At 42.4% G+C, this 72,089-nt stretch overlaps 2 protein-coding genes across 2 annotated transcripts; one reads left to right on the top strand and one right to left on the bottom strand.

Moving 5' to 3' along the window:
* Positions 1 to 4,990: 4,990 nt before the first annotated feature.
* On the bottom strand, positions 4,991 to 35,049 carry LOC147866283 (protein DETOXIFICATION 46, chloroplastic-like). Its single transcript, XM_087316733.1, has 15 exons — positions 34,740 to 35,049; positions 33,803 to 34,042; positions 33,252 to 33,346; positions 18,950 to 19,058; positions 18,811 to 18,866; positions 17,334 to 17,389; positions 16,959 to 17,097; positions 16,736 to 16,873; positions 7,375 to 7,443; positions 7,178 to 7,288; positions 5,935 to 6,063; positions 5,775 to 5,852; positions 5,598 to 5,669; positions 5,456 to 5,518; positions 4,991 to 5,321 (listed from the first exon to the last, which is right to left on the bottom strand). Exons 1-15 carry the CDS (start codon positions 35,047 to 35,049, stop codon positions 5,256 to 5,258), a joined length of 1,731 nt encoding a protein of 576 aa, XP_087172859.1. The 3' UTR covers positions 4,991 to 5,255.
* Positions 23,470 to 29,096, top strand: LOC147866284 (uncharacterized). Its single transcript, XM_087317515.1, has 3 exons — positions 23,470 to 23,864; positions 24,352 to 25,335; positions 25,858 to 29,096. Exons 1-3 carry the CDS (start codon positions 23,480 to 23,482, stop codon positions 29,094 to 29,096), a joined length of 4,608 nt encoding a protein of 1,535 aa, XP_087173641.1. The 5' UTR covers positions 23,470 to 23,479.
* Positions 35,050 to 72,089: the final 37,040 nt, after the last annotated feature.

Here is a 72,089-nt window from a genome sequence, read left to right on the forward strand (position 1 = left end):
GCAACAATTCTTCTTCACTTGTCGCGATCGCCGATGTTCCTTTCCGATCCGGACCTCTCCAGTCCGAACTCTTCTTTGAATCGGTGGTGTCGGCCCCTTTCTCTTTCTGGAAATGCCAACAGTTCTTCTAGAAGTGCCCCGACTTCCCACAGTAGAAGCACATGGGCCTTCCCCTTGACTTCGACCTTGTCCCCGATTTGTCCCGGTTTTGGGGACTCTGATTTCCCTCTTCCCCGGTTACAGTCATCTTCTGTAACCAAGTTCTTCGGTTTAGTTCTGGATTCCTGATCCTTTCGGCGAGCTTCTTCATCTAGCAAGCTTGATTTCACCCTGTCTAGGGACAACTTCTTTCCTCCGGCCCGACATTGCCCAAAGTAACAACTAGCGTCTCCCAACTATCCGGGAGGGAACGGAGCAGGAGCAATGCAAGTACCTCATCGGCCAGAGGTACTTCAAGCGAAGTTGTTTGGTTTATGAGCCCCTAGATTGCGTTCATGTGCTCCGCCATGCTGGATCCGTGTTGGTACCGGAGTCTCACTAACTTCCGGAATACCAAAACCCAATTTACGACATTTTTGCTCTCCAGCATGGTGCCGATTTTCTCCCGGAGCACATGAGCCTTACTTTCTTCATTGAAGTTGTTGTACAAGCTCATGTCAATGAAGCATCGTATGTATACCGTCGTCTTCATGTGCATCACCTCCCATGCCATGGCATCAATCTTGTTTGGTTTCTTGTCCCCGAATTGTACCGATATCCACAGATCTTTGACCATGAGCATGTCTCTCATCTTGGACTTCCACATTGGGTAGTTGGAGCCGGTGAGCTTGAACATGCTTCCGAATGACTCTTCCATTTTCTTGTTTGCTCTAATACCAGTTTGTGTGAAATAGCGCTCGGCCACAACCGAGACTCAAACACTTGATGAAAGAATCAAAACAGAAATGGAGGTTCGTACACTTACACAGAAGAGACGACACAAGATGTTTACGTGGAAAACCCTAATAAGGAAAAAACTACGGGAGCCCACAGACTCCAACTATCACTATATGAGAAAGGAGGTACAAGAACAGATTTAGAGGCAACGACCTCGAGCACTTTATCTTTGCCTACTAGCGGCTTCTCGTCTCTCTGTCTCTTTCTGTACAACTATGATGCAACTAACAATAACACCAACCATTTAAAGTGATTGCTCTAAGTCATATTTATACTTATATGACTTTAAGACTATTTACAAATATAGCTTTTATAGGCACACCAAAAACATATTTGCAGATATGTCCCTAGATTGGGTTCACACCGGATCCATCCGGGATATCTTCCGGTCCAATCTAGATCCTTCCTTTGGTTCGTCCAATCCAGGTCCTCCGGCTCTTATCTGGATCCCATCTGAAGGGACCAAATTCCCAACACCATGTGGCATCTTTGTTTAGATTTATGCATCCATTTTATTTTAAATTCTCGTATTATTTTTTAACGCAATTTTTTTGTTCTAAGAGTATTTTTTGTTATGGGCATGACCATATCCCATGGTAAGTTTTACCGTAGTATTCTATACACGTGGATAAGTCATGCCCGTAACAATCACCCTCTCGATCTCTCTGAGGGTGTCATCGAATGAGACTGCCTCCACGACGCCGTTGATCGAGTCGTCAGGGCCCATGGCTTCGCACGCCTTTCTCGTCTGTTGATGCCAATTAATGTACATCCTTCATTATTAGAGAGCCAAAATTTCCTACCTATGGTACAAGTGTGGGGTTTCGGCCGGTCGTCCAGACTAAACGCCGGTTATTTCCACACAAGTGTTCTTATCCTCTCTGACCCTGATGTTGGCGGATGCCGAGTAATGAATGGCCTCGTCATTGTATGCCGCCACTTCCTCCATCAGCGCTTCATGCCACCTCATCTGATGTTCATCTCAAATCTGGGATTTTGTTCCATGTACATATATTCCTCAAGGTTTCCTTGGAGGAATGCATTCTTCACGTCCATCTGATGCAAGTGTCATCCCTTTGCCACTGCTACAACAAGCAAGATACGGATAGTCCTCATCTTTGTGATCAGTGGTAAGTTGGTAACGTTTCGTCATAATCGATTCTGTGTTGGCCACTTGTCGAGCCTTGTACTTGTTGATGTGGCTTGTACTTTACTTTGTAAACCCATCTGCAGTAGATCGGCTTCACAGCTTTAGAGGGGGGTCAACCAAGTCCCACGTCTCATTATCGACCAACGCATGCATCTTTTCCTCCATGGCTGATTTCCAATTGGCGTCCTATGCCACCTCTACGTAGCTCTCTGACTCGCGTATCTCAGCCACCTTGGTCAAGTACACATAATGATGCATCATGTACTCATTATACCCATACCGAATAACACGGGTTTTCTAACAAGTTGATCGGCCCAACTTCTCGTTGACCATCTTCACAGCCCTTCTAGCCGATTCTAAGCTCAACTCAGAACCGTCTTTGCACATGACCTCGTCAGATTCGCTTCAATCCGACGTGCCCGCTTCAATGTCGTATTCTGACATCTTCTTCCTACCCTTCTTTCTATAGGTAAACCGTCTCTTCGGCATCACCATTGGGATTGCACGGTCGAGTCTTCATCGCTCACCCGCATGTCGATTGGTTGGTCGTTCCGACTCAGATCCTCATTCGACCCGCTTAGCCAAAATGAGATCAAACTCTCTTTTAGAGTGCCGATTTCTTCCTCATCAATTGGGTCATCCTCACTGGCCTCATCCTTAGAATTCGACATGGAGTCCATGGTGGTTGAATTTGTTAGAGGTTGGTACCAAGAAGCCGATTCGCCAAAAACTACATCGAGGCTAACTCGAACTTGTTTGGTCCGAGGGTTATAGCATTTATAACCCTTCTGCTCATCCGAGTAGCCGACCAAGATACACTTCTCGGCTTTAGGATCAAGCTTCCTTTGCTTCTCCTTCGGCACATGCACATATGTTATGCTACTAAACACCCTCAAGTGCACCAAGTTCGGCTTCTTCTCAAAGTACAATTTGTGTGGCGACACTTTACCTCGACTTGCAGATGTTTGATTCAAAAGGTAAACGACTATTCTAACCGCTTCGAACCATTAGAAGTTGGGCATGCTCTTCTCTTTGAGCATCGCCTTGGTCGTTTCCTCAATCATTCGGTTCATCCTTTCGGCTAGGACGTTTTGCTCCAACATATACCTGTAGGAGAATTCTTGGTGAGTTCCCTCCTGTAGGAAACTGGTAAACTGGTCGAAAAAGTATTCTTTTTCGCCATTGTTCCTAAGACATTTGATTTGTCAACCTGTCTCCTATTCAGCAAAGGCTTTTCACCTTTAGAAAGTAGGAGAAAACTTCGCTTTTCTTTTTGATCAAACATGCCCAAATGTGCCAAGTGAAATCATCGATGAAAGTCATGAAATATCATCTCCCTCCGATTCTCACATTCTATGATGGTCCCCACACATCCGAGTGTATGAAATCGGGTTGATTTTGGCTCCAATTACATTCGTTGGGAAAAGGAAGCCAGTGCTACTTCCCTAATTGGCAAGCTTCATAGACTTGGCCCTTTCGGCCACTAAATTTCGACAAGCCAAAAACGGTGTTCTTGATCTACATTTCTTGAAGCCGTGAGAAGTTGATGTGGCCGATCTACTTGTGCCACAAGTTTGTGTCCAATTTGACCTTCTGTTCTTTGGTGAACATGGCAGTGCCGAAGTCGTTTGTCTCGAGGATAAACATCCTCCCCTTTCCACGCTCTCGAGCGATGATCCATCGTTCCTTGATGAAGCACCCAAGGTGAGTGAACCTAGCTTGCATCCGTAGATCGACGATCTTGCCAACCGACACCAAGTTCTTGGTGATCATCGAGATGTGTAGGACGTTCCTAAAAATAGAGAAATATATATATATATAAATGAATAAATCATACAAATAGAAATTAAGATAAAAAAAGATATATCCATATACACACATATGTATACCAAAATATAGAGAAAAAAACCTCATGTTATAATTGTCAACTAAACTATGAAGCTCTACTCGGGTATAAAACACGAGACTAAATCGCCACATATAATCACAAATATCAACCAACCAATCACCCTCGCATGTAGTAGAGAAAATATTTTACATAATTATATAAAAAGAAAGAGAGAAATAGAGAATATCAAAGTTTTGTAATTGCTTGTTCTTAGATTGAGAAAATGTAATCCATTATTTACCCCTACATTAAGAAACTCATAAAAAAGAACACGCCAATACAAGAAAACATTAATCACAAACTGATAACAATTGTTAGAATCCTAATTCACGTTTAACAATTCTAAAGAGGAAAATAAGGAAGAAAGGGGGTTGATCCACCTCATTCCCGCTAGCTATTGAAGGTGAGAGACAAATCCAAGCCCCCCATCAATGTTGCATACCACTATGTACGAACGTGGAGGCACACGGGTATAACGCTAGAGCTTTGTCAAACTAACTAAGTATCTACACCAAAACAATAAATAAAAGAGATGCATCTTCATGAAGGTAGCTAACCTTCTTATATAGGGTCAAATGTTAGGCTCGTGTGTGTTTTCAATCTGTGAGTATGCTAATGTAGAATACATGGTATTTAGCCCTCACAAACTGTTAATTGGTATTACTCAAAATGTCTACATTTTAAACCAAAACCTAATGATGCAACAGGTCAGGAATTCATCTTTTCACTACGTGTCCTTCCAATTGATTTCATTCAATTGCAAATCAATATAAATGTATTTTATGGAACTCAGAGGCGTAGCAAAGCTTTTACGCAATTCATTTCTAAAGTACACACTTATGATGCTGAAGTGATCGTGTATCAAGTTTTGACTCAACATTAATGGTCCCATACCTACAGAACATATGACTAAGTATTTTATTTGATATTCATTGTGATTATCGTACTGTTGCTGTTTAAATAACCAAGACAGAAAAATGAAAATAATTCTGATAAGAGATGATAGCCTGAAGTACTTTTACCTTTCTCTGTTTTGATAACTAAGAAAGAAAAATGAAAATAAAACTGGTAATGCATGGCAACCTAATAATCTAAGGTATATTTAATGCAAAAATATTCTGCCGTCCATCATCAGGAAAATTAGTTAGAACTGAGAGATGTGATAAGGAAACGATATTTTATAATATACAATCTAGCAAAGTGGTTAATCCCTGGTTGGAACTTGTGATGAGATGCCATCAATCCATGCATCTCAAAGTTTGAAATTTCCATTCAGCATGTTTAGCCATACGTATTTAAGATGCTCTTTTCTGAGGTTAATCTCGATGAAGCCATAAGAAAGCGAATCTACAGACAAACCGGAATCATCAGAAATTGGGAAATAGCTTCCATAGTAGACATAAAGAAAACAATTGAAGTACAGAGTACTAATGTGTGCACACTGCTACTTTCATAACATCTTCTGACACAATGGCACTTACCAACTGAAAGAAAACCATAGACCACCAAAAACCTTGAAGCCCATACCCCAGCATTTTCGATATCTGTATGCATCCTTACCCATGAAGTTTGTACAAGGGAAGCAAGAATAAAATACCATTGATAAATATAATGACATCTTACCACCAACATGATTGATCCGGTAGTAAAACAGGAAACCATACTCAAGCTTAAAAACTGAAGGTCACGTCCAGCCTGTAAATTTTCAAACATGTAATGAATGTCGAAGAAGAAGCAAGATTAAGAGACAAACCAAGATTAAGGTATTTGTTAGGTTTGCATATCTATTAAGGTATTTACCAATAACGTTCCTTCAAGAGCAAGGAGAGGATGAGTAACCAATAGGCCACAAAATAGAGGGAAGCTAATCATGCGCATCTGGTGACAAACAGAAAGAATCAGCATATGCAACTACATGCATACCACAAAGAAAAATGGTCAGCAATATTTCAACTTTTACTTGTCTAATCACTGCCATATCTCTGGTGAAGACTTGAGGACAGATCCATGGGACGCATATCGCTACAATTCCAAGTATCAATGCATTGAAAATGCCAATTACCAACAGTGATTTGAGGAGAACTTGTGCCTATGTTAGCATAAGACTGACTGAATATTATCTGAATTTTTGTCAAGAATGTAGTCATTTTCAAGAAATATTTAAATTAACCATGAAAGGTCCTTTGAAGGAATACATTCCAATGCAAAAGTTGAACATATTCATTAATTTACCCATACATTCTAAGACTGATACTCAAAAACGTGTTTATATGCCTCTAATTCAAGAGATGTACTCCTTGGCTTAGACCTGAGATCAGAGGAAATTATTGTTTTATCTCTCTAGATGTAATTTCTAGAGTCTCATATGTCACTCATCCTTTCAAAGATGTTAATAAATTAAAAGTTAAAATAAATCTAACTTGAGAATCTTACATATATTGATAACAGTATTTTCCTTAGTCATGTTTATTTTTACACTTCACATTTTTACCGAGTTACGTTAACTTTTGGTTGGTTCTCAAAAATGAGAAAACATTTCAAGATGTAATCTCTTGTTTGGTTTTATCGGCCATTTTGGCCTCTTGAAAGATGTTAATATATTTTTCCTCCATGCCCATTACATCTTAATGTTTGGCATATTTTTATGCTCAAAATTTAGTTGGATTTTGTTTCACTGTATTTATTCAACTGTACAATATACCCCCAAAGCAGTATGTTACGACTTTTTGTCCGCAGTCTTAAATTATCATAAATACATGAGTATGTATCACGTGACTTCACAACACTGGAATAGAAGAAGGTAGCATATTCCACAAAGTGTGAACATAATGTATTCTTGATTATGCATGCATTCCGCTGTTTTGTTTATTACCTTTTCTTAACTTGAAATGCTTAAGAAAACCATTTAGATATAAAAATCATTGCTTCATTTTCCCGACCGAAGAATAAGAGAATGATCGTCACCCCATTTCAACCAATTCTTCATAATGAAAATGAAATCTTGCTTTTGAACATATACCTGTATCAAGTGTATTTTAATATCCTTACAAGTGTAAATTTATAGTTATCCCCATATCCTAGAGTTGTCTCTTGTGCATTTAAGTAACAACCAGTTACGTTATTAGTTGATTGCAATGACATAAAATATTTTTTCTTGCAAGAAGATTCACACTACAATACAAGATGAATGCCAGGGAGCCAACCTTCTTTGATTTCGGATTAGGTTTCTGAATTAAAGCTGGCATAAATGATTGGGCAGTTTGTGATAAGGATTCTGCAGGCACAGAAACTGCTGAATACAATCCTACCATAACCTGAATTAAGAACCAAAAGTAGCCTATTTCATTCTGAACAACATAAATTATTATTCTTTTGGTTCTTCCAATCAAGAGCATGATACCTGATGGGCAGCCAATGCTAGAGTTCCCAAGGATGTTGTGAGATAGGTAACAAATGTATAGAAGGAGACCTGAAAATCCAGATACACATGATCCAATGAGTACATATTATTATTCACATGCCATCTGTTAAGTTTATTCAAGTCATAATATCTCGCAACTCGTAGTAGCAAATGAGCAACATTTGACATGAAGTGTAGAACTTTATTACTATCAAATTGTTACTTTTGTGAAAAAGCTTGTGGTTTTGATCCATCCAACATTTTGTGACTCCACGTTTTATAATTCAGAACTCTAGTTTGGTTCCTGAATTACATATCGTGCCAGAAAAAATCCACCTGGGTCCCCGAATCATGAGTCAAAACCCCCACTTGGGCCTTTGACTCACATTTTGTACCAAATCACATTTCAAGATTCAAGAACCCCTATGGATTCCTCAACAACATTTCATTACTCAAAAACCCTGCTTGGGTCCCAATCATATTTTGGAATGAATCACATTGCATGACTCAAAAACCCCACCTCAGTCTCCATGTGGTTTATAAAATGTTAAAACTGTTAAGGAACTCTGCAAATTTAACACTAAAACCTTGCCTGGGTGCACATGTGATTTACAGAATGTTAAAAAATCTTAAGGAACTCTCCAAATTCAACACTTTCCAAGATCTTACTATTTCATATCCTTGTATTGCTCCTAATTGTAGCCCAACAGTAAAGTGTACTATAATGCAGCCTAATTTGCACATTACTAAAAAACATTGTACACAATGGAGCTTAAGTTGTGAAGCAACCATGACATCATTTTAAGGTGAATATGTAGTTTCTTAAAGTTTTGTAAAAACAATCTATACAAAGCACCAACTACCTTTATCCTGAAACAAGTACCAAAATAACAAAGAGCCATGACCTTCCTGAAAGTATGAAGCGATGGCTGATACGCATGTCAGATGATGTCCAATGCATGAGAAGAGTGGCAGATAATCAAACACAGAAATGACAGAAAAAGAAAAGAAAGAGCAATGAAGAGGATAACTATCAGTGCATTTTCTACTTGATCGGTGCCAAATCCGATGACTGGAAAATACGTACGATTCATAGTATTTTGTGCTACTACATTAAGTACCACATTAACAAAACAATAAGCAATATGGTTAACTAGCTTTAAGGTATAGTGTGTATAATACGTTCCATGAGGTATTATACAAACGTAACCATGAAATATGTGTACATAAAAACAATGTTTTGCAATGCACATGAAAGGCCTAAACTTAACAAAACACATTTAGTCACCCATGTAATGATAAAGCACTTGATTGAAGGAGCAGAAAATACTCTCCCGTGTAACAACCATCTCTTGTACCTGAAAAAATAGCATTCACTATCTCTGGTAGACCTATTGTCTCGGCAGCTGATTACGTGTTACAAGGCTTTGAGTTGAAGGATGGATGCACAAAGATAATATACACTAGGAATCAGACTGGGCTGACTAAATACCAATTTCCCCACGAGATAGTTGATGTGTATAATTGTGGAGTACACAATAGCATGCTAGATTGGGATCCTTTCATACCCATACTTGGTTCATGCATCAACTATAAGCCATTGGTGTCCCTGTCCATGAGAAATAACTCTCTTTGTGTTGATTGAGTGATGGGGGAAGTTATGCCTTGTATGAATCCGTGTTAGAAAGAAAGAAATAGAGATATATTAACGTCTATTAAGAGGCCAAAATGGCCTATAAGACCAAACAAGAGATTACATCTTAAGTGTTCTCATCTTTGAGAACAACAAATCAAAATAAAATAAATATTACTAAGTAAATATAAAAATAAATGAGATAGAATGAGACTAGAGAATCTGGTTTTTGGCATACTACAATGATAAACCTGGTATTCTTGTGATTCTACTCCTTGATTACAAAATTGGCAAATTCTTTTTTCTAGAGGTATTCTCTAACTGATGCGATGAAGTTTGCAGCTGCCCCATCACACTACGCAGCGCATAAATAGATGTATGTCCATATAAGATGGCCTGATAATGAATCTATCCTATGATGCGTGTTACAAGTGTCTTGGTAGTGGGCCATCTTGGTACCAAGTGATATTTTGGGGCTGATCCATGTTACCTTGTTTTCCAAGTTAATAATATCACTTTAGATCACTTTGTTCATATTTACATTAGGACAGTCCAAGCTATATTGGAACTGAGGTAGTGCATTTATGCTTATGCCATGTGACTAGAACTAGTGTACATTTCAGCATACCAACTATGAATGTCTTCATTTTCATACAATTGTCTTGATGACATATGTGCCAACTTTGGGTACCTTCGTTTAGGGAGCTCCCATAGACGTTGGATACAAGTCATTGATTGGAACAATGCCTCAATGATTTTAGGAGCCGCTCCCATCTTTGCCACTGTGATTATAGGGTCATTGTTAGGAAAAGTGTGAGCTCCCAAAGGGTTCTCAAAGGCTGTGGCTAGCACAATAAGATTAAATCAATGATGCTTTGTGTATTTCCAAAAAACCTTTGACATTGTCGCACATGCTCACCCATTGTTGTCCATGTAGATATGCAATGGGAAATCTATGCATGATATAAATCCGTGTTAGGAATAGTCCAATCTCCAAATTGTATGCTATAGCAAGAACAAATTTTGCTAAAACTGTGTACAAAATAATGAAAGAGAGATGGCGTGGTTAGATCCAAAGTGCCAAAGGAGTGATATGGGGGAGTGGACTACTATGCAAGGAGAAAGAAAGAAAGAAAGAAAGAAAGATATATTAATGTCTTTTAAGAGGCCAAAATGGCCTATAAGACCAAATACGAGATTACATCTTAAGTGTTGTCTCGTCTTGAGAACAAATCAAAATGAAATAAATATTACACAGTAAATATAAAAATAAATAACATGAAAAGAAAATTAATGAGGGAATCTGGTTTTTGGCACATGTGAGATCCTCAAATTAGGTATATTGTAGGTTTTGTCTTTGAAAGATCTCTAGCATAGGTCGATCCAGAATGGAAATGTGTCCGAAGCGAGGGAAGCACCTACAATGGCGGGAGATAATGGCTTTTATCTGTCGATGACAAGGGTGTCGAGGTCGTGGTCCATGGGGCCGAGCCTATGTGCACGGCAAATTGCCATTGCCCGATCAATTGTAACCCCTTTGTTATATCCTGGGGTTGACTTCTAGCATTAGGAGTGATGGGGCTAAAGAAAGTTGTGATTGTTCTTTGTGGATAAGCTTGTGTGGTTGTATCCTTCAACAACTTTTCCCAATGTCTCTTGAGGTCTAGCAAGAGAAGTCCTAAGCATCGTTGGTCCTCATGTTCCATTACCTTGCGTAGTGGGCCAAAGCCTTCTTTAAAGAGGCAACGGTATCTCCCTTTGATTTCATAAAAGACACTACAATGACGAACATAGTGTTCTTCAGATTCCACTCCTTGACGACACAATTCGCAAATTCTCTCTTCTAGAGGTAGTCTTGTATATCTGCCTACCTCAAACTGTAGCTGATGTGATGAAGTTCACAGCTGCCCTATCACACTACACAACGCATAGGATAGATGTATGTCCATATAAGGTGGCCTGATGACAAATCCATCCTCCAATGCATGTAAGAAGTGTGTCTTATAGTGGGCCATCTTTGTACCAAGTAGTATTTTGGGGCTGATCCATGTTATCTTGTTTTCCAAGTTAATAATATCAGTTCGGATCACTCTATTCTTTTCTACTTTGGTCATATTTAGATGGGGACAGTCCAAGCTATATTGGAACGGGGGTAGTGCATTTATACTCATGCCATGCGATTCGAACCATTGCTACATTTCAGCATACCAACAATGAGTGTCTCCATTTTCAGCCAGTTGTTTTGATGACATAAGTGCCAACCTTGGGTACCTTCATTTATGGAGCTCCCAAAGACGTTGGATAAATGTCACTGATCGGAACGCCTCGGTTATTATAGGCGCTGCTCCCATCTCTGCCCGGATTATATCATGGGGCACCGATGCTTTGCACCTTATCATGCGAGCAATCATTGACACTAAAGGTCTCTCTAAATCTTTCCAATGATTTTCCTTATTAAGACTCGGTCCCCATGTCTCTACTCCATAGAGAAGAGTTGGTGTGACAAGTGTATCAAATAACCATAGCTTAGTCCGTGGCTCTTGGAACTCCAAATGTGCATATTGTCTCTCGAGAGCACCAAGGGCTGCATATGCACGAGAAAGTCGGGCACAAGCAGCCTCTTGTAAGGCGAACCTAGGTCCTGTAAATGTTACTCCTAGGTATGTGTAGGAGCGTCCACCTTTTCCTCTCCCAAGAAGAATTCTGGTTCTGATATTGTTACCCATGCTTGGGTGGTGTTAAACACCATCACTTTAGTTTTATTCATGTTGATTGACAAACCTTTGTCCGTACAAAATAATTTTAAGGCATTTAGATGTTTTTGTAGTCCCTCCGAAGAGTCAGAAATCAGTACAATATCATCAGCATATAGTAATATTTGTATAACTATACCTGCGAGGTGTGCTCCGGAACCCCGAATCTCTCTATGTACTGTGATACCTCATCTATATAGAGACCGAAGAGTGTGGGAGATAGTGGGTATCCTTGCTTCACGCCAATTGTGCTAGCCACCGCCTCTGACAAGCCCTTAGAAGACCGCACTTTTCTTGACACAGATTCATAGAGTGCATAGATTCCCCATTGCATATCTATAGGAACACCCAGGGCTTCTAGCCGCTGCATAAGCTGAGCATGTGGCACAGTGTCAAAGGCTTTTCGAAAATCCACAAAGCAGCAATAAATCCTCTTATTGTGGGCTCCGCCCTCCTCAATAAGGGCCCGGAGGGTGAATATGTGATCCAAAGTTGTGAACCCCTTCCGAAAGCCTGCTTGTCCAATTGAACGGCAGCCATTTTGCTATGCCCATATACTCAATTCTGATTCTAGAATCGAGCCATATAGTTTAGCCAAGTAATGGCCAATCATGATTGTCCTATAGTTGCTTGGCATCATGGGGTCTCCACTCTTAAGGATTGGCACAATGGTATGCTGAGTCCATCTAGTAGGAAAAACCTTCCCACATGGCCCTATTAAAGATGTGTGCTAGCAATGGGAGCAAGGTGTCACAAGCATAAATAAAGTGCTCACCCACCAATCCATCATGATCTTGGGCCTTCCCAAATTGTAGCCGATCAATGGCATTTCTTACATTTTGTGGTGTAAAGAAGGTTGATTCATGTGGGCGTGAGGCATTTGGGTGGGGAAGAGGAGGTTGCCCCGGGATATCATATAGAACCTTTGCATATTCCGGCCACACCTGAGGTAAGGTCAGTTGTGAGGTGGGTTGCCTCCCATTAAACATTTTCCATGTTCTTTTACTCTCTTGTCCTAGAAACATGCGATACAAATGATCTTCAAATTCAGCCAAATACAATCTCTTCTTCTTCCTCACGAGGCGTTGGAAGGTTGCTCTCGCTTGGTTGTGTGTATAAATACCCCGAGTTACATCACGTTGCAAGCATCTCCTTGTATCACGGTATTCCTCATTATACCAACTATTTTGTATTACTCTACCGAGTTTGGGGGGATTGGCCGTTGTGTGAGGGAAGGCATTTGTGGCTGCTTTATGCAATGATTTGGATAAACCTTAGGTAAGTTCTTCAAGGGGTGCGAAAGGATCCAAATCTAGCATGCCATTGTATACACCGCAACTACACACATCAATTGTCTCGCGAGTGAATAGATACTTAGCCAGACCACTCTCCTTAGCATATACATCCTTTGTGCATCCATCCTTTACCTCAAAGCATAGATATGCATGATCAGCTACCAAGCCAATAGGTCTTCCCGATATAGTGAACACTTTTATTTCAGGTATAAGAGATGGAGATCCCATTAGATAATCGATTGTGCTTGCACTCATATCTTGAGCTTGTCGCTTTAGATCAACCTCTTCCGCCATAACTTCTCCATAAACATCCTCGTTGGTGTTAAACATAGTTGTTTGTTTGTGCATTGAAATCTCCTAATAGTATTATGTCCCCCATAGTGGCAAATCTTATGATATCATCATGTAGTGGTAGATATGGTAATTCACCTAGAGGTGCAAAATGTAGAGAAAACCCTAGCCGCTAAAGTCCCTATCTCATTATGACAGATTTGGGACCAATTCTTATTGATAAGTAACTTTTAGGTTATTTGGGCATGTTCACACTTGGCCAATGACCAAGAGTTATAAAGATAATGTAAATGCCTACAACCCCCCAAAATGGGGCCCAAAACATAGTAAATATGTGTCTAGGAACCTCTCGAAGGGAGCTTTCACATGGAAGGGTCAAAATATACAAAAAGGAGAGTAATTGGGCCTTTATCCCCAACAAATATAGTGGAAGTGCTAATCATGATATTTGATCTTTACGATAGGAAATTAAGTACCCTATTAAAAATGTTAGCACTACAAACTGAAGTTATCCTATTCATTAGAAAGAGCGCATTAGTAGCACGTGGGAAATTATATATGGAGGACATTTCTTTTAAAGAAAGGAATTAAGAAATCTCAAAGAAAAACAAAAACAAAAAAACAACCGCTTTACATAAAGCATTTTAACTAAATAGGAGTGTCGCCTCTTTGGATTCTTCAACCACCTCATCAATTCATCAATTTAATTTGAGTTTTTACATAGGGAGTTTTTATTTCAAAGTACCAATCCCCCTTCTTGTGTAGTCTGAAAACGAAATGCTGATTTAGTTCCATAGGTCAAAATTGGCCTCCTCATGGACAATAAAACATCTATTCTATTCTATTAGCTATTCATTCTAGGACCTTGCTGATCAAAATTCATCGATCACTCAAGAGACTTATCTATTTGGATGGTGGGCTCTTTTCATGCTCATAAGAATTATTCTATTTTCCTAGAACTCTTTGAACAGAAAAGTTGTTATGAACAGGATTTACAATTGTAGCTAAAGATTCAAATCTCCTTATTTCATTTAAACTTGCCAACATTCGTAGAAAGCATCATCAAAACACATCCTGAAGAAAGATGAAGAAAATGTGAGGTATTGAGAAGTTGCTGAATATTGAGGTATGCTTAGTTACGCATCCTAGTTGGAGTTAACTTCGAAAGCATTCAACATTGAGTAAACTTAAGATCAAAATGAACCTTTAAGATGAGTGGTACCGTGACACACATTAGAAGGTATTGGTACTACTTGAGGCATTTTTGAGAGCAATTGACTTGATTGAAACTTCTCATTTAGTAAAAATTGAAGCATCCAAAAAACCTAATTGCAAAGATGCAAGTCATGATTGAAACTCCTCATGTAAATTGATACATCCAAAAAACCTGATTGTAGAGATACAAGTCATGATTGAAATATGAACTTGAATATAAATGGCATGTTTACTTGGGTAAATTTGGAGGGACACATCACCTATGGATCGCTTAAAAGTAAATGAGCTCTATTGGTGTATGTTGTTGATTTAATTGTTCAACATAGCATAGGAATATGCATGCCTTATTTTTATTGGTAGGTTGAATCCTCAAATTTGAAATGATGTTATTTGAATATTAGGGCGCTTAAACAATAGATTATTTTAGTTGTTCGTTGCAAAATGCATCATATGCTTTTTTTTAAAACCCTTCATTCTACATTTGAGGGAATGTTGCAAAATCTCCACGTCAAAGGTGAAAGTAACAAGTGTGTAGGAACATGTGTTACTGAAGATCTTTGACAAGCAAAAATCTACAACATTTTAGGATTATGAGAGTAGAAGTGGCAATAGTTGATGGGGTTAGCCAGTTGGATGTTGGTTCGAGAAGGACTTCATTGTAGCAATAAATGGATCCCGTGGACATGGATGTTTTGTAGGGTTTTGGGATGGAAGTGACTGAGTTTGAAAGCCTGGATTGATGCATATACTTAGATTACATCAAAGAAAGCTCCTAAGATATTGCACGTACGTAGGCCCAGCCCCATGTAACACGACCTCAACACCCATGTCATCCACAGGTAAAGGCCGCTATCTCCCACCATTGCAAGTGCTTCCCTCACTTTAAAGACCTCTCTCCATTCTGGATTGACCTAAGCTAGAGATCTTTCGAAGACAAAAGTTATAATATACCTAACTTCAAAATCTCACATGTGCCGAAAACCAGATTCTTTCATCTCTTTTTATCTTCTTTAGTTTTACTTTTACTGAGTAATATTTATTTTATTTTGATTTGTTGTTCTCAAAGACAACTAAGATGTAATCTCTTGTTTGGTCTTATAGGTCATTTTTGCCTCTTAAAAGACATTAATATATCTATATTTCTTTATTTGATACATTAATCTGTCAAGAGTTCTTGTAATATTTCTATAAGATATCATTCTTGATTGAGGAGGCAGACACAATATTCTTCCCGAGCATCATCACAATATCCATGTCTGACCAAAGTTTTAAATGCCCATCTGCGATCGAGACGCATGCAGCTTTTTTTAACTGATGAATGCCATTCAGTGAGTCTTGGAGTAACATTTTGCTGAGCTTTGCTTATTCGATTGAGAGGAGAAAGAAAGATGCATGCCTTATTTTTATTGGTAGGTTGATTCCTCAATTTTCAAATGATATTTGAATATTAGGGCGCTTAAACAATGGATTATTTTAGTTGTTCATTGCAAAATCATAAATGCATCATATGTTTTTTAAAGCCCTTCATCCTACAATTGAGGGAATGTTGAAAAGTCCCCGTGTCAAAGGTGAAAGTAACAAGTGTGTAGGAACATGTGTTACTCAAGATCTTTGACAAGCAAAAATCTACGACATTTTAGAATTATGTGAATAGAAGTGGGAATAGTTGATGGGTTCCATTCCAGACAGGGCACTTACAACAGAGAATCATTTCACGTGTTATTTTCAAAATGCCATCAAAGATGCAATGCTCCCGAGAAAGCTTCAAACTCTGAGATTATTAGGGTATAAGATAAGTGATATATGCTTAGAAATAAAGCCAAGTAGAAATTTCCGGGTCATGAAAGGATGTAAGATGAGAAATTTTCATGATAATTTGACCATAGAGTATTCAGCACTATTCTTCAAGGTTGGTTACGTATAACCAGAAGAGACAGCTTACTTAATGTTGCTTATGGTGTTTTGGTGTTTTGTTTCCATGCCAAATATCACAGTAAATTGGTTTATGTCAAAGAAGGTAAATGGGGATAGATTTTCTTGTGGAGTTAAATACATGTTGCTTAAACCTGTGCGCACATGATGGTACATACACAGGGTAGCAAGTCTTAAGTACTATATACGATATAAACTTCATGACTTGGAAAAACATCATAGATATAATCTATATGACTCACCTTTGAAAGCATTGTTAGTAGGACTGGACCAGCAAGCTTTATCATAAACAATAATTCCTTGAACGAAGGTACACGAAAGGCTACGGGATTGTAACCTTTCTCCTGAAGTGACCTCAGCATCAGGAATCCAGCAACATACTTACATCATATCCACAAAAAGCAGTTAGGTTGAAAGATTCCAGATAAGCAAAATATCATTTCATTTCAGTCCATTTAATGATACCTGAGACAACATTGTAGCCCAAGCTGCACCAGCAATTCCAAAATTCAAGTAAGTGCAAAACAACATATCCCCGAAAGCATTCACCAAACTTGCAATACCCAGAATTTTCAACGGGCTCCATGAGTCCTGCATGCCAAGACTACAACATGATACTCTTAAAGTTCAGTCATCTTTAAAGTTCTAAAACAATGAGAAATGATAAACACTCAACTATTTATGATGATACATGCAAGATTGCATAATGTATTAAAATAGATATTGAAAAATTCACTGTATTCACATGTCGATTCATGGATGATACAAGAAAATTTGGAAAATACATGTCAAACTTAGATTCCTAAACACACTAATGATCTCACTGACAGAAAATATTACCTCGCACTCTGTGCTACCAAGCCAACCAGTACAATAGGCCATGCCAATCCCCTAATCTGTTTACAACATCTCAATACACAGAAAAAAAATTCACATTTTTAACTTTAATTTTTTTTTAAAATAGATATATAGTATTTTCAATAATCACTTACCAATCCTGTTATCTATAAAGCATGACCAATCACTTTTATGAACAAACTATGCACATGTGGATGTGCATACTTTTACAGGCAGGTAAATTCTTCCAGAATTTTGAATGCTTAGCCTTTATACTGGACTATAAGGAATGCTTAAATTGTGACTTCTATGGTCTCACCAAATGTGACATCTCACTAAAACTTTAATATATGGTACTTCTAATAACCTTCTGTACAAATTCTTGTATCAATACAACATGATCACGGACTTTCATGAAATATACATGTGTTAGCATGTACATGCTCTACGGAGATAAAATCTTCCAGAATTTTGATTTTCAGACTTTATATTGGACTATAAGGAATGCTTGAACAGTGGCAATATTCCATCAGCATCATTGATACACCATTCTGACTTTTTTACTCCTGCAAGAAATCTCATATATTGCTGCTATATTAGGTATTAGGAACATGCACATTCTTTTACACTACACTATACGTTACTATGCGAATTTCGATAAGGGGATAAAAATCCAACATGAACGTACAAATAGTTCTATAAAAACACATCTTAAGACAACATTCTAACAGAAAAGCAAAAGCTTTCTTTTGAAATTGAAGGATGATAAAGGATTAATAATCAAGTCTTCATGTAAATTACCACGAAACTGCCACTTGATATATTCTTCAAAACATTTTGTCTTCAGAAGAATCAACGAACAACTTCTGCTAAATATAATCCATCCAAACTTTCATGCCCATTTGGGCAGTTAAGAGATCGGGGATAAGGCATCAACAATGATTGGTTTAGTACTCTGGGATTTAACTAAAACAGATCTCGTGACAAAGTAAAGAGGCACAATTTTTATCTGAAGTAAATAAACAGTCATGTTACAGTATGCAGCATACATAGAACCCATTAGCACCAGTGTGCCTATCTCTATTCTATGCACCCAGTCTTCTGAGTTTGCGCAGATCTGGGAACATATAAAGTAACAAATGATCTTACATAGGAAATTCTAGGTTTTGGAAGGAGTAATCTCTTGTGTCTATACACACACAAGGTCTTATAAGAATTTTTCATCTCAATTGTAGCTCCTATACTGATTTTCCACCTCCAATTTAGCTTCTATATCAGGTTATCTCACTTCTAGTTCACTTTGGTTGTTTGATCCTTACAATTGAAGAGTTGGGTTGAATAATTTCTCTTGAATTTTACATAATCTAGGATTATGAAATTTCAACTGAAGTTCAAGAAACATGATAGCTTAATACGAAAATCAGCATTTATTAAACCACCATAATATTCGGTTGATTTGGCATAACCTTGCATTTCATACCTTCACATATGAACATGCAGCAGGAAGCAGTTTAACATTTTCTGGTCCAATAAAAGCTATACAAAAGAAAAGAACACAAAATAAGAAACTAACGTTTTTGCAGATCTAACAAACATGACAAGCATATACTTATTATTACCTTCCAATAACCTTTGGGAAAATACACTTGTAATCATTAGCATACATATCCCACATGCTAAAGCAACAGACAAAAGTGCAGATAGATGGCGCGCTGCTTCTTGTTTGTCCTACAAAAGATAAACATAACAGTCTTTAAAAATTTATCCTATTTCTTCGAAATAAACAATTCCTTCGTAACCATGGGTTACGAGGAATAATCCTCACATATATACCCTGGATATGTCCATGAAATATTATCAGTAACTCTGCCTGTGTAATGTAAGGAAAGAGGTCCCTCCATTCTAAGGTGACTATAAAATGTCATATTAGATTCATCAGTCTAAAGTAAATAGCATATATGATGGGGCTGATCAATGTTATTTTGTTTTCTGAGTTGGTAATATAACTTTACATCACTCTTTTCTTTTCCACTTTGGTCATGATTAGATGGGGATATTGGAAAGAGGATAGTCCATTATGTTTATGCCATGTGCCTCGAACCATCATTGCATTTTAGCATATTACCAATGAATATATCCATTTTCAGCAAGCTCTATAGTGCCAACCTTCAGTACCTTCGTTTATGGAGTTCCCAAAGCATTTGGATAATGGTCACTGATCAAAATAATGCCTCAATGACTATTGGGGCTCCTACCATATCTTGCCCGGATTATATAAAGGGGTCCTAACACTATTCTCCTTGTGATGGGGGAAATCATTGAATTTTAAGGTTCTCTAAATCTTTCCAAATATTTGCTTTATTAAGACTTGGTCTCCAAGTTTCTTTATGGTAAAGAAGAGTTGGGGTAACCCCTGTACCAATGTGTATCAAATAGCCACAATTCAGTTTGTGGCTCTTGGAACTACAAATGTGAACATTGTCTTTCAAGAGTACCTAGGGCTGCAAATCCACCAGAAAGTTGAGCACAGGTGTTAAATACCATCACCTTAGTTTTATCAATGTTTACCAACATACCTTTGTCTGTAAAAAATAGTAAACTTACCAGCAAACTTACCGCACAAAACCTTTTTAATATGTTTGGCTGTTTTTGTAGTCCTTCCAAACAGTCGAAGATCAACACAATATCAACAGATTATGTTAATATTTATATTTCTATACCTCCTAGGCATGCTCCCAAACTGTTGAATTTCTCTATCATATGATACTCTTCACATATCTAAAGAGACCGGAGAGAGTGGGTGATAGTGGGCATCCTAGTTTTACTCCAATTGTGCCAGCCACAACCTCCGACAACCCTATGGAAAAACGCAGTATTCTTGATACAGATTCATACATTGCATAGATTCTCCATTCTATATCTACAGGCACAAAAAGGGCTTCTAGCTTTGCATGAGCTGAGCTTGCAGTTCAATGTCAAAGGCTTTCCAGAAATCCACAAAGTAGTAATAAATCCTCTTATAATGGGTTTCACAGCCATTTCTCTCTGCCCATATACTGAATTTTAACTCCAGGATCAAGCCACATAGTTTAACCAGATAAAGGTTAATCATGATTGGCCTATGATTCCTCAGCATCTTGAAGATGGGCACAAGGGTATGTTCTGTCAACCTTGTTAGTAGGAAAACCTTCTAATAAAGCTCAATTGAAGTTGTGTGCTAGTAATGGGAGCATGTTAGCCGGTCGGCTACCCAGTGTCGCAAGGTCAGAGTCGGACAAGTGTGGACAAGAGTCGGAGTCAGAGTGAGCAATGTTCGGAGTCGACAATGTGAACAGGTGTCGGAAATTAAAATAGAATTAATATAATTTCACCAAGTAAAAATATATAGTAAGTTAGTTAGAACAGTTTTGTTGTAGTTCTTGCTGATTCAAGACAACCAGGTATCGGTGTTCGGGATGACTTTCCGGATGCGCAACTGTTTCGGGTGGAAGCTAAGAATAGGACAGAAGTTGATGACGAAATCGCTGACTTATGGATCACCGAAATGATGGTATTCCTTAGTACCGGATAACCACCTGACAGCATGTCACCTTATGAACGGAAACGACTTTTACTACAATAACTTCTCCATATATAGCCTCATTTGTGTCACACAGTTTTTTGTTCATCCTTAGTTCATACATTCTCCTAATACTCGAATCTTATGATATCGTTCTCCGAATAGTTCATACATTCTCCTAGTAGTCCATGAATTCTCTTACATTCTCCATTTAGTTCATGCATTCTCCTAAAGTAATTGTGCATATGGTGATTCTTCATGAAGTGCAAACCTCAAATTGGAAGGTGGAAAGTAGCAAATTACAATACATAGCTCCATAGGATCCTCTCTTTTGATTCATACCCACATAGAATGTATATCGACATCCTAATGCACAACATGCAATCTATCATTGAGCTCCATTTAGTACAATACAGCCACTTCTCCAAAGCGTCTACTGCTTCCTGATATCAATGGTTGGGCACAACACACTGTTGGAGGGTGGCAGGTCCATACCTGCACTCTCTTTCATCTTTATTATCTCTCCACTACATTCTCTCTTTTCCCAAATCCTTCTCTCTCTAGAATCTGTAACTCTTTAAATACCTTCTCTCTCTAGAATCTGCAATGCTTTAAATGCCTTTTCTCTCTTCTACTTTTTTCAAGATATCCCCTTTTATTCCTAGTCTTTTGTACCTGTTTGGTAGTACAAGAGTCACTTAACTACCAAACAACCATTTCACCCACATTCCCCAATTTTATATAAATATGCTATACCAGCCTCTTTTGTATAGTATTATTTTCTGTTGCTACTTACAAACAAGCACAACTCTTTGGTTGTGTCTCTACCAAACCTGTTCCTCTCTGTTTTCTGCCCAGTAAAGATTCCTAGAACCTATATTGTTCCCTCTGCCCTCAGTATCTCATACCCTGTACCTGCTGTCCTAAGACAGCATGGAGTCTGAATGGGCAGAAAATGAAAAGATGGATCTTAACACACATGACGAGGGTTCAGATCCATGGAAGACCCCAAGAAGATACCATAGACGAAAAGGACAGGATGGAAGCACCCCGAATAACGTTAGGAGGGCGCACAAGGCACCCAGAACACAGGCCCCATTCGACATTCCATTTGATGTCGAAAATGGGAAATATGATCTATTACACCATTTCATTGCGTAAGAGATCAATCTTATTAGAGAGGATATAGAAATAGCACTAAAAGAAGAAATGAAAAAGGAGATAGAAAGAAAGAAAGAAAGATATATGAGGCCAAAATGGCCTATAAGATCAAATAAGAGATTACATCTTGAGTGTTTTCTCGTCTTTGAGAACAAATCAAAATAAAATAAATATTACACAATAAATATAAAAGTAAATAAGATGAAAAGAGAAGAAACGAGGGAATCTGGTTTTTGGCACATGTGAGATTCTCAAGTTAGGTATATTGTAGTTTTTGTCTTCGAAAGATCTCTAGCATAGGTCGATCCAGAATGGAAATGTCTCCAAAGCGAGGGAAGCACCTACGATAGAGAAACAGAAAACAAAGTTTTATGCCTCTCTCAAGACTGAGTTATTAGAAAAGATGCGGAAAGACATAATAAGTCATGTGAAGAAATCATACTTAGATCTCAAGGACGACATGACACAATACCTTAAGGATGAAATATCCTCAAGTAAGGTTGAGTTAGGAGCTATAAAAGTGGTTTCGAAAAAGGACAAGAAGCAATGGAAAGATGCATCTCTATAGTGAAAGCCAATGTCACTAAGGAAATGCAAACATGGGCAAACATGGCCAAAGATGCCAAAGCTCAAGCTGAGCATGCCCAAAACAAAATTAAAGCAAATGCTCCTTGGATAGAGGTAGTGAAAAAGCAAAAAGGAACATCCATGGATAGGATGGCAATGATAATGCTACATTAGAAGAAGAAGCCAAGAGGAAAGCTTGTGTGTTGCATGTACGAGTGGTTGGTTGGGCCAAAAAAGGAAGTCCACAAGAAGATGCCAAGAATCTCGCAACAAAGATTGGAGCATCAGATATACCATTTGCTTCGGCGTGGAGGGTTGGAAGAGATGAGTCTAGAGCGAAAGCCCTTATCATCCGCTTCATGGATATTGACAAGAAAAAAGCTTTCCTCTCTAAAAGAAAGGCACTCAAGGGTGAAAAAATATACTTAGATGACGATCTCACTCCAGCCCAAGTGACACACCGCAAAGAAACATGCCACGATTGCTTAATGCAAGAAAGGAAGGAAAATGGACCATTTATAGAGATGGCAAGGTCATTATTACAAAGAAGAGGACTGCATGACGATATATGGCCTATGAAACCCTACTCATTACCATATGGAATTGCAACGGCTCTCTACGGATAGATGTCGAATATTTTGAAGATACATTGAAAAACACAGATATTGCTATGTATACAGAGACTCACCAATGCATGGCTAACAAACTCCCCGAGGTACAAGGATATAGATGGGAGTCAATATGTCGCCCCCAACCTCAGACACGACGAAGCACTAGAGGTTCGAGAGGAGTGGCTGTGCTATACAAAAAGGAGCTCCATGATCGAGTGCATGTTGTCCATAAGGATGTAGATGCATGCTACATGTGGATACGAATAAAAAGAGGGGATCTTAGGGAGTTATATATTGCAATTTGCTACTTTCCACCTACCTACTCAAGGTTTGCACCTCTAGGTGAATCACCATATCTACCACTATATGATGATATCATAAGATTTGCTACCATGGGGGACATAATACTATTAGGAGATTTTAATGCACAAACCAAGGATGAACAACCAACTATGTTTAACACCAACGAGGTTGTTTATGGAGAAGTTATGGCAGAAGAGGTTGGTCTCAAGCGACAAGCTCAACATATGAGTGCTATAACTGAATATGGAAAACACTTTCTAGCCAAGGAAAGTGCGCATGAATTTGTGATATATAATGGCTTGTCACAATGGCTTGGATCTGATGCTTTGACATGTTGGAACCCAAAAGGGGGTGCAAGCACAACTCCACTTGTTTCCCCTCCCTCTACAAACCAGCTTCCACCACTTCCCAAGTGGCTTCAAGCCACCATTCGTGATTCTCATCTCTCCGATGCTGAACTTCATGAGTATACATCTGGTTCTCGAACACGTAAGCCACAACGGCCTCTTCACTCATGCAACTTTGCCTTATTGTGCATTGTTGTGCAATCACAAGAACCCACAACAGCAAAAAAAGGCCCTTGTTCTTCCAAAGTGAAAAGCAGCAATGGAAGTTGAACTTGATTCCATTGAGCGGAATCATACATGGGAGCTGGTCCCACGGCCTCCACATCGACAAGTCATTGGACTGAAATGCTTGATCCTGTGCGCTCTCTTCCAAATCTGATTTCCTGTATCTTCTGCCAACTCTGTTCCTGTATTCTTTCTGCCCCGTAGTAACTTCTATTCTTTCTGCCCTCAACACACCATGGAGTCCGAAGGGACAGACACTGAAAAGATGGATCTTAACACGCATGACGAGGGTCCAGATCTATTGAAGACCACAAGAAGATACCATAGACGAAAAGGACGGGACCTGAATAGCGTCAGAAGGGTGCATAAGGAACCTAGAACGCAGGCCCCATCCGACATTCCATCCGATGTCGAAAATGGGAAACATGATCTTTTACGCCATTTGATTGCGCAAGAGATCAACCGTATTAGAGAAGATATCGAAATAGCACTAAAGGAAGAAATTAAAAAGGAGATAGAGAAACAGAAATCAGAATTGTACGCTTCTATCAAGGCTGAGTTATTAGAAGAGATGCGGAAAGACATTATAAGTCATGTGAAGAAATCACACTTAGAGCTCAAGGATGACATGACACAATACCTTAAGGATGAAATATCCTCAAGTAAGGTTGAGTTAGGAGCTATAAAAGTGGATTTCGAAAAAGGACAAGAAGCAGTGGAAAGATGCATCTCTATAGTGAGCCAATGGGAAATGCAAACATGGGCAGACATTGCCAAAGATGCCAAAGCTCAAGCCGAGCACGCCCAAAACGAAATTAAAGCAAATGCTCCTTGGATAGAGGTAGTAAAAAAGCAAAAAGGAACATCCATGGATAGGATGGCAATGATGAATGCTACTTTAGAAGAAGAAGCCAAGAGGAAAGCTCGTGCATTGCATGTACGAGTGGTTGGTTGGGCCGAAAAGGGAAGTCCACAAGAAGATGCCAAGAATCTCGCAACAAAGATTGGAGCATCGGATATTCCATTTGCTTCGGCGTGGAGAGCGGGAAGAGATGAGTCTAGAGCTAAAGCCCTCATCATCCGCTTCATGGATATTGACAAGAAAAAAGCTTTCCTCTCTAAACGAAAGGCACTCAAGGGTGAAAAGATATACTTAGATGACGATCTCACTCCAGCCCAAGTGGCACAGCGCAAAGAAAACATGCCACGAGTGCTTGATGCAAGAAAGGAAGGTAAATGGGCCGTATATAGAGACGGCAAGGTCATTATTACAGAGAAGAGAACCGCATGACGATATATGGCCTATGAGACCCTACGCATGACCATATGGAATTGCAACGGCTCTCTACGGACAGATGTCGGATATTTTGAAGATACATTGAAAAACACAGATATTGCTATGTATACAGAGACTCACCAATGTATGGCTAGCAAACTCCCCGAGGTCCAAGGATACAGATGGGAGTCAATATGTCGCCCCCAACCTCGAACACAAGGAAGCACTAGAGGTTCGGGAGGAGTGGCTATGCTATACAAAGAGGAGCTCCATGGTAGAGTGCATGTTGTACATAAGGATGTGGATGCACGCTACATGTGGATATGCTTAAAAAGAGGGGATCTTAGGGAACTATATATTGCAATTTGCTACTTTCCACCTGCCTATTCAAGGTTTGCACCTCTAGGTGAATCACCATATCTACCACTATATGATGATATCATAAGATTTGCTACTATGGGGGATATAATACTATTAGGAGATTTAATTGCACGAACCAAGGATGAACAAACAACTATATTTAACACCGACGAGGCTGTCTATGGAGAAGTTATGGTGGAAGAGGTTGGTCTAAAGAGAAAAGCTCAAGATATGAGTGCTATAACTGAATATGGAAAGCACTTTCTAGCCTTGGGAAGCGCGCATGGACTCGTGATATATAATGGCTTGTCACAATGGCCTGGATCAGATGCTTTGACATGCTGGAACCCAAAAGGGGGCTCAAGCACAGTCGATTATCTAATGGGATCTCCATCTCTTATACCTGAAATAAAAGTGTTCACTATATCGGGAAGACCTATTGGCTTGGCAGCTGATCATGCATATCTACGCTTTGAGGTAAAGGATGGATGCACAAAGAATGTATATGCTAAGGAGAGTGGGCTGGCCAGGTATCTATTCACTCGTGAGACAATTGATGTCTATAGTTGTGTATACAATGGCATGCTAGATTTGGATCCTTTCACACCCCTTGAAGAACTTACCCAAGGTTTATCCAAATCATTGCATAAAGCAGCCACAAAAGCCTTCCCCCACACAACGGCTAACCCCCCCAAACTTGGTAGAGTAATACAAAATAGTTGGTATGATGATGAATGTCGTGATACAAGGAGATGCTTGCAACGTGATATAACTCGGGGCATTTATACATACAACCAAGCGAGAGCAACCTTCCAACGCCTCGTAAGGAGGAAGAAGAGATTGTATTTGGTTAAATTTGAAGATCATTTGTATCGCTTGTTTCTAGGACGAGAGAGTAAAAGAGCATGGAAAATGTTTAATGAGAGGCAACCCACCACACAACTGACCTCACCTCAAGTGTGGCACGAATATGCAAAGGTTCTATATGATACCCCGGGGCAACCTCCTCTTCCCCACCCGAATGCCTCACGCCCACATGAATCAACCTTCTTTACACCACAAAATGTAAGAAATGCCATTGATCGGCTACAATTCGGGAAGGCCCAAGATCATGATGGCTTGGTGGGTGAACACTTTATCTATGCCCGTGACACCTTGCTCCCATTGCTAGCACACATCTTTAATAGAGCCATGTGCGAAGGTTTTCCTACTAGATGGACTCAGCATACCATTGTGCCAATCCTTAAGAGTGGAGACCCCATGATGCCAAGCAACTATAGGACAATCATGATTGGCCATTACTTGGCTAAACTATATGGCTCAATTCTGGAATCAGAATTGAGTATATGGGCAGAGCAAAATGGTTGCCGTTCAATTGGACAGGCAGGCTTTCGGAAGGGTTTCACAACTTTCGATCACATATTCACCCTCCGGGCCCTTATTGAGGAGGGCAGAGCCCACAATAAGAGGATTTATTGCTGCTTTGTGGATTTCCAAAAAGCCTTTGACACTGTGCCACGTGCTCGGCTTATGCAGCGGCTAGAGGCCATTGGTGTTCCTATAGATATGCAATGGGGAATCTATGCACTCTATGAATCTGTTTCAAGAAAAGTTCGGTCTCCTAAGGGCTTGTCAGAGGTGGTGGCCAGCACAATTGGCGTGAAGCAAGGATGCCCACTATCCCCCACACTCTTCGGTCTCTATATAGATGAGGTATCACAGTACATAGAGAGATTTGGTGGTTCCGGAGCACACCTAGCAGGTATAGCTATACAGATATTACTATATGCTGATGATATTGTGTTGATCTCTGACTCTCCGGAGGGACTACAAAGACATCTAAATGCCTTAAAACTATTTTGTACGGACAAAGGTTTGTCAATCAACATGAATAAAACTAAAGTGATGGTGTTTAACACCACCCAAGCATGGGTAACAAGATCAGAACCAGAATTCTTCTTGGGAGAGGAAAAGGTGGAATACACACGCTCCTACACATACCTAGGAGTAACATTTACAGGACCTAGGTTCTCCTTACAGGAGGCCGCTTGTGCCCGACTTTCTCGTGGATATGCAGCCCTGGGTGCTCTCGAAAGACAATGTGCACATTTGCAGTTCCAAGAGCCACGGACTAAGCTATGGTTATTTGATACACTTGTCACACCAACTCTTCTCTATGGAGTAGAGACATGGGGACCGAGTCTTAACAAGGAAAATCATTGGAAAGATTTAGAGAGACCTTTAGTGTCAATGATTGCTCGCATGATAAGGAGCAAAGCATCGGTGCCCCACGATATAATCCGGGCAGAGATGGGAGCAGCACCTATAATAACCGAGGCATTGTTCCGATCAGTGACATTTATCCAACGTCTTTGGGAGCTCCCCAAACGAAGGTACCCAAGGTTGGCACTTATGTCATCAAGACAATTGGCTGAAAATGGAGACACTCATTGTTGGTATGCTGAAATGCAGCAATGGTTCGAGTCACATGGCATGAGTATAAATGCACTACCCCCGTTCCAATATAGCTTGGACTGTCCCCATCTCAATATGACCAAAGTGGAAAAGAATAGAGTGATCCGAACTGATATTATTAACTTAGAAAACAAGATAACATGGATCAGCCCCAAAATAGCACTTGGTACAAAGATGTCCCACTATAAGACACACTTCTTACATACATCGGAGGATGGATTTGTCATAAGGCCACCTTATATGGACATACATCTATCCTATGCGTTGCGTAGTGTGATAGGGCAGCTGCGAACTTCATCACATCAGCTACAAATTGAGGTGGGCAGATATACACGACTACCTCTAGAAGAGAGAATTTGCCAATTGTGTCATCAAGGAGTGGAATCTGAAGAACACTACGTTTGTCATTGTAGTGTCTTTTATGAAATCAGAGGGAGATACCATTGCCTCTTTAAACAAGGCTTTGGCCCACTACGCAAGGTAATGGAATATGAGGACCAAAGATGCCTAGGACTTTTCTTGCTCGAGCTCAAGAGACATCGGGAAAAGTTGTTGAAGAATACAGCCACACAAGCTCATCCACAAAGAACAATCACAACTTTCTTTAGCTCCATCACTCCTAATGCTAGAAATCAACCCCGGGATACAGAAATGGGATCTAGACCAAGATATAACAAAGGGGTTACGATTGATCAGGCAATGGCAATTTGCCGTGCACGTAGGCCCCGGCCCCATGGACCACGACCCCGACACCCTTGTCATCGACAAATAAAAGCCATTATCTCCCGCCATCGTAGGTGCTTCCCTCGCTTTGGAGACATTTCCATTCTAGATCGACCTATGATAGAGATCTTTCGGAGACAAAGGCTACAATACACCTAACTTGAGAATCTCGCATGTGCCAAAAACCAGATTCTCTCGTCTCTTTTCTTTTCATCTTATTTACTTTTATATCTATTGTGTAATATTTACTTTATTTTGATTTGTTCTCAAAGACGAGAAAACATTTAAGATGTAATCTCTTATTCGGTCTTATAGGCCATTTTGGCCTCTTAAAAGACGTTAATATATCTTTCTTTCTTTCTTTCTCTATGTTTGCCCTATGTGTATTTATACTTATACATTGTATGGTCTATTTACAAATGTAGGCACTGCTACTGTCATTCCTATTATAGCAATAACAGTTATTCAGCCGACTAATCCTAGTCGACTCCAGTGTCGACAATCCAGTCGGCCCGACAAGTTGGTCGTGCCTTTGACTTGGACTCTCCTATTGTCGACTCCCCCAGTCCACTCGGCCCGACCAGTCGGCTGCTCCCATAGGAGGGACATTCCTAACAAATGCTACAAGTCAATCATGGGATACAAAAATCGGCTCCTGACCAAGACAAAACAAAGGGGTTACAATAGATAGGGCAATAGCAATTTGTCGTGCATGTAGTCATTGGCCCCATGGACCACGACCTCAACACCCTTGTCATCAACAAATAAAAGCCATTATTTCTCACCATCACAAGTTCTTCCCTCACTTCACAGACCTTTCCATTCCAGATTGACCTATGCTAGAGACCTTTCGAAGACAAAAGTTACAATACATCTAACTTGAGAATTTCACATGTGCCGAAAACCAATTTCCCTCGTCTCTTTTTATCTTATTTACTTTTATATTTACAGAGTATATTTTATTTTATTTTGATTTGTTGAATTGTTGTTCTCAAAGGTGAGACAACACTTAAGATGTAATCTCTTGTTTGGTCTTATGATCTACAATTCTTTAAAAGCCTTCTCTCTCTAGAATTTGTGACGCTTTAAATGCCTTCTCACTCTTCCACTTTTTCTAACATATTCCCTCTTATTCCTAGTTTATTGTACCTGTTTGGTAGTACAAGAGTCACTTAACTACCAAACAACCATTTCACCCACGTTCCCCAATTTTGTGGGTTAGAGGATGCTTTGACCTACATCACTCTAGAGTGCAACATACATAACGCATCTTCTTGTCCATATGGTATGTACTAAGATGTAGGATACCAAGCATTCACTTGGTTTTCCCAAGTTCACCAAAAGCTCATTATCCTACGAAAAAGAAGCTGAAACACCCAATAAAACCCAAATTCACCAAAACCCTACTATCATGAGTATCAAAGCAAGCACATGTCTATGATTGACAGACTGAACAAGCTGTAAATGTTCCTCTAAAGTCATTACTCTTAACTTCTACTTTTTGACATAGAGGCATTGAGGTATCAACATTAGTACGAAAGATTAAGCAAAATGATTAATGGGAAAGTTGGCTCTAACACTTTAAACCTCATGACTGTCCCAATGTGAAAGGGGACAATCTTTTCTTCGGCATGCTATGAACACGGCTTATGAACTTTTTTAAGCGTTCCTTGAATCTAATCTTTTCTAGTAATCACTCTTTTTGTACATGTGAGTCAATTGCTCTTCTTAATCAAGGCAAGGTTTTGCTAGACTAAGGTAAGGGAAGTTACCAAAATAGGTTAAGTCCGGTTAGCGGCTCAAGGGTGCTTGACAACCACTTTCATCCAACTCGCCGTCAATAGGGTATATGACAATTCATACCCAACATACAATATTGCTCTGGGGGTAACACTCCGCCAATATTATGACATATGCTAGATGCAAATACCTTAGGGCGATACAATATATTTTTCACCATGAGAAAATTCATTCTCATCTCACTGCCCACCATCAAGTTCTCAATACTGCTTATTGTTCTACTCATCCTCCCTTAACACTTGTGTGGAGCACATACATTTTTTTACTAGGTTTCAAATCTTAGGCTTAGGTTAAAAATCACCCCCACACAATAAGATTATTTGCTATGACCATATATCTTAATCATCTTTATAATACTTTGAACAAGATTAAGGCAAACATTAACAAGATTAGCATGCTTTGTTTCTCCATTATCATGAGCAATCATTTCCTCGTTGATAACATTACAAGCATGTCAAAATACATCCCCGTGATTGTGATATCAAAGATCTAGAAGCCTAGAGTGCAAATATGATTTAAACTACACACTTCACATATCATTACTCTTTTTAACTAATAGTTTTACACTCTTTGGTTTATGCATTGATAAACTCGAAGTGGCTAATAGGGTTGTAAGAGAAGAAGAATTAGACACCCCAAAACTAATGCAACAAGTTATCTTATTGCTTTTATATGCGGATGATGTGGTTATCTTTTCATATGATAATGGTATGCAACGTTTACTTGGAGCATTAGAAGCATCTTGCCAAAGTAGTGGATTGACTATAAATGTAGATAAAACAAAAATGATGGTAGTTTGAACCATCCAGCCTTACCAAACCCCTATGTTTAAATATAAGGGAGGACATGTACAACTTGTACAAAGCTTTAAATATCTTGGTATCAATGTAACTGCCACAAATAAATGGAGTGTATGCTTTGAGGCTAGACTTCAAGCTTGTTGGAAAAGTTATTATATGTTGGAAAATAAATGCAACCAGAGTGATACTCATGGATGGGAAGTGAAACTAATGTTATTTAATACCATGGTAACACAAGCTTTGCTTTGTAAAAGGTGGAGAGATACTATCTCTCTTAATGCATGGAATTTTGTTGAGAAGATTCAAAAGATGTTTTTAAGGAAACAATTGGGAGTAAAATCCATCACCTCCTATCAAGTTATGCTCTTAGAAAGAGATGTTTGGCCTATACAGATATTGGTGCAACAAATAGAATATAGTACAGTAAAAAAGGCAAGAATATGGCCAAATCATTTTGCATAATGGACATACATACATATGATGCATTATCATGCCCAAAGCATGAAGACTTTCTATGTTTATTCCAACCAACTCAAGGCCCCCACATATCATTCATAAACCTCTAGATTGTGTATGTCGTTACACAATTATGAAAAACCTTCACAACCCAAACATAATTTCATCTCCTACGCGGAGTTTCTTCCAAAGTCTGAAAATTTTCTTGGTGTACAAGGGTTCCACCTCATCTAGCATTATTCTTCCTGTTCGCCTCGAACTTTAACTGAATGTCAAAGTTTTTTTTTCTTACAAGAATGTAACATTAGTGCAAGTTCATGTTGTTAGTTGAAGGTTTCGAAGCTTCGAATCTATAAGCATCTTCTTGGTTGGTCTTGCCCATCTTCAATTAATTAACAAGATGAAACAGAAGATTAATCTCTAACAATGCTAGCAACAATACCTTGGAGAAAGTTTGGGGGGATAGGCTGTGACAAAGGAGCAAGTTCTAGAAACTCATGAGATTATAAAATCTCCCACATATTCTTTTAAAATACATGTGTTCTAAGTTAGTTGCTAGGTTATATTTGTTCAAGTCTAACACTTTCCACAATCATAACATTTGGTCCTTGTGAAAACAAATTGCAGCCTGTACGGCTCTAGGTTACATAGTTATATTCAAGCATAGGATTACGGTTCATTGCTTGTTATACCTCCTTTTCATTGCTTTTTCATGGCAACGTCCTCATCCAAACCTCTTATGAACACATGGTTATATAAACATGATGAAGCCAAAGAACCTTCATTTTCAGCAAACACAAATTCAAAGAACACACTAATTCTACTTTAAAATTAGGACGTTGGTATGTATATCCACCTCTCTATTGACTCAAATGACATGGCACAGAATCAAACTACCCATACTTCATCAGCCTCAAATGACATGGCACAAAATCAAAATATTAAATTTTTGGTCCCTTGTGAATACAACTTAGAATTACCAAGACTTCTTACACCTATAACAAATGAGCAGCAAGAGAAGCTTTAGATCATATAGGAAAACTATCTACCAACAGGCTCACTTCATCCAAGTCAAGGCCATTATTGATCACTGGATAGAGCAATGAAAACCATTGATCAAAATATAAAGAGATAATTTTGTAGTCCTAAGTTACATTGAGATTGTTTATAGAGCCTTAATTAACTGACTTTGCAAACACAAATGTTTATATAACAGAAACCAATTGGACATCAATTCCACGGCTTGAAAAATGCTTACCTGTTTTGCAAGGGATGAAGCAATCAAGTTTGAAGTTGCAACAGAGAGAAACATGAATATGTAACCAACCTGATCACAGAAGACTGTACCCGGACCTGATAGAGGGACTATTCAATTAATATTCTTACTTCTCAGAATATTCTATTGATATAAGTACTCCTCAAAATGAAGAAATATGAGCATATCTTCTAAGATAGAATACAACCTAAACAGATAGATAAATCCAAAGTGGAAAGAAACACAAAGCTTCACATATATTCTCATGAAAACATCATAATTAGCACTTCCATATATGAAGGTGGTCTTAGAAAAAAACTAACACCTACCCATGCTTCACTTTATAGTTCATGACATTTGTTACACATGCACATAAGTACATACATGAGGTACATATGCAAACATAGGTACATTCTTGCACAAAGGCATATATATACATAATATCCCCAAAACATAAGGCTAAACCAAAAGTGGGAAGAAACATGAAGCTATGCATAATATATATTTGTTGTAAAAACTGTAGTTTAGATATAGCTTGGTAATTATAAACCTACCAAGAGCTGCAAGCTCCAATGAGCTACTGTTTCCAACAACTGCCGTGTCAATCAGACTCATGATTGGTCCAGACAACCAGATTCCAAGCACTGGCCCAGCAAAAAAGATAATTTCACTAATCTGTTTCATCATACTTTTGAAAGTCATCTTCTGTTCTTCTTCTTCCACCTCTTTTTCTTCATCCACCATAGCAAAGTTTCCCTTATTATTGGTGCTTGAGAAACTTTCATGTAATACCCCTGAATCAGTAGGACAAAAGGTAGAACTATGTTTACCAAAGAACCTGCATAGCTGTTTATTGAATTAACAAAAAAACTTCACATTTTTCTTATCAAAGGAGTGCATAATATATTAAAATCTTTGTCTGAAAAACTAAAAACGTCACATGTTTGTTACCAAAATAACACTGGAAAGTTTCAAAATTCCTTTACAAAACGAGAACATTAAATCTTCAGATCTTTGTTGATAAAAGAAAGCAAAAACTTCGTACGTTATGCTGCCCGTTATGTTTCTTTTTCTATAAAGATCCTTGTCTTTAAAAGAGAAAAGGAAATACTCGACGTTTTCTTAGCACAAGAAAGAGTATGTTTTTATGACCCTATATGATCAATTCAGTTAAAGAAAAGTTGGCATTGTGGATTAGACGCTATGCACCTTCCTAACGAAAAAAATCAGGAAACCTTCAAAACCTTGTTAGAGCATAGGAAAGAGGAAATTTGACAATAAATTGTGGTTGGTAGAAGAAAACAGAAAAACCTGCACAATCATGTTAATAACAGAAAAATTATCGCATCTTTGTTTCTAAAGAAAACAGAAACACTCCATCATATGTTCTTTATTACTGAGAGCATAATCATTAATGGGGGGGGGGGGGGGGGGGGGCAACATCACAAGCATAATATAATAAATGAAAAAGTGTTCCTTGCAGCATTTTACCGTCGGAATGCAAAGATGAACACGATGATGATGATGATGATGATGATGATGAAGAAGCGTCGGTGGCTCTGCAGACATAATAAGAAAGTGGCCGAAAGGTTTCAATGTGGCTGATCGCCGTCAATGGTGAGTCCCCCCCCACCCCCGGCCCCGGGAGAAGAGCTATGGAATTTGAGAAAGACAAAGGTATCCTGCATTTCCTGTGGCGGGTGAAATCAGTGAGCAGCGGAGAGTGAGATATGGAGGAGGTGTTGATGGTGGAGGAGGAGGAGGAGGAGGAGGAGGAGGAGAGGATGAGTCGAGCATACATCTTCCCGAAGCTTCCAGAAGCTTTTCTAGATGGATAATAAATTCATATAATACCAAATTTTATATATGTATATATATATATACTCAGTCTCTTCTGCGTATACATAATACATACATATGTACATAGTCTCTTCTGCTCATGACTACATATGTATTTGCTACCAAATCATAATAATGAGGGAAGCGAATCGCCACCACATCTTTATCTGAAAAAAGCGGCCCCTTATAAAATCTGATTTTTGGTAGGCCGACTTATTTTCATACCTAAACGCTATCACTCAAAGCGACTCAAATTTATGTTAGCGTTTCAAACACTTCAAAGTCCATAATAATAAAAAACTGACATCAAAATCTCCGAGTTTTTTGGAAATATAAAATCTTCACCATTAAAATTAAAACACGGGCAAATTGTTTTCCCAATGTAGAACAAAAAGTCAGAGATCATTCCAAACAACGTTTCATCCCAAATTTGAGCCACCATGAAAATTTCAAACCACCGGTAGTCAATTGTGAGCAACCAAAATTTCAGCACGTGTTTTGACAGTACTAGAAACTTTAACTTACACAAATTTCCACCCATAAAAAGTTTCAAAGATCACAAGCTATCCAATGTTGAATTCGGAGACCAAAAACCTAAAAATGAAAACTGAAAACTGAACCCATACAAAAACGCAGAGATCATGGCTCTTGTGGGGAGGATTACAAAATATAACCACAATTTTTATAGCAATCAGCATTCAAGTCCTTAACGTCAAGGTCAAGCCATCACAATGCAAACACTGAACCTTTCACATATTGGCAGTCGCCTCTTTGCACGACTAGCACCTCTCTATAGTCTCTTTGGCATGTGTTTTGGTCTTGTTTGGGGAGTTGCCATTAACTTCTTACGAACTGTCGAGCGTCGCTCCTCTTTTCGCACCACTTTGTACATTCCAACTTATGGATCTTATTTCTACCACGTTGGTTTATTTTGATGCACCTAAACCGTACACCTTTTTCCTAATATCTCCCAATTGTTGCATACAATCCTCAAGTGCAACCCTGTCGAAGGATCCGAACCATTGCTCGAGTCATCGAATAGCTTCCCATGTCGTATGTATTTGAGACTTATATGGTTCCACCTCGAATGGTTCTGCATTCATCTTCACATTTGTTTCGGTGATATCATCCTTTCGCATTTGGGCTACATGATCTATAAATGGTAACGACCCGCGAAGGGATGGCATATGCCTCTTGATCACTCGAATTCAGAGTAAATACTAACATTTACTTGTAAGGCCTTGACAATCACAATAAGAGCATTGGAGAGAGAAATTGTACTATAGAGTGGGAGTGGTCATACTCATGCTCAATATTCTAAAACCAATATTGGGGCTCATCCACAATGTGCATTGTGTTGTTACCAATCACATATTTCTTGCCTCTCATGTAGCATTCTATGATGGTTCCTCTTATGCAAGTGTCAGTTTCATTGTCCTTGATCAAGACACGCACAATATTGGCAATATACCGGTTTATTCTTCTGTTGAAGGCAATGTACTTGATAAACTGCCAATGTCTCTCCACAAGATTGGTAGTGTCAAAATGCCCATAGTTGAATAATCTACCAAACTTGGGCCATAAATTCTTCCAAACACAAGTAAGGTCACACCATCCTCCTGTATATTGCCTCACATATAGCATTGAAGGCATATTCCGTAATGCATTGCATGAGTTGACACATCCTTTGGGCAACAAGTTGTACACACATGATTTTTAGCAAAACTAACATAATAAAATACTACATTGTGAGCGTTGTCCGTTTGCAACAACTCAACATTGATAGTCTTGAGCAACCACATTGGATATGACATTATAGTATGTCTAAGATTTATCAATGACTATTGCATTTGGCTTCACTTGGGCATCCTTGCAAATATGACTTTCCAGCAAGTTTCTAATGTTATTTGCTCATGATTTGAGCCCTTATAAGAATTATAAATCATGTACCACAGTGGGATCCCAAATCCCATGGCATTTGAGGCAATGATTGCATATAATGGCAACACAAATTGATTTGTTTAAAATGTGGAGTCAATTGCCTAAGAGTTGTTTTGCCCAAGTATCAAGATAAATGGTTGGCAAGTTGGAGATCCATTTGGACAAGGCAATTATGGCGGGACATGAGTCACTTTCCCTACATCTCGGAGTGCATAGGCATCTTGCATCATGGGAGACCAATCATCTTCTGACTGTGCACTTCCAATTTTCACCTTGTTAGCCATATGCACTTAGGATTTCACCATATTCACTCAATATTTCAAACACACCGTATTTAGGATTTCACCATATTCATGTCGGGATTTCAAAAACATCATATACACTTAGGATTTGAAAAATGCCACATACACCAAAATATTGCTTCTTCATTATCGCAAATGGATTTTACATTGAAGCTCTTGATTTACATTGAATAGTGAATTTACACCATATACAAAATGTAATAGTTGACTGGGAATTATGATATCGATACATACAAGCTAATATTACACCGAATACACCATAAGCAAAATGGAAATATACAAAAGGTAATGGTTGGTTGCCAAGACTTATGATATGGAAAAGCCCAAAACTCGACGTGCCCATTTTATCTTAATCATCTGAAGCAACTCCACGTCTTCATGTCTGAACCAATGCTCAGACCCCTGTCTAACAATACTTCTAAGAACCAACATATGAGGACACCTTACAAAATATATAAGGCACTTACCCGGGAGATCCCAAGCCTTGTATGAACTCCTCCATTAGCATCCGAATAGTTTGCATCACGTAATAACAACCATTGGTCCCATTAGGTTGAGTTGGGACGTGAAGTTCGTGATGTCCGTTCTCACTTAGGATGCAATGGTCTTTAGGCGTGTTACATATCTTCCGTAAAACCAAATATGCCAAACTCTTCAAGGAAAGGGTTTCCAGATTATTCAATGAATCCTCTTGACCAATAGCCTTTGCACGGATTTTAGGATCTTCGTAAAATGTAAGAAGAAAATCATTTGTATCATTCCATAGCCTATGCTAAAACTAGTCCCTTAACGCCTCTTCATTTTAGGAATATCACGGGCCAAAATATGAAATTTTGACACATAAGCCGAGGCAAAATAGTCTCCTTATTGCAACCTTTGAACCTATTGATCACCTTGGTAATGTCTTCAAAATTTTCAACCAAAAAAGATATATCCATTAGAAGAAGTATAAATCATGCCAGTGACGCTCTTGTCAATAAGGTTCCAATTAAACCAACTTGAGCTACAACAGTTGGATATCAAATATGGCACATATGAATTATTAAATGCAATTGGTTTAGGAATCCTTGAAATAGGGATTGACTACCATTGAACTTTCTTGGTAAATTATTCTTTGGTTCGTGGTTGGGGGATTATTGTGTTAAAGCGGTTGGTTCAAAGATTGTTATGTCACTTCAACCTAATAAACCTAGGTGTCTCACAACCAATGTGATGTTAGACATTAAAACGTAGTCGTTATAATATTATATGGTTCTACCTAATGTTATAAGAGTGGTCATAATGTGACTTGTATGCACAAACAAAGTTAGTAGGTGGCATGTTTTGCATAATAATTGCAAGGTGGCACACTTTCATGGCCTATCATTTGCATAATTGGTTGCATAAAAGGGGATTCCCATCCTCAAGAAGGTCAATACCAATGATTGGCTATATCGAGCTCTACCTAATTTTAGTCTCATCTTCCTCTTCATTGCTTTGGTTTCTCTTTTTTTTTTTTCTTTTTTGTGATCATTATCTGTCGCTCATCTTACACGTTGGGCATTTATTTGACATCTATAACATATTCAGTAACTCATCATGTTGTTGGGTTTTTTGGCATTTACATGTAATAAATCTCCAATTAGTCTTTGATTCCTACTCTAGTGCCATGAATATTTTTGTGAGGCACTCCAATTCAAAGAGAGCATGCACACACTCTTCTGTCTAACAATCTCCATTGTGATAAAAAAGCTCATCAACATTCCCAGCAAAAGGGAAAAGGAAGAAGGAAACTATTCACTTCAACTTGTCATGGGTTAAAGCTAAAAAGCAGATTGAATAGGAAAAGGAAAAGAGAGTGAGAAAAACAGAATTTATATTATGGACACGAGGGACAAGATTCACAAGGATGCCTCTAGGATGACATCGAGCTTCAATGGTTCATTGAAGAGAATGTCATCTCTCTATATATGGTACCATCGTGTTATACATGGTCACCACTTGATGGCCATACATCTCTACCACTTGGCTATCATGCATGCCAACCATTGGGAAATCTTGCATATATAGGAGTTTTGTAGTAACTTAGTGTAAGCCATTACAATATATGAATATATATAAAAAAATGCGCAAAATGATAGCTTGTTGGTTAAGGCTTGGATATGGACAACGAAAGTCATGGATCCAATTGCACTTAAAAGCCATGACATTTTGTGTTGGCATATTAATGTAACCATACATCTACTTTTCTCACATCAATCTCAGCCTAAAATACAAGCCTCCGAGAGAGAATAGTGGGCACAACCTAGATGTTAGTGGTTATCATTGTAGTGTGTCTAGATTTTGCACATGATAGATCCCAAATAAGTCACTCTCACCCCATGAATGTTTATTAGCTACTCAACGTCGGCTTCCATTTGTGGGTGCTCGAGAAGTAGCCAAAAGAACATCAAACAATTTGGTGATGCTCACCTTAATATTAACCAAAGCTCAAATAACACTAGGTCATTTGAAACAGGTAATATGTCGCAATTTAAGAACAGTCTGTCCAAAAAAGGCACAAAGTAGGTCATTTCAAAAAAAGGACCATCGCATGTGTAAAGGGTTTTGGAAATTGAATCAAAATATATTGATTTATACCATGTCAAAAAATTTAGGGCTTTCAAAAAATGCCCCTAATAATCGAAACGTGAAATTTACAAGAGAACGTACAAAAATTACAAAATGACTAACATGTATATTTATACATATTTGTGAATCGCCATATTGATGTAACATACAATATATACATTTCATATATGAGATCCATCACTTCCCAGATATACGCCTTCCCCTTCAGACCCACCTGATGAACTAGAAGAGCTTTGTGAGGTTTCATTCTCATCATCACTAGCAACCAATGCATTGTCTTCATCCAATTGCAATCCAACGTCACCGTGATTATGAGACATACTCCTTATTCGTCTCTGTGTTGCGTCAACAGGCACATCTGGGATCGTCTCTTTTATTATCTTGATTGTAGTATGTCTTAGATGGCATGTTTTGGTCAGGGAGAAGTCATACACGAGTATGTCGACATTATCAAGTGCTAGAGTAGACGTGCTTGGTAGATGCTTTCTTCTCCGCTTTTTGCTTGTGCCTTCAACATCCTTAACCATCTCTAAAGAGTACTTCCCAGTAAATGCATATTTGGTAGATGTATGATACCAATGAACCACAATAGATTTTACTTGATTGCCTTCATCGTCCTTAATAATTTCAATGATTTTGACAATCCAGAAGGGATGGCCCAACTTATCACCCCCAATTAATGTTGCAAGTTGCAACCAACATACCAACTTGTAGCTCATGTAGATTGCCTTGCCACCTCGCCTCTGCAACATGCGATAATCTTGGTCCCACTAGATTATTTAATTCAAGATTATCTAGTGGTTGTAAATGAGTCGTGCTCGCCATTGATGGGCCACCAAGCGTCCATTCGAATTGATTTTGTAGTGGCCAATACCCTGTAAAGTGGTTATCTAATATTGTATGTTGATGATTAAAGAAGATATCCCACCAATCCACATCTTGATCACTAGTGTACTTTTTGGTTCGCTCAATATTTTTCGATTTTTCCTCTAGGCACCACATCCAATATATCTTTTGCTCTTCAATTGAACTACCAATAACCAATCTTTTATGGTCATTATAGGGCATTTGCTTAGCACCATAGATTATTGCATATGGGAAATGCAATAAGAGCCTACATCCGTCTTGTGGCTCCCATTGCGAACTAGATGGGTATTGTTTGGCATACCACATGGTCTGGTTGTGATTGACCACACTTTTTTGGATGAGGAAGACGTGGTTAAAACTTATATTATTAAGTGGAGCAACAGTCCCATCACCATTCACACAAAAGCGTTTGAAATCATATACTTCATCTAAATGTTGCACATTTGGCTTGGGGGTATAAGCTTCAACGATCAACCTTGATAGCATAGGAAGTGTGAAAGCATCGCACCTCGCTAATTTCTTGGAGAACCTACTAAACATTTGATCTATCTGATCATGTGTATGACCAACTAGCAAGAAGTTGACCTTAATCTTTTTGAAAATACCCTTGTCTACTAAAACGCTCAAATAACCAAACACAATTGAGTTCTTGTTTTCTCTCGCTTTGTTGTCAAGTTGCACGTTGTCGCGTTACTATGCGCGTGCGTGGAGAAACGAGGCGGGACCACCGGGGTCATGAACCGAAGAGCAGGTGATAGAAGGGGAAAGAGAAAGAGAGAGACGCCCGGTTACGTATGAGCCAAGAAACGCAGGGACATGGCCCGTTAACGCAGAAGACACGAATGGACACAGAGACAGAGAGACACAAATGTTTGTGTATTAACGAATGACAAATAAACAACAGAGCACGCGAGTGGTTACAACCGAACAGGCCGACGAATAGATGCCGATGCCTGCTCGTCTGCGCACGAAGGGGGATAGGATGGAGGTGCTGCTGGAAGCACACGAGCGTTCCTCGAAGCAACGCGAGCCTCCCGAAACCCTGCAGAGAAGAGCGATGGAGAACGAACAGAGGAGAAGCGTTCGGTTACGATTCGACAGCACTCCGTCCTCCTCAATGTGCGATCCCCCTCTCCCCGCGTCTCCCTCTCTTTTATAGCTTTAAGAAGGGAGCCGTTTCCCTCATTAACTTCCTACCTACCGAATCTAACTACCTAGGATATACCTTTGTACCTAATTCTCTATTATATACATTAAAGGGCGCGCACGCGTGAAGAGCCGGTTCACGCGCGCTATGCACCGATTGCGCTAAGGGACGATTTTCTTCACGACATCCGCCCCCACCTAACCGCGCATCCACCGGTATGCGCCAAAATTTGGTTTTGGTTGGAGAAAACCGGTCCGGGTTCCAGTTCCTCGTCCATCGGTTTGTCCTCCGTTTCGGACTGTTCGTCGTCGCTGTCCAGGCCTCTTAGATCTGGTTCGCCGTCGTGGCGCTTCTTGAACGCTTTGATCCGCTTCCCTACTACCGGTATCGCCATCCTCGTACCGTCGAGTTCCGCCAGGTGATACGTCCCGTTATCGTTGGCGCTCGTTACCACGTAAGGCCCGAACCACCGCTTTGCAAACTTCCGTGTTGCCCGGTGCTGGTTGTCGAGGCTGCTGTCGTAGACTAGCACCTAGTCGGCTTCCTCGATTTTCTTTGGTCGGCGCCGGTGCGTTCGGTCGAACCGGGCTTTGTTCCTCATCCTCACCGTCCGAAGTCTCTTCGCCGCTCGTTCCACGTCCTCTGGCCTGCGCTCGAGCTGCCGTATACGCGCCGCTAGTAGTTCTTCTCGGCTCATCTCGTCTCTCCAGTCCACTGTCGCCCAAGAGGAGATCGTCCGTTCCATCGGCTTGATCGGCTTCTGTCCGAACATGAGCTCTGACGGCATGAACCCGGTTACCGAACTGTGCGTTGTCCGGTCCGCCCACAAGGCATAAGGTAACAATCGTGGCCAGTTCCCGACCTGGCCTCCGCACGCCCAGACTAGCGCTTTGACGATTGGTCCGTGTCCGCGCTCCACCTTCCCGTTCGCCTCCGGATTGTACACTGTGGTGAGCGAGAGCTTGACCCCTAACCGGTCGAACAGCTCCTCGGCCTCTTCGGCGTCCAACTCCCCGCGGTCAGCCACGATCTTCCCAACGCACCCGTACCGGCATATCACGTCCTCGATCAGGAACCGACACACGGCCGCGGTCGTTTTGTTCTGCAGGGCTCAGCCTTCCACCTGGTTCGTCAGGTCCTCCCGGGCCAACACCAGATATCGCATTTGCCCTACGCCCATCGACATCGTCACCAAATCTACCATCCATTTGAAGTGGATGGCCGGAGGGTATGTAGGGTGAAGCTCGTCCCGATGTCGGACTGTGGAGTGTATCTGACAACTCTCACAAGTTGTCACGAACCGATGCACGTCCCGGTACAATCCCGACCACCAGTACTTCCCCTTTAGTTTCTCGAACGTGGCCCACGTCCCACGGTGTCCAGCCCAGGGGCTGTCGTGGTAGGCCTTCAACAACTCCTCCTGTTCCTCCTCCATCGCCAGTACTCAGAGCGGGATGCCGTTTCTCTTCTTCGGGTGTTTCCACAAGTATCCGTCCCGGAGAAAGAATCGGTATGCTTTCTTCTGGATCCGGTTGGCCTCGTCCTTTGTCCATGACGTGTCCGGCGTCATCGTCCTTAAGAATCCCCCAATCTGCAGCCACTCCCCGTCGTACTTGCTCTCGTTGAAATCGTTAAGCGCCGGAGTGCTCCCCCCCTCGGTTGTCACGTAAGCCGCCTCGAAGAAGTCCACGCCGACTTCCTGGTCCTCCGAAACCATGCCGCCCTCGTCGTCGAATCGCGCCCTCGAAAGCATGTCGGCCATGGCATTGTCTTTCCCGGAAATGTGTCGTATTTCCGGACCCAGGGACTTGATGTACGCTATCCACCTGAGCATTGCCAGGTCCGGGGTTGCGCATCCGGAAACCATGCCGAGAATCGGCAGGCAGGCCGTCTCGATAATCACTTTTGTCCCGATCAGATAGTCTTTATCGGCCTTCACCACCGAAACGATACCCCAAAGTTCGCGTTTAACCTGGGCGTATCCTCGTTGTCGCTTGTTGAGGACCTTCGCGCCGAACCGGATTGGGAACCGAATGCCGTCCTCATCTTCTTGGTTGACGACCCATCTGATCTCGGTCGGACTTGTATCTACCGTTATGTAGATGGGAGTACCTTTCTCGTAGACAGCCTTCCGGAGTGCTGGAGCTGCAACAAGAGCCTCCTTCATCTTTCGGACCGACTCTGTATGCTCATCCCGCCACTCGAATTTTCGCCCCTTTTTCAGCAACCCGTATAACGGCTCGACAACGTGGGCGTAATGTAGGATCCATATGTGGTAGAACGCACATGCTCCCAAGAACCTCCGTACCTCCATGACCGAGTTACAGTCGGGCTTCATTGCGGAGATGGCTTCCACCTTAGCCGGAGACGGTTTCCGGCCATACGGTCCGCATAGATGTCTGACGACCATGATCTCAGATTGCCCGAAGGCCGATTTCTCCCCGGAGAAGGTGAGCCTCGCGTCCTCTAGCCTTTGCAGCACCCTCTCGCAGTCGTCAACGTGTGTCGCCACGAATTTCCGGCATCCGTCCGGTCCGATCGTTTCGTCCTTTTCCTCCATCGGACATCCCTTGATCAGGATGTCGTCCAAGAATGGCATGGTGATGTCCGGGATACAATCCCTCAGCACCTTGTTCATCGCATTCACCATGTGGGCCACCGAGTTCGTCCCTCCTTGTGGCAGGGTACACATCCGCACTAGGCCGAGAGGAGTCCGCATCGTCGTAATGTCTCTGCTCTCTACGGCTAGTTGGAACTGATCGTACCCCGAGTACAGATCACCGACCGAGTAGATCGACCTTCCGGCGAAGGCCTCCGCGAACTCGTCTATCGTTGGTCCGATTCCTGCGTTCCGAATGGTCACTCTGTTGACCGGTTGCAGGTCTTGAATGAAGCGCAACGTCCCGTTCTTCTTCGGTACGGTAAACCACCAGTTCGAGTACGGGGCACTCGACGGTTCGAGGATGCCCATATCGACTTTCTGCCTCAACAACTCCATCAGCTCCGGGATGTGAGCTCTCGGTACCGGAATTGGTTTGAGATTCCACGACACATGCGGTACCGTGAATATCACCATCAGCTTCACGACTGTCGGGTCTACGCACCCGATCTCTTCCGGTGAGAATGCGAAGGCTTTCCCGTGCCTTCCGAGCATTCTTCGAAACCGGTCTTCTTCCGCCGGCAGTAGGAACCCGTCCCCACTGATTTTGAGCTCCCATAGCGTTCTGTCGGTGAAGGTGTGTCCTATGCAGGCCGGATCTTGTAAACTGGGGTCCGACGCGACCCCCTTGATTCGCAACTCGCTGCCCTCCAGTAAGGGTGCCGCGACTGGCCTTACCTTCCGGTCCAAAGTCTTGTACTTCGTGTTAACCCGGGCCGTCCGATCCGACTCGAGCCCCCGACTGAAGTCCGCGATGACTTCGTACATCTCTTCTGAATAAACCGGTACCGTCCAGTCTTCTTTAAGGCCTTCTCCGACCACCTCTCGCAGTATTCCCAAGGTATCGTCGAAGGAGACCGCCTCCACGGCTCCGTTGATTTCCTCGCTGGGTCCGAGAACTCCGCACGCCCGAAGTCGCTCTTCCGCCCTTGTCTTTTCTCGGCCAACGATGCCGACTATCGTACACCCTCTGTTGTCGGAGAAACAAAACTTCCTACTTATGGTACAAGGTTTCTTTGGTTTCGCCTCTATCGTACATTTGTGGGGTTTTCCCGGAGTGTCCGGACTATCGCGGCCCCACGCCTTGACAACCCTCTCTAAAAATCCTCTCAGTTCTCGCCACCGAGGGACTCGCGGTTTCGCTCGTGGTTCGGTCGCACCGTCAGGAACTGGACCGAATGACGCCCGTCCTGACTCTTGACCCTCGCGTAAGCCGACCCGTTGTCCAGCACCTTGGTCTCCATCCGCGCTGCCGTAATGTACGGTTCTCCCAGTATGACCGTGTGCGAGGACGTCTCCTGCACAAAGAAGTGCTGGTCTATCTCGATGTCGCCGATCTTGACCCGCACGTTTGGGCAGGCCCCGTGTAGTTCCTCGGTGGCGCGCGTCGCCGCCCGTATCTTCCACCCGTGCTTGGTGTTGATCGGCCATTTCCCCTTCTTGTAGAAGTCCATGGACATCAGGTTTATTTCCGAACTGTGGTCCACCAGCGCCACCACCGGTTCCTGAACTTCTGTGATCTTCACCGGGGTTTCCGTGGTCGCTCGGGCCTAGTGTGGCCTCGAATAGTGGCTCTCCGCCCACTCGTCTTCCAGCGCCATGTCCTCTATGTGCGTTGTCCGCACCTCCACCGGCCTTTCCGGTTCTGTCTCCGTCGACAGCCTCTTCCTCTTCACCAAGTCTACGATGGAGTCGTGGAACTCCTTCTTGGCGATTCCGAGCACCTCCCGCAACGACAGTTCCACCTTGTTGTCGAGGATTCGTTCTTCCAGGACCTTTCGTAGGTCCGTGGTCCTTTCGATCTCCGTGCCCAACCGGTATCCGCCCTTCTTGTGGTTATCCCGGGCACTGGTCTCACCGGCCTCGTTCTGTTTCAGCCTGAATCGGGTTTCGTATCTCTGTGAGGGTCCGGTCCCTCCGGTTTTACCTACCCGTTTGTCTTCAACTAGAGCCTCGTAGTTCTGGCAAGCTGCTTCGACGAAACCCATCTTTTCTTTGACCGGGTCACTCCACCCGGTTACCTCTTGGACCCGCTTCTCCGCGCAGTCCGCCTCGTCTTTCTTTAGTCGGGCACCGGCGAGGCCTTCTAGCATCGTCGGCCAGAACCCGGCCTTGCTCTCCTTCCGGGCCTCGCTGCCACCGACCCGAATACCGGCCGACGCCGAGTAGTGGACGGTTTCCGCGTGCCGGGCCGCCGCCTCTTCCATCAGCCTTTTCATTCCTCCTCGCCCGTCGTTTCGGTTCAGGGCCCTCCGGGTATTGCTGGCGTGCACCCGTCCTTCCCACAGGTACACTACCCGGCTCCTCAAAGCCTCCGCAAAGTCCCCGCAGTCTTTCCGGATGTGGCCGACCTCGTCGCACCACATGCACCTATTTCGTGCCGGAGGCCGTCAGTCACGAGCCTGTTCGCCACCTTCCCTCCGAGCCTGGGCGATCTAGAGATCCTTTACAGCCCGCGTCAACTCCTCCAAAGTTGTTCCCCCGGACGAGCCTCTGACCACGCCGATCGAAGCCGAACCGGTTTCGAGCCACTCCCGGATCTCTTCCCGTCGCGCCAGCGGTATCGGTTCGAGCTTCCTTGCTGCGATAGGACCCGCCCCTGTATCAGCCCACTCCCACCGTTTGTCAAAACGGCCACAGACTCTTTTTACCACGACCCAGTCGGCCGTTAGCCCGTCTTTGGTTGCCAGTAAGGAGCCCACTTGCTCCCGATCCCGTGCATCAACCGATTTGACAAATAGCAGGACACGACTTGTGTCCAGAACGGTCCGATCGAGCGCCGAAAGGCGCGCAAAGCGATCCTCAAACTCCCGGAGGAGTGCCGACGCATTTCTTCCTTTGTCGGGGGACTCCACCCACTCCATGAAGCCCCGCTTCGAAAGTCGAAGCGCGTCATCCAGCCCGTATTTCTCCAAGAGCCGTCCTTCGAACTCCTCCCAGGTCTGGCTCTTCGCCCGGACCTCGAGCACCTCCGCATGGATGCCCGGCATCGCCACTCGAGGGAATCCGGCAAGACGCCTCTCTTCCAGAATATCCCTCATCAACATCTTCGTCCGATAGGACGCCAAATAACTCGTGGCATCCTTTCCACTGAACCGTCTGATCATACCGACGATTGCCTCAATAGCCCTGTCAAGGGCGTCGGTGCCCTCGCGCGCGCTCACTAACCGGTCCACGGCCGAAGCCATGGCCTCTGCAAGATCCGACCCCCTCATCTTCTGCTCCTCTGTCGCCTTGTTCACGTCGGGTTCACCAAATATGTCGCGTTACTACGCGCGTGCATGGAGAAACGAGACGGGACCACCGGGGTCTTGAACCGAAGAGCAGGTGATAGAAGGGGAAAGAGAAAGAGAGAGACGCCCGGTTACGTATGAGCCAAGAAACGCAGGGACACAGCCCGTCAACGCAGAAGACATGAATGGACATAGAGACAGAGAGACATGAATGTTTGTGTATTAACGAATGACAAATAAACAACAGAGCACACGAGTGGTTACAACCGAACAGGCCGGCGAACAGATGCCGATGCCTGCTCGTCTGCGCACGAAGGGGGATAGGATGGAGGTGCTGCCGGAAGCACATGGGAAATGCAATAAGAGCCTACATCCGTCTTGTGGCTCCCATTGCGAACTAGATGGGTATTGTTTGGCATACCACATGGTCTGGTTGTGATTGACCACACTTTTTTGGATGAGGAAGACGTGGTTAAAACTTATATTATTAAGTGGAGCAACAATCCCATCACCATCCACACAAAAGCGTTTGAAATCATATACTTCATCTAAATGTTGCACATTTGGCTTGGGGGTATAAGCTTCAACGATCAACCTTGATAGCATAGGAAGTGTGAAAGCATCGCACCTCGCTAATTTCTTGGAGAACCTACTAAACATTTGATCTATCTGATCATGTGTATGACCAACTAGCAAGAAGTTGACCTTAATCTTTTTGAAAATACCCTTGTCTACTAAAACGCTCAAATAACCAAACACAATTGAGTTCTTGTTTTCTCTCGCCTTGTTGTCAAGTTGCACGTTGTCGCGTTACTATGCGCGTGCGTGGAGAAACGAGGCGGGACCACCGGGGTCATGAACCGAAGAGCAGGTGATAGAAGGGGAAAGAGAAAGAGAGAGACGCCCGGTTACGTATGAGCCAAGAAACGCAGGGACATGGCCCGTTAACGCAGAAGACACGAATGGACACAGAGACAGAGAGACACAAATGTTTGTGTATTAACGAATGACAAATAAACAACAGAGCACGCGAGTGGTTACAACCGAACAGGCCGACGAATAGATGCCGATGCCTGCTCGTCTGCGCACGAAGGGGGATAGGATGGAGGTGCTGCTGGAAGCACACGAGCGTTCCTCGAAGCAACGCGAGCCTCCCGAAACCCTGCAGAGAAGAGCGATGGAGAACGAACAGAGGAGAAGCGTTCGGTTACGATCCGACAGCACTTCGTCCTCCTCAATGTGCGATCCCCCTCTCCCCGCGTCTCCCTCTCTTTTATAGCTTTAAGAAGGGAGCCGTTTCCCTCATTAACTTCCTACCTACCGAATCTAACTACCTAGGATATACCTTTGTACCTAATTCTCTATTATATACATTAAAGGGCGCGCACGCGTGAAGAGCTGGTTCACGCGCGCTATGCACTGATTGCGCTAAGGGACGGTTTTCTTCACGACAACGTATAGTACTGGTGGGAGTAAACCTTGCCAACTCTGCAAAACTCTTTGCATGACTATCATTGCAAGATTAGGGTTATTGTGGATATTTGGATAAGTTAGGAACACTTGAGGCCTTATTTTTTGACAATACAGAAGACACCCTACTAAGTGCATCTGCACTAGGCATTCATCTCCAACATCCTTGGGTAACCTTCAAAAATGTGGCAAACAAATTTTCTTCTGATCCATCCCATCTATAATCAAGCACATTTATCTTTCTAGCGATTGAAGCGCTTTTTGATGATGGTGCATAGCATTAGATCTTTCCAACGCCTGGCTTTCTCGATGTTCTCTCAATAAATTCTTATATTTTGTTATTTCTTCATCTGTTCTCCCACTCTTTGCCATGCTTTTTAAACTCACACATATAGAACAAACACCCATCCGGACCTTGCGGGGTATGACCACATTGTTGAACTTCAATCCCCATAAAGGATTAAAATGTGGATATTGTATGTAAGGTACACTTTCCAATAACATGTCATCCTTATACGCTTGGTATACCTCACGACGAGTGAAGTTATCTGACAAATGTAACCTTCCAGTGGTGGGCATAACATCACATTGCTTCGAGAAATATATCTCCATCCATCTAACAACATGTCGTCCAATTAGACCCTTACATGTAGATTCTGTATTGTTGAAAGGTACCCACCACCCCTTAAGTAATTGATGTTGAATTATTTGTAACCTCATGTTCCCGATGCTATAGGCAATTTTAAAAGCAACTCAACAACTCTTCATAGTAAGTGAAAGGTAATATTCCACCCGCTAAGAACTTAACACTGCCAGATGGTCTTTAACAAGTTGCATATTGGCAATCAAGAATGTATTTTGTTCGTCGCCATTAAGAGACAAATGCTTTTGTCGCAACCCCCGCAAATTTGCCTTTCCAAAATTTGAAAGACAATGGCTCCCACAACATACCTTGCATATATCAATTGCAATTTGGCGATCCCAACAGAGAAAATTATATCGTTTAACACTCACTTGTTGAGGAACTCTTTGAAAATTTAGAGGTTTGTTGACGCAATCGTCGTCAACATTCGATAAACTAGACTCGTCATGATTTGCATCTACTTTAATATTTCTTATTTTACCCAAGTTAAAAGGCGCTATCGAAAAAAGTGACGTCGAACTTTGCTCTTGATCGTCGTTTGACTTTATATGGCACCATTTATTATTAACATGGTTATATTCCTCGATTGAGAATAATGAGTTATTAGATAATTTCAAAGGCTCGATAGAAAACAGAGAATATTTACTCCAGTTTGAGGACATTTTGAGTAAGGCTAACTAAGATAAATTAAGTCCAAAATAGGCTCAAGTTTAGTTCTATAATAAGCACCATGTCCAAAAACATTTAAACAAAAAAAAACAAAATTATATAAGGGAACACCATCTTCTCATTGTCATTATCACGTTCAAGAAACAGAAGAGCATAGGAGCATAGAGCAACCAAGACTTCCAGTTTTCGCCTCCTCGGTCAAGTCGACACCAACGTCAGCAACATAAACAAGGGAAAGACGATTGCTAGGTATGTTTTCTGAACTATATTTTTAGATTCTTCAAAGATTCCTAAAAGATTCCTTTTTGTGTTTGTTAATTTCTGCGTCCAGAATTCAATGTTTTCTATTGAGTTCTTGTTGAAAGAGTGTTGCTTTCAATTGGAACTCGATGCATTGCATCGAGTTCTCGTTGAAAGGGGTGAGAACTTGATGCAAGCAGGGACGTTCAACGAGAACTCGAAAGCGGGGACGTTCACATTTCATGATCAATATACTAGAATTGGTCACTTTCTTGCTATTTTTTTTTTGCTTTTTTCTCAATTTTTTTAATGTAACATTACATTTAAAAATGAGTGATTTTCGCCTGCTTTTGCAGAACTTTACCTTAGTTTTCAGGTTTATGTTGTTTATTTTTAAGATTATTGATATATCATTGTGTTATTACTTGTTGTTTTCAGTGAATCACGACAAAAGGTCCCATCCTTCAAATTGAAGATTCCCTCCCCAACACAAAAACCTTCTGACACCATGCCCAAGCATGACTCACGAAAAATGTTTATTGAGTCGGGAGGTGATGGGACTTCGAACACTTTAGACGAAAAGCTGGGGAGCCTCGCCTGAAGAGCTACCCTCATGTCGAGTGGACATTAATCTATACCGAGGAAGAAGGAGATTTGCTACTTATTTTTGCGAAATCTGAAGGTGAGGGCAAGTTGCAGGTGGGGAAGACCTTCACCTATGGCCATGTAAAGAACATCGAATACGAAGACAACGACTCATCTAACCTCTTGTTCGATGTTGATAGCTTGTTGGGGATGTGCAGAGTCAGGATAGATGAACAAAATTTCGCAACTGACTCCTGCCACCCGAAAGCTTTGAAAAAAGATGTGCAAACCAAAATAATTTGGTTGTTGCTTTGCGCCCTAATATTAAGGTAGAGCTGATGGTCGCACAAGAAACTACACCACCAAAGTCTGCCAATAAATCAAAACCGGAACATAAGAAGTACAAGAAAAGGCAACAACCTGAGGAAGATGAGCTCGAGGTACTCGAGTTCGTAGAAGATGAGGAGGAAGATATCGAGCTCGAAGTTATTCCTCCAAGGGGCCACATTGCATTAGGAATACTCACCTTAGAGCAAAATCAGATCAGAGAAAACATTGTAAAGACGAAGCTTGTCCATAAAAGATAACTATTTCACTTGTTGATCTCCTCTATTCAGAGGCCACCCATTGATCCTGAACAGGAAGACAGGCTCTAGAAATAAGAGAGTCACATTCAGTGCATGTGCAAAACTTAAAAAGAAAAATGAAGATAAATCCATATGCCACTGTAGTGCCATTATTAGTAATGGATTCGGTGTCGGCAAGGAAGTTGGTAGCTTGTTTGAGTTCGATTGTTTGTCGAGTCTCTGATTCGGCCCGTTGGGTCGGTCCTTCTACGACAATGTTGTCATCTTCGAAGGATACCTTCTTACCAACTATTTTCTGTTGGTTCTGTTGAGAGAAGAAATAGTCTTCATTGAAGACTACGTCACTGCTCTGGATCAATTTCCAGTTCTTAGGGTCCCATAGCTAGTAGCCGAAGTCCCCATCGGTTCCATAACCGAGAAATATGCACTTTGTTGCATGGGGTGCCAACTTCGTCTTTTTGTCCCTAGGGATGAAGGTGTAGGCTTCGCATCTGAATATATGGAGCCTATCATAGGTCGGTTGTTTGCCTAACCATAGTGCCTGTGGCACTTCGAGCTTGATTGTGCTTGACGGCACCCGATTTATCAGGTACACTGCCGTCTGCAATGCCTCGGCCCAAAATTCCAGCTTCAGTCCGACTTGCTGGAGCATTGCCGTCACCCTCTCCTAGATCATCCTGTTGATTTGTTCTGCCACTCCATTTTGCATGGGTGTGTAGGGAATGGTCTTTTGGTGTCGGATCCCTTTTTCGGATAGGTGTTGTTTGAAGGCTCTGGAGGTGTATTCACCTCCGTTGTCGGATCAGAGTGTCTTCGTTCTGTATCACAACCGATTCTCCACTTTAGATATCCATCAAGTGAAGACCTTGAGCGTTTCGTCTTTGGACTTGATGGAGTATGCCCAAACTTTCTGTGTACAATCATCTACGAATGTGATGAAGTACCGGGAGCCTCATAGTGTTCGCTCTGCCATGGGCCCACATATGTCTGTGTGCACGAGCTCTAGGGGTTGTCGTACCATCTCGTAGTAGAGAGAGTGCGGACTTCAGGTCTATTTCCCATATTGACAATGCTCATAGAAGTCCGTCTTTGCTTGGAATTTCGGGATGCAACCGACTGTCATCAGCCGATCAAGTCTGATTTGAGACATGTGGCCAAGTCGGCCATGCCATAGGTTCGGGTTAGTTTTCTCAGCTACGTTCACAACCCCTTCAGGGTTGATCGCCATCAATGGGTATAGATTATTATACTTATGCCCACTACCGATTTTGAGGTTTCCTCGGCTGATCACCCATGTCGACTCGTGTAGAGTCGTTCGATACCCGTCCTCGGCTAACATGCTGATGGAGACCAGACTCCTCTTTAGATCGGGTACGTGCTGACTATCTTGCACTCCTCCTCATTTCCTAGTCGGACTATGCCGCTGTCGTAGTGTAGGTTGCACACTATGTGAAAATTATATTTTTGTCCCTCCGGATAGAGAATGGAGTGCTCGGTGAGAACCGGAAGAAAACGGCATATCGGCAAGGAGGAAAACGGCATACCGGCAAGGAGGAAAACGGCATACCGTCAAGGAAGAAACGGCATACCGGCAAGGAAGAGCCGGATAAAGAGACATAAATGTAAAAAGAAAGGAAATACTCACTACTGCGCAGGGCGTGATTCAAACTCTGCACCTCCACGTTGACAAACCCCAACCTTACCATTACATTAAATTATCTTAAGTGTTTTAAATATAGATTTAATATGTATAAGACCTTTATTTATGCATACCTTTATTAAAAGGTAAATCGTGTATTTCTTTAATATATGAAAAAGAAAAAAACACGAGACACTAAAAATAACTCATGCACATCTAGCGTGCATGAGCCCTATACTTAGGAAATAAAAAAGCATCACATGCACATTTAGTGGACATGAACACTTTTTGTAAAAAAAAGCATGAAGCCATGCTTAGCTCTTCCTTCCTTATATAAGGAGGAGAGAAATATGTAAAGAGTTGTTGATTATTTGGATTAAGTATTAATTAATACAAAAATTATTCGTGGGATTCACGATTTATACGTCTACTTCTCTCTTAACACCCTAAGTACCAATTAATATAGTATACTCGTGTGATTCACGAGTTTCTTATCTTTCTCTTCGTTATTTATTCATAATTAATCTCTATCTCACGAACTTCTTTCTCCTAGTCCAAGACCTCTGTGGTTCCCACCCGACTCACGCAACGATCCGGAGCCGAAAGGCACGACACAGTTGGTGAACCCGACGTGAAGACGGGTGGCAAGGAGATGGAGGCTCAACAAGCTAACAATATGATGGCGATGTTCGAACGGATGCTTCAAGAACAACGCACGATGTCGGAGATTTCGGCATCAGTAGAGCGGCTCGTGCAATGCAACGGGCAATTTAATGGTAAGGATGTGTCGCAATATTTGCAGGACTACAAGGCGGAGATGCTCCGGTGCCGGGCTTCGGAAGGACTGCAAGTGACATCCTTTAACCGGGTGGCGACCGACGGGCTTCAAGGGAGTATCCACGGGTTGCAACAACAAAATCCGACGTGGGAAGCATTCGAAGAGGCGTTAAAGACCACGTTTGCCATCGAGGACTCCTCCAAGGCAACGCGGAGGGGATTCGAGGATTGGGTGGAAACGTCAGGTAAGGGGCTGAAGGTCCTCGAAGTGTTTTCGACATTCGAAAGTCGGTTCGGGAGGTTGTCCGCGAGAGATCAAACTATTCTTGCACCGGACAAAGTCATCATGTTTTTGCGAGCTGTGGACGTCCGGGACCGGAAAGATCTCGGAGTGCTTCTTGAGGACACGACCACTGAAAGCGGCCTCACCGAAACATGGGAAAGCGTGCGGGATATCGTCGCGCGGTACACGAAGAGGGGGCAATGGCTTGCCAACGAAGAAAAGAGGGTTTCGGAACCGATTCCGAAACCGAGAACGGGATTGGAAGACCATCAACCGAGGGCTCGGGAGATTACGGCCGAGAAGGGAGTCGACGCGTCTACGGTGGAGCAGCTGCTGAAGGAGATGGAGAATCTAAAGATCGCGATGGTGAAGAAGTCGGATGACCGCCCCACAAGCTCCAAATATACGGATCGACGGTGCATATGGTGCGATAGCGCCGAACACGATCGGAGGGATTGCGACGACCATAAGGAGGCGCTACGACGGGATCTCATCTACTACGAGGGAAACCGGATTCATTCGATGGACTCTCGGAAGCCACTCCGACCGAACTTCCGGAAAGGCGGCATGAAGAAGGTGCTCGAGGAGGAGTTAGCGGCAAGAAGCAACTATGCGACAACCGCGGGAATATGTGTCGGGGAGTCAACGGGAGCGAAGGCGTCTTTCTGGCCGGAGGTGCTAGGAAACACCGAGAAAACCGACTCCAACGATATCCGAAACACCGCGGAAGGCGTCCGGGAAGCTACGGGATGGGAGTGCCCTGTCGACAAGAATAGCATATACGCCCTGTGTCAATTACATGAGGTGTATGTGGACGAGAAACGACGGCGCACGGAGGATGCGGCCGGACCATCGAAGATACCGGAAAGCTGGAACTCCGGAGGTAAGGGAAAAGAAAAGGCGACTCCGGCATTCAAGCTCGCCTCGGACATAGAACAACAAACCGACTTGAAAAGGGTGTTCGAGGAAAGAATCTTGGATAGCCGGGTAGATTTTTCGCTGCGAGAACTACTCGGAATAGCGAAGAAGGAGTTTCACGATCTTCTCGTGGATCTCGTGAAAAGGAAGAGACAAAGTACGGAGGAAAATGCTCCAAGGGTGAATGCAAATACCGTTTCAATGAACGACACCGAAGTGGAAGGCGAAATTCCGAACTCCCACTATACAAGGCCACACTGGGCACGTGCGACTACGGAGACTCCGGTCCGAATCGGCAACATCAAAGAACCCGTGCTAGCATTGATTGATCACGGATCGGAGATCAACTTGATGTCCAAGGAGTTCTACCGAAAGGGGAAGTGGCCTATAAACACCAACCATGGATGGAAGATTCGGGCAGCCACGAAAACGACAGAAGACCTATTTGCGGCTTGTCCGGATGTGACGGTAAAGATCGGGGATGTCGAAATTGACCAAAATTTCTTTGTGCAGGATGAGGTTTCACATTCTGTCATCCTCGGCCAACCCTTTATCACGGCTTCATGGATGGAGACGAAGGTGCTCGATAGTGGTGCGGCTTTTGCGCGAATTCGGAGCCAAAACGGAGGGAAATCCGTCCAATTCCTAACGGTGCCGGCAAATCACGAAAGGAACAAGAGGGAACTCTTGTCCCAAGTGAGAATGGATTTTTAAAGCGGACTGTTGCGGAGTGGGGAAGTGATAGTCCGAGAAGCCCTGATACCCCACACAGGAAGAAAACTCTCGGAGCAAAACAAGTACGAATCGGCCCGGATGGGGCATCTACGTACACGGCCGTAACCGGAGGAATGAAGAAACAATACCGACAAGTGGAGGATAAGTTACGGTCGGCATCAATAATAAAAGAAGACGAAGAAATCGTGGGAGTGATCGAGGAAGTGTTCTATGGGAATACACTACAACGGCTTGAAGAGCTTGCGGAAGATAAAAGCCAAGGGAACCGGGTAGTCCCGGTGGAATCGGTCGAGATGTACGAGATCGTTGCGAAAATGGGGCCGGATGCGCTCCGCAAAGAAGAAGCAATGGTAAGTACGAAATACAAGACCGTGGAGAAGAAGGTGAAACCGGCCGCGGGACCACTACCCGCTGATAGCGAACAAAAGAAGAAAGAAGTCTCGGGAGATCCGACACTTCGGAAGTCCGTGGATATCGGACATGCCTTCACAGATGAGACCCGGAAGAAACTTCGGATCGGTGGAGGTGGGTTCCTCTTACAAGAAGAAGAAAAACGGTTTCGAGAGATGTTGGAGCAACATGGCAAAGCATTCGCGTTCACATCGAGGGAGATCGGATGCATTGATCCAAAGATAGTGGAGCCGATGGTGATTTTCACGATTGATCATGTACCGTGGAACCTGAAGCCGATTCCGGTGCCACGGGCGCATATTCCGAAAGTCATCGACTTGCTCAAGGAGAAGGTGGCGATGGGGATTCTAGAGCCATCAAGTGCTCCGTACTCAAATCGATGGTTTACGGTTCCGAAGAAGAATGGGTCACTCCGATTTATCCAAGACTTGCAACCGGTGAACAAGGTCACGATCCGGAACTCGGGAGTCGGTCCGATAGTGGACGAATTCGCGGAAGCTTTTGCCGGACGTGCGATATACTCCATCGGGGACCTATACTCGGGGTATGACCAATTCCAACTAGCCGTGGAGAGCCGAGACATCACTACCATGCGGACACCGATAGGACTAGTTCGAATGTGCACACTACCACAAGGAGCGACAAACTCGGTTGCACATATGATGAACGCGATGAACAAGGTGCTTCGAGATTGCATCCCGGAGATAACGATGCCGTTTCTAGATGACATTCCGATGAAAGGATGCGCGGTGGAAGAAAAAGATGAGACTATGGATGATCGGGGATGCCGAAAGTTCGTGGTCGACCATATTCATGATTGCGAGAAAGTGTTGCGAAAGCTAGAAGATGTGCACCTAACACTTTCCGGGGAGAAATCGGCATTCGGGCAAGAAGAAATATTGGTGGTCGGACATCTATGTGGACCCTACGGCCGAAGACCGTCACCAACAAAGATCGATGCGATTCAAGCTATGAAGGAAGTATGTGAGTCAACATCGGAAGTCCGAAGGTTTCTGGGTGCGTGTGCATTCTATCACATATGGATTCCGCACTATGCACATATAGCGGACCCGCTCTATCACTTGTTGCGGAAACGTAAGAAATTCGAGTGGAAACCGGAACACACTAAAGCCATGAGGAAGCTCAAGAAGACACTATGGAGGGCGGAATCACTTAAGAAGCCAAGCTACGAGCGGCCAATCATAGTAACGGTTGATACAAGTCCAACCGGTATCGGGTGGGTCATCAATCAAGCCGACTCGGATGGTTCGCGGTATCCGATCCGATTTGGAGCAAAGGTCCTCAACGAAAGGCAACGCGGATATGCACAAGTCAAAAGAGAATTGTGGGGAGTCGTGTCGGCGATAAAATCGGATCGGGATTATTTGATCGGAGCTGAAGTGGTGATCGAGACGGATTGTCTTCCGATACTCGGGATGATGCGGTGTTGTACGATACCGGATGTGGCTATGCTAAGGTGGATTGCATATGTCAAGTCACTTAATCCGGAGGTTCGACACATCTCGGGGAAGGACAACGCGGTAGCGGACATGTTATCGAGGGCGCGGTTTGAAGACGACATAACCGAATCAGATAATGAAGAAGTTTCCGAAGACTACTTCACGTCAGAACACATATGCCGAGTGAACGTGATCCGAGAATTCCGGGAAGAAGAATACGAGGGGGAAACCTTGATGATCGGGAAGATGCTACAAGAGGTCGAGGATTCAACCAATGATAAAGAAAGGAGAGCCGAGATCCGAAGGAGGAAGAGGCAAGTCCAAAAGTTCTTCTTGGAAAACGGTTTAATATGGAGGACGCCGAAAAGACCGGATGGGATACCACTTCGAGTAGTCGGGACGAAAGAGCAACGAAACCGGATAATGTCCGAGTTCCACGAATCCGATTGGGCTGGACATCGAGGAACATGGGCAACTTTTGTGAAAATCAAGCAAAGATATTGGTGGAAGAACATGTATAAAGATGTCGCGGAGTTCACAGAAAGCTGCGAGAAATGTCAAGTCTACTCCGGGGTCCGACACCGAGATGAGCTGCATCCGACATTCTCACCGACAATCAACTTCAAGTGGATGGTCGACATTGTAGCTATGCCGACCGGGATTGGACAAAAGAAATACTTGGTGTTAGCTCGAGAAGATCTCACAAACCAAGTTGAAGGTCGAGCGCTTCGGAGGAAAACGTGTGCCGCGGTGTGCCAATTTCTTTTGGAAGAAGTGTTTTGTAGGTACGGTTGCGTAGGACAAGTGATTGCGGACCGGGGAGAACTCGACTCGGACAAAGCTAGGGGATTCTTCGCCAAACATGGAGTTCGGTTAACGTTGACAACGGCCTACAATCCGGAGGCCAACGGGAAGATCGAACGAGGACATAGTCCGATCGTGAAAGCACTTGCGAAGGCATGCGACGGAAGGGTGAAGGATTGGCCACAAATGCTTCCGTATGCACTATGGGCGGATCGGACGACGCATAGCTCCGTGACCGGTTACATGCCGGCAGAACTCATGACCGGACAAGCACCGGTAATGCCAACGGAAACCGCAATCGCGACATGGACAATACTACCGTGGAAGGAAGAGATGAGCCGGGAAGAACTACTAGCGGTCCGGATACGACAACTGGAGGGAAGACCGAAAGATGTAGCGGAAGCGTCACGCCGACAACAAGAAGCACGATTCCGGAACAAAAGCCGGTTCGACACAAAGCACCGACTACGACCGAGGAGGATTGAAGAAGGAGATTGGGTGATCGTCTATGATAGTAGCTTGGACCATCAACATACAACGATGCGGAAATTCGCGAAAAGGTGGTTCGGGCCGTATGAGGTTCGGAAGGTCTTCGACAACGGGACATACCGACTGTCCGAGTTGGATGGAACAATACTACGAGTGCCTATAGCCGGGAAGCGGGTGAAGATTTTCAAGAAGCGGACCGACGACAAACCTTATGTGATCCAAGTCGAGGCCGACAACGAGGAGCAATCGGACGAAGACCACAATGATGCGGGAAGCGAAGAAAGTGGATTACAACTCATAGTCGACATAAGGGGAGAATCGGAGGAAGCTTCGGATGAAGACGGATACGAAGAATCAAGAACTTCGGCACATACCGGAGGATGTGCGGGTTTGGAGGGGGCGAGTGTCGTAGTGTAGGTTGCACACTATGTGAAAATTATATTTTTGTCCCTCCGGATAGAGAATGGAGTGCTCGGTGAGAACCGGAAGAAAACGGCATACCGGCAAGGAGGAAAACGGCATACCGTCAAGGAAGAAACGGCATACCGGCAAGGAAGAGCCGGATAAAGAGACATAAATGTAAAAAGAAAGGAAATACTCACTACTGCGCAAGGCGTGATTCGAACTCTGCACCTCCACGTTGACAAACCCCAACCTTACCATTACATTAAATTATCTTAAGTGTTTTAAATATAGATTTAATATGTATAAGACCTTTATTTATGCATACCTTTATTAAAAGGTAAATCGTGTATTTCTTTAATATATGAAAAAGAAAAAAACACGAGACACTAAAAATAACTCATGCACATCTAGCGTGCATGAGCCCTATACTTAGGAAATAAAAAAGCATCACATGCACATTTAGTGGACATGAACACTTTTTGTAAAAAAAAAGCATGAAGCCATGCTTAGCTCTTCCTTCCTTATATAAGGAGGAGAGAAATATGTAAAGAGTTGTTGATTATTTGGATTAAGTATTAATTAATACAAAAATTATTCGTGGGATTCACGATTTATACGTCTACTTCTCTCTTAACACCCTAAGTACCAATTAATATAGTATACTCGTGTGATTCACGAGTTTCTTATCTTTCTCTTCGTTATTTATTCATAATTAATCTCTATCTCACGAACTTCTTTCTCCTAGTCCAAGACCTCTGTGGTTCCCACCCGACTCACGCAACGATCCGGAGCCGAAAGGCACGACACCGCTAGCGTCGGCTGAATAGTTCGAGAACCATTCAATGTTGGGGGTCACGTGAAATGTGGCGCCAAAGTCTAGTAGCCTCGTGTGTGCAACTTGTGCACTATAGAGGACTTCTTCGATCATTGAGTCCTCTAAAGAGAGAATTTCTCTAGATCGAGTGTCGGAAATGTTGATCTGGTTGCCGACTGGAGAGTGGTCTAAGTTGGAACGTCCCCGATTCTGCTCGAATCGCCGACCACTCTCTTTTCTTTTTATTGACCAGCAATCGGAAACATTGTGGCCAGCTTTCCTGCAGTGTGTGCAGTACTCACTTGTTCGGTCCATTTTCGACTTCGACCGCTGTCAGTCACCCCTTGTTTTCGATCGGCTGTAGCGTCGATCGGTTTTGTCGGCTTGTTCTTTCATTTGACTCTGTAGGTCGAATGACTCAATCGAGTGATGGGCTTCTGCCGACTCATCGATGGTTAGTCCCATCGATTTTCGCCTGATGTGCTTTGTGAGGACTTGGCCGATTGTTTCGTCCAAGTTTAGGATCGGTAGGCTATTGGCATATGTCGTGCAGAATACCTCCCAACTCGCCGGCAAGCTCAACAGGAGGCCAAGGGCTTTCACTTCTTCTTCGAAGTTGATCCCTTGTGACGAGAGCTTAGACAACACCCGACTGAAGGTGTTGATGTGGGAGGTTGTAGGATCGGTCTCTCTCATCTTCATGTTGAACAGTTGTTTGATAAGATCAGTTTCGATGATGAGGACTTCTATTCATAAACGGCTTGTAGCTTCTCCCACAATGAGAACGCTGTCATCTCTTTCCCCATGCTGAAGTAGACGTTTTCGGCTAGGTGCATTCGGATGGTGGATTGTGCTATTTCGTCCACTAATCTCCACTCTTCTGCTGTCATCGAAGTAGGATTTTCATTGTGCCGAATGGCTTCAACCTGTCTTCGGATGATCATGACATCCTGCATCATCTCCTTCCATAGGGCAAATTTTTTGCCATCAAACTTTCTGATTTCAACACCTGTTCCGGATGTTGAAGCCATATTCCTTTTATGAAAGTAAGATTTCTAACTTGACCTTTTCCTCTCAGCTTCTTCTGTTGTCTGTTGCCGCCGTGCAGCAAGGTCGCTCTGATACCAGTTGTTGATGTATGTATATGTATACGTATGCGGAAAATGTTTGCAGACCTGTTCCCTTATGCATAGAAAACAACACAGACAGAAAATACAGTGAATTGAGACTTAGACAGTAGATCGAGCTTTAATGGAAAGCTTCTTATTACTTCGTTCTCTCTCAGAGATACAATACTCTTCTCGTCATCACTCATTTCAATGTTAGGTATTTGCTTATATACTAAGCCCTAACTTATTCACGAGTTCACACTCGGACGGATACAATTTGGAAGGCATCGGCCTTTTATGCCAACACTTATGAGATTACCTGTACCAGAAAATAAGTCGAGCAATCGATTAATCAATCTCTAGGGTTTTTGATATGAGTTTACAAGACTTTTGTCGCCATACACATGGCACCATTTCTTCGATACAGCGGGGCACATGATATAGTTGACGACGTTCCACTCATTCACATGTGCCCAAGCCTTCTTCTTAGAAGTGCCGTCATAATATCCCACGCACAAATGCTCCACAACACTCACCATTCAATCACCCGGGGTATGAGTTATGTTCGTTTTAACCCTATTTTGTAATTGAATTGAGAGAACAACTCGACCAATCGATTAATCAATCTCTAGGGCTTTTGATAAGGGTTTACAAGACTTTTGTCGCCATACACATGGCGCAATTTCTTCGTTACAACGGGGCACATGATATAGTTGACGACGTTCTGCTCATTCACATGTGCCCGGGCCTTCTTCTTAGAAGTGCCGTCATAATATCCCACGCACAAATACTCCACAACGCTCACCATTCGATCACCCGGGGTATGAGTTATGTTCATTTTAACCCTATTTTGTAATTGAATTGAGAGAACAACTCGACCAATCGATTAATCAATCTCTAGGGCTTTTGATATGGGTTTACAAGACTTTTGTCGCCATACACATAACGCAATTTCTTCGTTACAGCGGGGCACATGATATAGTTGACGATGTTCCGCTCATTCACATGTGCCCGGGCCTTCTTCTTAGAAGTGGTGTCATAATATCCCACGCACAAATGCTCCACAACGCTCACCATTCGATCACCCGGGGTATGAGTTATGTTTGTTTTAACCCTATTTTGTAATTGAATTGAAACAAGTTAATATATATGTAGTAAGCACCATAGAATCCATATATTAAATATATAATAACATAAAGCTTACCAATGCATGTGTTCGGTAGCATGGCATCTCGACTTCAATGCAGTAGTGACCGATAAAGCCTGACCCATACTATGAAATATAACGATTCGCCATAATGGAGCCAGGGTCAGCTCTGCAAAGTCTTTCACCATCTTCACTATTTGTGGATATTTGTATGGTGCGTCGTCGTATGTAGAGCCTGATATTAGGAATCCATACGAAATATCTGCAATGAGCAATGTATAATGTCTCTTGGGCAATATGTCAAGCATATTGTAACCAACATCACCATTATAAACACTATAGTACAATTGTCGAAAAGGATCAGCCTTGTGCAAAAAACTTTTCATAGTATCTAAGTCCTCAAGCACCTCGAGCTCCTTTCCTTTTGTCATTTGTTTCTCATATTTTGCTCGTTCCAAATGGGTGATGAAGGCGCTTGGTATGCCTTCATTGTTGTCACCCATTTTCTTTGAGCGAGGTGGTTTCTGTAATTATACATTTTGTAAGAAGATGCCCATTATCCTAAAATCAATTAATATTTGTAAAACATACATATACCCATTCTCTAAACACAATGAAGAATTCTTCAAGAGCCTTGTATGATGATGTTTTTGGGCACGATTGCTCCACCTCTTCCCACGTAGACAGGGATAATTTTTTCATCATCAGCTCTTGTATCTTCATATAAACCTTATGGCTAAAAATAGAAAGAAAGTAAGGTTAGAATAAAGAGCAAATCAACAAATCAATACAATGAAAATAAATCATCACATAGATTACTCACTTTTGAAACTCTGTGACCATTTCATCAAGGCTAAACTCCTTGGTGGCCACTCTTGATAATACAGATATTAATAATATATCATCTTTTATTCCTTACAATGACCACCAAGGAAGCAGCTTCATATCCTCGGCGAATTCTTCAATTACTAAGTCACTTTTACGCGACTTAGACTTTATCTTCACTTGTGGGTCGAGCTTAGCCTTCTTTCGTCTTTGACCCTTTATTTCTTTTTGCTCCCACATACTAAAAATTCAATCTTGGAGGTCCCACACCTCCCCTGTTCTCAACACAAGTTGAAACCACAAGTCATATTACCTCAGGCCTTCAAACTTGGTGCTTTTGTCAATTGTTATCCCCACTTCAAGCAGACATTATCGTCGCAATCCAGGATGCAACCTAGGACCAAATTTTGCAACGCATCAAGGTACTCATGATGGAAGAACCTGATGCATTCAATACATGACATCTTCTTTCTATAGTCATTGTCCTTGTTATGATCCCAAGCTAGCAACTTGGCTTCTTCATGTGTAAGGTCGGCGTACACTTTACATTCTGCATATTTGCAACAAGTTCTATCGTCGAACTCGAAGACAAAGTCTTCAAAGACATAGCCGAATCGACAAGGATCGATAAAGGCAAAGTCACTAAGAGACAAGTCAGAAAAGAGTTGACGACAACCACAAGGGAGGACAACCAAACACCACCGAAATCCCAAACCGGGGGCGGGACACCTAACAAGACTCCTGACACAACTGGTTCAACAAATACTGATTGAAGGATCCGAACCAGATATTACGGCACCCAGGAGATCTGGACGAGCTCGAAGACAAACCGAGTTTTATTAACGGGGCCTCGATTATGTCAACTACACGGATGCAGGTGAACCAAGCACGTATGAAGAAGCTATGGCTGCACCGGACGCCAAAACATGGCTAGAATCCATGAAATCCGAAATGGACTCGATTCATCAGAATCAGACATGGGAGTTGGTCGAACTACCAGTTGGAAGGAAGCCGCTACCTTGCAAATGGGTTTTCCGATACGTGTATGTATCCAACTCAGAGAAACCCAAGTACAAAGCTCGACTTTTCGCGAAAGGATTGAAACAGGAATACGGGGTCGACTACGAAGAGATATTCTCACCAGTAGTCAAGTTGACCACCCTTTGACTCCTATTAGGAGTTGTGGCAACAGAAGATCTAGAGCTCAAGTAGATGGGTGTAAAGACGACATTCCTACACGGAGATCTGGAAGAAGACATATACATGTCTCAACCGGCAGGCTTCACGGTGACGGGGGAGGATAGTCACCTCGTATGTCGACTGAAGAAAATTCTATATGGCTTAACACAAGTGCCGAGAATGTCGTACTAGAAGTTTGAATCCTACATACGGTAACTTGGATACAACAGAACAGACTTCGACCCATGCATGTATGTTCGGCAATTGGCCGACGAGTCAAGGATCTATCTGATCCTATACGTCGACGACATGTTGATTGCAGGGAGCAATCAAGCAGAGATCGGTAAGCTGAAGCGGAGCCTTCACACAAAGTTTGCGATGAAGGAACTCGGACAAGCCCAACACATATTGGGCATGAGGATAGAGTGAAATCGAACGACCAAAACTCTCTGACTCTCCCAGTCCGAATACATCCACAAGGTGTTGAAGCACTTCAACATGGAGAATGTGAAGCCAACACCGACACCACTTCCGACGTCGATCAGACTATCGGATAGAGACTCTCCTGCAATGGACAGGGAGAGAGAGCTTAATGGAAAGATACCCTACGCATCGGCAGTAGGAAGTATCATGTACGCAATGGTGGCGACCCGACCCGACCTAGCCTATGCCGTAGGGGTGGTGAGCCAGTACATGTCAAACCTAGGAAAGCAACATTGGGAGGCCATCAAGCACAACCTTAGGTATCTAAAAGGAACCACGGATGCACAACTGACTTTCAAACTGACAACCTCAGTCGAAGTCGAAGGCTACACCGATTCTAACTATGCCGGGAACACGGACAATCGGAAATCGACATCAGGCTACATCTTCACCTATGGTGGCAGTGCGATATCATGGACGTTGAAACTTCAAGAGTGCACGACTCTATCTACCATAGAAGCCGAGTACATAGTAGCATCGAAAGCAGCGAAGGAAGCAATCTGGCTACACCGACTGTCTCCCGACTTCGGAACTGCAAACTGAAACGACCGGCCAGCGCCGACCATCTATTTCGACTCTCATAGTGCAATACACCTCATCAATAATCCTGTCTATCATGTGAAGATGAAGCACATTGAGGTGCGGTATCATCATATCTGAGAGCTCGTAAACGAAAAGAAACTCGAAGTCCGGAAGATTGACACTGAGGTGAACATCGCCAATTGCCTGACGAAGCCACTCCCAGATCAACGCTTCGGAACACTAAGGACGAAGATAGGGCTACGACAAGCGACTGAGCAGAAGAAAGTTGAACGAGGAGCAGAAGGTAAGAGTTGACCGACACTAATACTATACCTCTGCTGACTCGGCTACTTGCCGACAGACTTGTAACATAAAATCTAGTTAAATTTGTAATCTAGGTTTACGGGGAGATAACCCCAAGCATTTGCATATGTACAAAAGAGTAGTCCTTTTACGGGGGAGTTTGTTGGCATAAAAGGCCGACTCCTTCCAAATTTTATCCGTCCGAGTGTGAACTCGTTAATAAGTTAGGGCTTAGTATATAAGCGAATACCTAACATTGCAATGAGTGATGACGAGAAGAGTATTGTATCTCTGAGAGAGAAAGAAGCAATAAGAAGCTTTCCATTAAAGCTCGATCTACTGTCTAAGTCTCCATTCACTGTATTTTCTGTGTGTGTTGTTTTCTATGCATAAGCAGGTCCGCAAATGTTTTCCGCATACGTATACATATACATACATCAACAATAAGTCTAATCAATTTTTCTTAAAATAAAATAGAATTTCTTGTCTTTGTTTTCTTACTTTTGCATGTGTGATTGTTTGTTTAGGAACAACGATTGCGTGCGCTCTTAAATTGTTCAGGAACTGCGTCACATTAGAGAAGGACCCCGAGTGAGTCAATTTTATTAAGATGAGGATCGAAGGCATCTGGGATTGTCCCGACTAGGACCAAGAGGTTGGGGCAAAGCATATCAATGAAACTAAGATGTTTCAGGTGACCTCCAAAGAGCCAATGGAACCTATAGACGAAGAAGGAGGGGACCTTGTCGACCTTGAAGATGCACTAGGGTCTGATCAAATACAAGATTTAGCTGAGGAGACAGAACATGTAGATGCAACACAATTGTTAGTTGATCTTGGAGAGCAGCCTGTTCCAGACCTCCTAATGGGGTGATTGTATAATACTTTGTGTTTGTAACTAAAAACTTGTAACCCTAAACTTGTTTTGTAATATAAGATTTTTTTGTTTGAGTACCACTTCTTTACACTATTCGATTGGTGTCTCGAAATTTAAGGGTCTATTATTTGTTTGCAAAGGTTGACTCGTAAAGTATGTGGTTAAGTATAATTTTCATTTATAGAAGATGATGACCTATCCATAGTTTGACAAATGTTGGTTCTAATTGTTTCTTGATTAATATAATTGAATTTAGCTTTATTGTATGATCTATGTTGTCTTTAATCTTGGTTATTGAGTTTCTAGTAAACACAATAATATTAAGTCAACTTGTTGCTCACTTGATAATACATTCACGTTGTTCATATATGATTGGGATATAATGTTCATGGTAGTTTTTGGGCATGTGTGGTATATCATGTGATATTCATTTGTAGCCATGTTTCTAATTATATTAAAAAATGCTATTTACTAATTCAATATAACAATCTTTATAGGATTTAGAGACAAATATAACAACAAAATTGCATTTCTAAATTTGTTAAGTTGGATTCAAATTCAACATTATGTACAATGAAGAATATTACAATTATGGTGGGGATGCATTCCAGTAATCTAACCTAAGAGTCGGATAACTTTGTGTATGACTTGAGAAAATATAGGTTAAATTTGAAATCTTGATAATATTAACTGTATTTTTTAGTGATGCTTTAAAATGTCGTGTGCGCATGCGTGATACATTCTTGAAAGTTTGTTAAAAAATAGTAATTCTTGACATCTCATGTATTTATCAATAAAGGAATGTGACATATTACCTGTTCTAAATGACCCGGTGTTAAATAGTGTTGCTCAATCAATCAACCTTCTTTATTTCCTCTTATAGTTTATCTATGTGGCATTTTGCCTAATTGCCAACAATGTTTCTAGTGTCAAGGGACAATGTTACGGGCATGACCATATAATATCCCGTGGTAAGATTGTATCGTAGTATTCTATACATGTGGATAAAGTGTGAGGGTTAACCGAGAGTGTAAAGAAGGCAATGATTATGTTGAGAATCAAGCTAAACCTAACATTGTGTGTGAACACACCCTTTGAGAATCTATGAGCACTCAAAGGTCAAAAGTCACACCACGACTCTCTACACATTAACTATGTGTCATAGAATCATATTCTATGACACATAACTAGTGAGTTGCATATTCCCCATTACTAATGAGTCTTCACATTCCCCAAGAGAGAGTGGTTGTTGTAGTGAGTTAATGAAGAGAGAGGGTGGCCTTATATAAAGCACCCTCCTCCTACTTCATAGAGTGTCAGTTGTGACTCCTTGTGTTTTCCGCTCATCTCTTTCCTCTCATCACTTCATCTTGTGTTTTCTCTTCTCTCTTCTCTTTCCTCTCACACATACACATAACACACATCTCTTTCGCTGCACAAGAATTATATCCGATTCTTTACATGGTATCAGAGCGGTTTGGTAGCTCGATTTAGCCCATCTGCATGTGGTGTTCTACGCCGACGTTTGAGAAGAACTGGTCCATCGCTATTGTAGTGACACTACATAGCTCGTGTTTGAGAGAAAAGGAAAACTACGACAAAGCACAGATGACGATGCTATGACTGATAAGGTTACAAACGTGGAACTCGACATGATGGGGATAGAAACTCGAGAAGTTGGGAGTGATGAGATGAGGAACTTAAGATGCTAGGAACAATACAAGAGCATAAAGACATAGATGTAAATCAAGGAGAGAAGACGGGGCTAAACAAGAATACTAGATTGATGTGTCAGTGACTAGTGTTGAATCCCTTGAAAGGGACCAAGGAGGTTACAAGTATTTATACTGTGAGTTGAAGTACATGCATTAGAATATTTGGGAGAATATTCTAGAACCCTCTAGAACCTTCTAGTTCTAGAACTTTCTAAAACCTCTTAGAACTTGAAATAGATAATCTACTAATAATCTACTAAGATTTACATAACATGACCATATATTTGGATATGTTGGTTAGAACACAACACTTGACTATATACAAGAGGTCAAGAGTTCAAATCTTGTCGTCATGTCTGGGACATTATCCTCCCCTTGACGACCGCCTTTTCGAAAGTGTGGTGTAGGGGTGAGCTGAAAGAGAAAACCAAAGTATGTTGAGGTGTGAGTGACCATGAGCAGTCCTCACCAGAAATAGGAGCATGGGTGAACACGGGCAACCATGTGTGGTCCTCACCGGAGACTGGACACCAACGTGAGCATGAGAAACCATGTTCGGTCCTCAACGGAGACTTGTGAGTGACCATGAGCAGTCCTCACCAGAAATAGGAGCACGGGTGAACGCGGGTTCTTCTTCATTTTGTAAAAGGAAACCACCTCCACCGATCCGAAGTTTCTTCCGGGTCTCATCTGTGAAGGCATGTCCGATATCACGGACTTCTGAAGTGTGGGATCTCCCGAGACTTCTTTCCTCTTTTGCTCGCTATCGGCAGGTAACGGTCCCGCGACCGGTTTCACTTTCTTCTCCACAGTCTTGTATTTCGTACTTACCATTGCTTCTTCTTTGCGGAGCGCATCCAGCCCCATTTTCGCAATGATCTCGTACATCTCGATCAATTCCACTAGGACTACCCAGTCTCCTTGGCTTTTATCCTCCACAAGCTCTTCAAGCCGTTGTAGTGTGCTCCCATAGAACACTTCTTCGACTACCCCCACGATTTCTTCGTTTTCTTTTATTATTGATGCCGACCGCAACTTATCCTCTACTTATCGGTATTCTTTCTTCTTTCCTCCGGTTATGGCCGTGTACGTAGATGCCCCATCCGGACCAATTCGTACTTGTTTTTCTCCGAGAGTTTTCTTCCTGTGTGGGGTATCAGGGCTTCTCGGACTATCACTTCCCCACTCCACTACAGTCCGCTCTAAAAATCCATCCTTGTTTGGGACAAGAGCTCTCTCTTGTTCCTTTCATGATTTGATGGCATAGTTAGGAATTGGACAGATTTCCCTCTGCTTTGGCTCCGAATTCGTGCGAAAGCCACATCTCTATCGAGCACCTTTGTCTCCATACGTGAAGCCATTGTCGTGAAGATTTCCAGCTATAGTGTGAAACCAGGGTGGAATAGGGCAAGTCGGTGGTGTGCAACATGTGCTCATGTAGTAGTAGGAAACTGTGTATAGAAGAAGGGGGAGTATTTATCCCACATTGTAACGCCCTCCCCTCCTTGGTCTATAAAAGGAGGGAGGGGTCTCTTGTGAAAGGGGTTGCCCATTTTGAGTTAGGAGGGTATATCGTTAGATTTAGGGTTAGGTAGTTTCTCTTACTTCGTTCTAGGGTTTCATCTCGGTAGTTTCTTCTTCTCCTTCTTCGTCGTCGTGAGGGCTGAGAGTTCGTGTCTATTTAGGGTTTGTTTCCGGTCGGTCTCTTGTGCAAGACCCCGCTCGGCGCGACGAGCCCGAGAGCTCCCCGATCGGTGGCTTGGCAGCAGACCGCCGTTGTAACCTACCCTACCTTAGTCCGTCTCGAAGCCGGGGTTGTATTCTTTCCCTTGTAATATACATACTCATATCTATTTGTGCATATTGGTGTATTTGGTGGCGTCAGGAGCATGGCCCTTGTTTCCTGTGCATAAGAGTAGGTGTCACGCGCTTGTTCTCTCTTTCTCTCTCTTTCTCTCTCTCTCGCTCTCTCTCTTTCTCTCTCTCTCGTGTTCGGTTGCCTCCGGGACATGTCCGGAGTCGGTTTCTCGGCATCCCTTCCTCCCTCGTCCGAGACCCCCCTGGTCCCGCCCCTTCTATACGCACGCGCGTAATATCGTGACACCTTGATAAAGGGTTGCCCAAGGATCACGAAATGTGAGACCTCGTCTTGTACGAAGAAATTTTGGTCGATCTCGACATCCCCAATCTTCACCATCACATCCGGACAAGCCGCAAATAGATCTTCCATTGCTTTAGTCGTTGCCCGGATCTTCCATCCATGGTTAGTGTTTATAGGCCACTTCCCCTTCTGGTAGAACTCCTTGGACATCAAATTGATCTCCGATCCATGATCAATCAATGCTAGCACGGGCTCTTTGATGTTGCTGATTCGGACCGGAGTCTCCATAGTTGCACGTGCCCAGTGTGGCCTTGTGTAGTGGGAGTTCGGAATTTCGTCCTCCACTTCGGTGTCATTCATTAAAACGGTATTTGCATTCACCCTTGGAGCATTTTCCTCCGTACTTTGTCTTTTTCTCTTCACGAGATCCACAAGAAGATCGTGGAACTCCTTCTTCGCTATTCCGAGTAATTCCCAAAGTGAAAATTCTACCCGGCTATCGAGGATTCTCTCCTCGAACACCTTTTTCAAGTCCGTTTGTTGTTCGATGTCCGAAGCGAGTTTGAATGCTGAAATCATCTTTCCTTTTCCCTTCCCTCCGGAGTTCCAGCTTTCCGGTGTCTTCGATGGTCCGGCCGCATCATCCGTGCGCCGTCGTTTCTCGTCTATATACACTTCATGCAATTGACATAAGATGTACACGCGATTCTTATCGACGGGGCACTCCCATCCCGTAGCTTTACAGATGCTTTCCGCGGTGCTTCGGATCTCATTGGAGTTTATTTTCTCAGGGTTTTTTAGCACATCCGGCCAAAAAGACGCCTTTGCTCCTTATGACTCACCCATACTTATTCCCGCGGTTGTCGCATAATTACCTTTCACCGCTATTTCCTCCTCTAGGACCTTCTTCATGCCGCCTTTCTGGAAGTTCGGCTGGAGTGTCTTCCGAGAGTATATCGAATGAATTCGATTTCCCTCGTAGTAGATAAGATCTTGTCGTAACGCCTCCTTGTGGTCATCGTAATCCCTCCGATCATGTTCGTTGCTATCACA

Source organism: Azolla caroliniana, unplaced genomic scaffold (assembly GCF_043228905.1).
Source record: "Azolla caroliniana isolate FFs.n. ecotype wild unplaced genomic scaffold, voAzoCaro1.0.p SCAF_3, whole genome shotgun sequence".
NCBI classification, from domain to species: Eukaryota; Viridiplantae; Streptophyta; class Polypodiopsida; order Salviniales; family Salviniaceae; genus Azolla; species Azolla caroliniana.

Excerpts from the sequence above, each read along its gene's own strand:
- LOC147866284 (XM_087317515.1), top strand. The coding sequence starts at position 23,480 with ATGTGGATACGAATAAAAAGAGGGGATCTTAGGGAGTTATATATTGCA. Across the intron at positions 23,865-24,351 it reads TGGATCTGATGCTTTGACAT|GGACAGACACTGAAAAGATG; the intron begins GTTGGAACCCAA and ends TGGAGTCCGAAG. Across the intron at positions 25,336-25,857 it reads GCTTGATGCAAGAAAGGAAG|GAGATTTAATTGCACGAACC; the intron begins GTAAATGGGCCG and ends TAATACTATTAG.
- LOC147866283 (XM_087316733.1), bottom strand. The coding sequence starts at position 35,049 with ATGTATGCTCGACTCATCCTCTCCTCCTCCTCCTCCTCCTCCTCCTCC. Across the intron at positions 19,059-33,251 it reads CTTCATCCCTTGCAAAACAG|GACAAACAAGAAGCAGCGCG; the intron begins GTAAGCATTTTT and ends TATCTTTTGTAG. Across the intron at positions 7,289-7,374 it reads TAGCATTGGCTGCCCATCAG|GTTATGGTAGGATTGTATTC; the intron begins GTATCATGCTCT and ends TTCTTAATTCAG.